Raw genomic sequence first — 65942 nt, 5'->3', positions numbered from 1 at the left:
AAAGACAAAAGAAATAAATGCGACCAGCTACGTGGTTTTGTAACATGTATAACTGCTATTTTGAGGTATTCAAAAACCAAAACAGAAAAATTGATTGCAAAATTATTATTGCGTCATCAATGTCAGCTTTCCTTCGCCTCAGAGACCAAAATTGACGCAGTCAAATGCCAATCCTTGCCAGAATGTCGGAAGTGCGCCAGTTTTGTATTGCGTTATGTTTGGGCCGCATGCCAGTCAATATTTTGATTTTTTGTAAGGGTAATTGGTGTTATTTTCGTAATATAGGGTGGGACAGAACATAGAGTAGGATAGGTAATTAATGAATTTGCATTGCATCAAATTTTGTTTAGCTGCAGATAGCTTTTTTATGCCGACCAGACGCAAATAAAGTAACATGTCGCATTTGCTCTGGTTTTCAACATCTCATTTAAGTCTGGGTTCTTCCATAATGTATATCTACTATCTAGTGCACACTGCACATAGACTTCAGTTCAGCTTCCTATAAGTTTGCTTTCAGGTTCTTTTATGTTTTATGGAATGCTTTCATCAGCATTTACTTATGCTTTGTAGTTTGTTGCTTGTACCCTGGTTTGGTCATTGCTAGACTGTGGATGCTATTGCTGGTTGTTTTCAGTTTTGCATTTGAAATGTGTTACCTTGATATATTTTTATATTTGGTTCTGTTTTAAAAGTTGTTTTGATGAATATTGTATTGTTAACCTGAGCAAATGCACTTGACATTGTGTTTTGCATCTAAAAAAAAATTTATAGGTTCTTAAGTCTGACCGCCAAATACCCGCCACACGACAAGTTTTGCTTCTCGAACCCGCCAAAAACCCTGCGGGTTTTGAAAACCCGCAGAAAGCGGGTTCGCGGGTTCAAAAGTGGCATCTCTACTAACCATGATAGATGCTAATCCTGTTCCTGCCGAAAATAGTCCTTTATTCAGCGGGTCTCTTCGGCCCGAGGCAAAATGAATCATTACAGATGCATCTATTATTGACGGCGCAGCCAGCCTGCCTGTTTCAAGTCGAACCGCGGGTGCGTCAATGCCCGAGTCCATGAACTATAACTGACACTATACCTGACCGAGCAAAGCATCCGCGACAAGGCCCTCCTTGTAAGCCCAACTGGCACAATAGCGGCGTCATAGAGAGGCGCTGCACTGCAGGCGGTCCCGCGGCACTGATGGGGCCTCCGGCCGGCCAGCACGGTGGGCCAAAGACCCGCGCTCGGGTTGTTGCTCTATCGGCACGGGGTCGACGACCTCCGCGCGGCGCCGACGGAGCGACCGGCGCCGGAAGGGCAGAGGGAGGGCCCGACGGCCACCGACCAGACGCGGAGGTGGCAGACCCGTCAGAAATGTACAATTGCACATACACCCGTTGGCCGTTCACTCACATCAGCGCTCAATGACACCCGCGGATATACTTAAATACTAAGTTTAATTACCAGAAGTGTTTACTGTGTGCCACAGCCACCAGACTCTAGACAAAAACAGTCGCCACTTATACGCCCGTCACTTTGTCTAGAAATGGGAAATTACCTTACCTGGGCCACAATTCTTGAGTCCTCTTTTTGACTGTGCGGCGTGCCATCCTGAAGGCTCACTGATTTGCTTTCCAGCTGCCTTTGCAAGCTTTGAGGGGTTTCCGCTTTTCATGTTTGTTTTCATTTTCCAATATACCTAGACGTAAATAGCCAAAAGTTGCAAAGACGTCAGACGGCGTTCCTACGCAAGATTATTCGTTTTAAACTCTCATCATGCACACTATCATGAGAGACGTCTGCACGCACGCTCTCGTCGCGAACATTGTAACTACAATGCAGGTTCTGAAGAAGTCTGATATTTTTCTGTTGGTTACTGGCAGAACTGTCGCCACCGTGCTCAGTGATCACGGAGTCAGTTTGTGGCTCACCACAACCGCGTAACGGTTCGAACATGCAGTAAATTCCAGCCTTATTCGCCACCGTATAAGGCAATTAAGTCTGCATGTTGCATGGCCCTTATGATTTTCCCTTAAATATTAAAAAAGAGAGCCCGTGGGGCCACAATAAGTAGTCGTAGGCATTGAACTGAGAAAAGAAATGAGCCAAACAAGTACAAGTCTAACAATGTGCCACGTCCGAGGTGACCATTACCGTGGCGTCACTAGACATTATGCGCAGGCACGCTGGCGTCGCAGTGTGAACACTGGCAGGAGCTGAAAAGCATCTATGAAATAATATTAACCATCATCTAAAATTATAGTTGTTTCAATAAAGTGTTCCCCAATCTAACAACAACAAAAATCCCATTACAAAATAAATTAATTCAAGTGGTTACTGGTTACCTCAGAAAATATTCATACCTAATCATATCATATTCGCACTGTTACCTCATCAAACCCGAACAAGTTACAGGTACCTATCGTAGTGACAACGGCCTGGTTACGTCAGCCTTCAACGTTCAAATATATATATATATATATATATATATATATATATATATATATATATATATATATATATATATATATATATATATATATATATATATATATATATATATATATATATATACATATATATATATATATATATATATATATATATATATATATATATATATATGCGTGTATTTCGGCAACAATCCTTCCTGTAGGCACTTGGTGTTAAATATGACCGCGTATTGGCAGTTTATGAACTGTTTTTGAGTTCGTTCGACTGATCTAACCACTCGCTTTTCTTGTTCTCCCAAGTGAAAAATGAGGTCACCGATAGATTCATTGTTCATTCTCTTTGCAACGTTTCGTGAACTTTTCACATTATCAAGCAATATCCTACTCACACCTGAAATTATATAAATATAGACAAGTAAATATGTGTGAACGTACATCATGATCTACATTTTGACTACTTTATGGTTCAATCACAATCTCAGATCCTATACACAGCTATGTCACAAAATATAGGAGCAGAAATGCCACATTTGTCACATTCACGGAATATTTTACATAGTGAAATTTAAATCACGCACTAAAATATGCAAGTAAAACTTCTGACTGGAGATATCCCGAAAATCATAAAGAGCTATCGTACAGTTTCAGTACGCCTTGAAAATCGTACTGAATGTTAAGCTTCGGCTGAAGTTCTTTGATCAAGACGGCTTCTTTAACTTGAAGTTTAAGCCTGCATCGCTCTCTCGTCAAGATGTGTGTGTTGTTCACGAGCTCATTTCTGGTCAGTCGGGTGCTGTGGGCCTCCTGGGCATGGTCTCTTGGGGCTCCAGACTGCAGGTGGCAGGTGAGCCGTCTTGACAGACTGGTTGTGGTGTGGCCAATGTACGCCATGTTACGAAGTTTGCAATCTTCGTGTGAACATTTGTATATATACACGACATCACTGGCTTTGAGTTTGTTTTCATCTTGTGTGTTGTTTTTCATGATCATGTTTGATGTTGTTTTGTTCTTATAGTATATGATGAGTTTGATTACGTCCCCTTCTTTGCGTGGAGTCACATTTCTCTTTATTATGTTTTTCAGGATACGTTCATCTTCCTGGTATGCGGTAGAGAACTGGTTCTTGTAGTATAGTTTATGTGTCATGCCTTCTTCTTTTCCGTCTTGTTTGTCAACTAGATTTTGAGCTAGGCGATCAACTGCCCTTCTGATTTCATTGTCTATGTCTCTAGATGAGTAGTGGTTGTCGGCCAGTATGCGTTTCACTCTTTTTAGTTCTGCGTCTATTTTCTGCCATGAAGTGCAGGTTTTCAGTGCCCTTCTCACGTATGTCCTGATGACACTTTTCAAGTATCTTTTGGGACATTCACTTAGTGCGTTTAAGCACTTTCCCTTGTCGGTTTCTTTTCTAAAAACTTCGAGACTGTGCTTATTGGCAGAAGCGTCCACAGAAACGTCTAAGAATGGGAGTTTCTTGTTTGCCCCGATTTCGTAGGTAAACTTTAAGACTGACCCACCCTCCATCTTGTCCTTTAGCTCTAGTAGCTGTTTCTCACTGTCGCATTCTACAAAGATGTCGTCCACATATCGCTTGTATATGGCGGGCTGTGTTGTCATTTCTTCCAGTGCTCTGCTCTCCAGGCTACACATGTAGGCGTTCGCAAATAGAACGCCTAAAGGCGAGCCCATTGCTATACCATCAATTTGACGATACAGCTGGCCTTGGGGGCATCGGAAGGGCGCTTCAGTGGTGCATGCCCTGAGCATCTGGACGAGGATCGGACGTTCTTCCAGTGCTCTGCTCTCCAGGCTACACATGTAGGCGTTCGCAAATAGAACGCCTAAAGGCGAGCCCATTGCTATACCATCAATTTGACGATACAGCTGGCCTTGGGGGCATCGGAAGGGCGCTTCAGTGGTGCATGCCCTGAGCATCTGGACGAGGATCGGACGTTCTTCCAGTGCTCTGCTCTCCAGGCTACACATGTAGGCGTTATGTATGTCTACATATGGCTACATATGTATGTATATATGTATGTATATGTATTTCATTGGGAGAACTTGGGAGAACAAGAAAAGCGAGTGGTTAGATCAGTCGAACGAACTCAAAAACAGTTCATAAACTGCCAATACGCGGTCATATTTAACACCAAGTGCCTACATATATATATATATATATATATATATGTATGTATATATGTATGTATATATAAAGACCACGACACCATAAAGACCACGAGCCATCGCTATAAACCTGCACAGCAGATAATCATAACACGTCACTACGTCACTATCACGATTAGGTTCACTGATAGGAGCAGCGCCAGGCCCGCCGCCAGCCGCCACTCACTCGCTGGGAGTGGTGGCGCGCTCCTGTAATCCGGCTACTCGGAGGCGTGGTTCCGTGGATCTCTTGAGGGCGGGAGTCCTCCCCAGCGGCCGTCTGTGTCGATCGGGTGTCCGCACTAAGCCCGGCATCAATATGGGGCCCCCGGAGGAGTCCGGGGTCGCCAGGTTGACTAAGGAGGTGCGTACCGGGCCAGGCGGGCGACCGAGCAGCCAAAAGTACCCGTGTCGGGCAGTAGTGGGATCGCGCCTGAGAACAGCCGTCGCTGGGGAGCCCGTCCAATACAGGGAGACCGGATCCTTTTCCTGCGTCCTCAACGATGTTTTTTATTTGGATTAATAACATACTTAAATGGACACGTTATGATGCGTAATTTTGCGACTTGCGTAAATTTTAAATTAACCTAACATCGAATAGAAAGTAAGTCAAAATATTGTTATATTCGAATATTTTAGCTTTGTTGTTTTTACGTTGTTTTTACGGGATATCATGATTATCACAATTATTCGCAGTCTTTTTAGTTCATCATAAATCCATTTTTTGGCAGAAAATCATTATTTTTTCATAAGCTCATTAATGAGCTTATGACTTAAACATCGTAGTTCGCTGGTAGGTACATACATACATGTACTTTCCATTCCTTTATGGTGCTAAAAATCTAAATGCTTGATAAAAAATACAAGCACTATAGGTAAAGATAGCATGCATAAGTGAATGAAGTTTTATTCATATTAGATATAGTTAAAAAGTAGGTAATCCCCAACCTTTACACCTACCTTAAATAAGACGAATCGAATTTCATAAAATTGGCATTACCTACTCTTTAATGTTAATTTTCTTGAACCATTACCATCATTTAGCTTTACTCTTTAGTCTGTTTGCAAATTTGATGTGATGATAGCCGTGTTCACACAGCCATCTGGTACACATTTGGTGCAGGTTAACCCGGGCCCCACTTGGGTCTGCGTATAACACGCCCTACTGGGGGGGGGCTATTCATAGCCCCCCTCCTAACTCCGAAACTGCTGGGCCGATCGTCAAAATTCAAGCGGCGTCTGATAACCCCGGAAAAACTGTCGAACGAAACCTAATTTCATTGACCTCGAGGTCACCGATGACGTCACAGGTCAGGTCAAAGTAAAAGTGATTAGCATTTTGGCTTGTTCACGTTTTGGGCTCTGCCCGCCGTCTTACAGGTCAGATCAGGCTCATTTTTGGTTCACACACTCGTGAACAGATGCTCTAGATACTCTGAGGGTACCAAACTTGTACTTTGATTTTCAGGTCAAGGTCAGGTCATCACAGGTCACGAAAATATTATATCATCCGTCGGTCACGTGACACATGTTTTATGGTCCATTTAGGCTAAACATTTCGAATTTGATGTCTTCTGTGTCATTCGAGGTCATTTTGAGTCAAATTTAGCTTAGGTCAGGTCACTTTCAGGTCAAAAAAGGTCAAATTTTGAATTTAAAATTTTTCAACAAAAAAAGGTGTCTATTGGATGCAGTTTGAGCTCAGGAACACGATGGTGCTATTTATATTGGCGTACGATGTCATATTCGTGCTGAAAATTTGATTTGAAAAATTAATAATTGTTAATTTTTTGCAATAATGCTTATAACTTGGCCATTTTTGAAGATATTTAGCTAAAACTTGCTAGAGTTAGTCATAATAATGCGTTCTATCACATATATTCCGGTTTTTTCGAAGTCAATTTTTTTTTGAAATAATGCAAAAATATAAATTTTGAATTTTGTTATATAAAATTTTCGAAATTTTCAAAATTTCGAAAATCCGAGATAGCACTTTGATAGCGCAGTCTATTTTGAGTCCTCTCATGCAAAGAAATTGGATCTAGCTTAAAAACTGAGCTCTTGGGAGCGATTGCCGTGGTTCAATGTTTTGCGTCGAAATCGGCCGAACATGACGTCACTCTGACGTCATTCCCGGCCGACCTATGGTAGGTACGAAGTTCAAATTTTGACACAAGGTGTCAAATTGATGCAGCCGAAGGTACTGAAAGTTTTGCGTCGATACGTCAACGGTTTGGAAGTTATTGCAGAAAAACGGGAGGGGGCTATAAATAGCCCCCGGGTTAAGTGCATACTTGGCGCAGATTTGGTCAAATTAGGTTCATTGTGTTATGTGTACCTATATTTAAAGTTATCCGTTTGGGTCGCACAGATACCAATAACTAGATCTCATTTTTCAATTATCATACATTATTTGCGATTAAAACACTGAAATGAATTAGTGATATGATTCTATTTGCTTCAAAAGAGATTAGGTGCAGATTTGGTCAAATTAGGTGCATTCTCCAGATAGCCCGTTGTGAAAACGGCTAATGTGAACGAGAAGGGGCCACTGCACCTACATGGTGTGACAGCCACTGCCCACTCCCATTTTCTTCTCGGAATCAGTCACGTGCGTCGTTTGCTTGTCACGTGACGTGAAAACCGGGCTGACAAACCCATGGCATTGTTCTTATGGCGGGCCGCCACATGGCGTAAAAACTAGACCGAAGCTGACTGGAGCAAACACGTGTCACTTGCCTGCTTCACTTCCTCCTTCACATCACACTAGAGGGCATTGTTTTACCAAATTTGGTGAGGAATTGGTTACTGAAGTACCATACCCCGAAACGGCCTTAGCGAGAATTGAGAAACCAGGCTGTGTTGCAGAACGCAGGTATGCTGCAGACTAACACATAAGTAAATTCTATTAAAGCTATTGGCAACATTGCGGTGCCCATATAAACGTCGACATCTTTATATGGCACAATTGTTTTTTTTTGGGTAAAATATACCTATAGCGCAGGATTTATCACTACCCTTATTTGACATAGGTATTTCGATATAACTGTGACACGCACAGGCCATTCAGAACCTATCGGCAGTAGGCTATAACACTGATATAAGAAGGCGAATCGAGGAGAGCTTCAGCCTCCACGGTGCCATCAAAATAAAATTTGTGGGGTGAATGATCGTTGTTGACCCCGGCGGATAATGGTCAGTGTTGGTCCGCTGGTTCATTGGCGTCTGACCACCTCTCCCTGCGCTCGTTCATCACTAAGCAATAAGCATCATGTCGGACCTCTCGCAATGGTGTCGAACCGGGCCGTTTAAAAGTCAGCAATATAATACACCGCGAACACACACCCCCACACACAGACATACCCGCCCTTGGATGCCCTTGTCCTCGGTATCTATTCCGTAGAAATAATAATTAATAACCATAAGCTCGGGACGTCGCTGGCCGGAATTCCACGTCGATTTGCAAGAAGTCCCTATAGCTGCCACCCTGCAGCGCCACAGAGAAGGCGGGTGGGGTGTGGCGGCCGCGGAAACACGTCACCCCCGGTGGACCAGTCAATGGCAGGCTGGCGGCCAGCCACTGGCACGAGCCACTGGCCATGCATCACGACCGTTCCACGCGGACGGCACCGTGCGGCTGGCATGGGCAGCACGGCTGAATGAAACGGATAGCTGGCATCAGAGCACGGCACGGCACGGACAGGCGGCACGGCACGGACAGCCGGCACGGCACTGACGGTACGGGTGGCTGAAACGGATAGTGGACATGACAGAGTACAGCACGGACCGCCGGCACGACACGGACAGCTGTCAGGCCAGAGCACGGCACGGACAGCCGGCACGGACAGTTAACACGGCACGGACCGCCGGCACAGCTGGCACGGCGCTGCCGTGCGGCCGTCGACCCTCGCTGACCCGAACGGTGCCGGGCTGGGCCCGTCCGCACCGGTCGTCGCTCCCGCCTGAAGATACCCCCGAATACAGATCAGAGTCTCACTGACGATGTGCTAGTAATAGCTATAGTTAATCAACGCCTGAGAAAAAAAAATGCATTTGGGTATCCGATATTCGGAAGATTCAATTCGGTTGGTCCATGGATCATTCAATGGAACATTCAATACAGGGCAAAACGACTCTATGGGGCTATTATATAATGAAAGGTAGAGCCCATCTCACAAAGTCACGACTTTGGGCGTCGGTCTGACCCGCTACATGCCTACGTTTCCCTGCACATCTACTTAGCGTCGCACTTAGCCGTGGCAACTGGCATCCAAAGGTCAAACGCACACCGGCTAAGTGCGTTCGATTCTGGCGAATTCGGCAGCGAGGGCGTTCCATAGATCCACGAGCGTGGCAGCGAGATATGCATAAAGTACACATGTTCGAACTACGCCATCTGACGTGCCGAGCTCCACCCGAACTTCATGTCTCGCCGCCCGAGACGTTCTAGATATGGCGCCGAACCACGGACTGTCGTGTAATGCACTGTCCCCGCCCCGGTACCTTTAGAAGACGGCCATCTTCCGTTATAATGGGTGAGGGAGGGGAATGGGATGTCTGACTGGTGACGAATATTAGCAAAATTAACAGCCGAGTTCTAAGTCTTGCTCCTTTGCATAGGTGGAAAAATTGTATATTTTATCAGGCACGATGGAATTGGGTCAATTGACGATGTAACGTTCTGGGCGCATCCTGACGCTTGTCTATCCATTGGTCAAGCAGTTCAATTGAAATTGCAATCAGCGGAGGAAAATGAATCTCTGAAAAAAGACAAATAGCACTACCAAGCGACAGATCGGCAGTGAAACTCTGTAATAGAGGCTCTGTGACCCGGCTTCTCTCAGATGGGGGGGGGGGGGTTCAGAGAATGTCAGTCACGATGACTGTCCTGGCCTGCGCCTGCGAACAATGACAGGTTGGGTAGGTACACAATAGGTACACATGACCCTGCATACGTTACAGACAATGCATGCGTTGAGCATATGGCGGTTCGTCACTGTGAACTGTACGTAGGTATGTCACGTTATGAGATACGTTTATTGCCGAATGGAGATGATGAGGATTGCCTCCCGAATCAAACTCCGATGCAGTCTACGAAGTAGGCATCCATTATGCATATTGAGTTCACATCCGCCTTTTTCATCATCGAATGGCAACATCAGATGCCCCGCTGCCCCACAGAGCGGCCACAATGGCTGGAACGTCGCCGTGGAGCGGGTTCGCGGCGCGCTGCCTGCCTGCTGAGGCGGCGCACAATGCCCGTCCCGTGTCGCACCAGGGCGCTTCGGAAGTCATGAGATGCGCATCTCTCATGAGGTACGCATTACGCCGCGTAGGAAGAACATCGGCTGGCGAGTCCGCGCACATTTGAACACTCCTGTAGATGCATACGTGTACGCGCACATGCATACCTTCCAGTTGTAGGTAATCTAAATATATTCATTATTCTATGCATTGGGGCAGGGCCCGTAGAAGGGCATGCCTAAGGGGGTCAGTGGTTACATAACGGCACATGCCGAGAACTTTGGAACTGAGCGGCAAAGTCAATTCAGGTGTCGGTAAATGTGGAAATGAAGCGTAGCGCCTCTTCGAAAACAAAATTCGAATCGCTTGGTGGTATGGATGGAGCATCGCTGATCGACTGAAGCCGGCACAGGCGTTCCTAAAATCCAACGGCGAAGGAATTGGAGGCTATAGGTATGCAACCCGCACTACACACGACGCGCTGGATAAAAGAGCATCTGCGCGCTGGCAATGGAATTACATAGTCCTGACCGTCACTTTACTTGTTTATAATCATCGGCCTTTCTGTAGCGCTCTCTCACTGAACGCATATCTTCCACAGGCCAGCAAATATGGACACATGGTGCTCCTTGCGCAAAATCCTTATTCTTGAGCCGTCTACCAAAAAGCCTTCCATACCTAAATATTCCTAAAATAGCCTTGAAGACTCGTGCCCGCTGGGTAAGCGCTCAGAAGTCAGAACCTTTCAATAAATCAAATACCATCGGCTCCCGGAATATTCTATCTTTGACGAGGATGACTGGTGACTACCGGCTATGATTGATGACAAATCCCGGACCAGCCGGCGCTGGAGGGTCCGAGCCGCGCCAGCTCCTCGTATGGAGCCTGGGGACGAGGAATCAGCGGGACAGACACAGGACGATAGACGGATACAGATCTAACAGATGGCCGGCTCCCGGAGATGAGTCGATAGCGCGGCCCCCAGCCACCGGAGATCATACGAGAACACTGCGCGCGACCGGCCTCGTCCAGAGGAGCTCTCAGGCGGACGCTGCATGGCAGGGGCTACCGGCTGGCCTTCGTTCGCTCCGCGCCGCGCCGTTACAGGCAGCCCCTGGCTACGGGACAGGGTTGGGCACGGTGGCGGAGGCTCCGCACGCCAGCGCTCCCCGTGACTGGGGAGGCGATAGGATGAGTGGAGGAGACTTGGCACAACCATGAAGTATGACCTCGGTAGCATGGTAGCAACAGGCTTGCACACAGACGGTCGGTGTATAAATAGAACGGCGGAACGGCAGGGCACTTTCCAGTAAAGATGCCCTATGCTACCTTTATTACACATTTCAAACGAAGCGGGTAAATCTCACGAAAATGCTGGAAGATATCGGTGTTGGTACAGGCATACGTATAAAATGTTCGCACTCGGATCCTGCGCATTACCTTACCAATTTCATTATTTTTGTTCCGTAGCGTAACTCAAACATCGCGTCGTAGGACCAAGCGCCACGCAGTTCGCTATTAGACGCACATCTGCGCCAAGATGTACTGATAAGCGCAACCAGGAGGTGGGCGACGCACTTGGCGGCCAACATCGAACGGTGACGCACTAGGCAGATTTTCATACATTTATAACTCATTTTTGCTCAGTCCGTAAACAAGTCAAGCTTTGCGAGCAACGTTTGTAGACCTTCGATTACAAAGTTTCTGAAAGGCAGCCGTAAGTCCATTCTGTGCGCAACAAGCGATGTTACAGTGGCGGTATCCGGTACAATGTACATAGTTCATACTAAATACGTCTCGCTGTACCATTACTCTCGGTTTTAAAAGGAAGTCAACTCATTGCGAGTTGCGACCACCGCTTCACGGGCGACTGGGTGGGATATTCTCGACAGGCCGATGTTCGTTCCCAGCCGGTCCCTTCCGCTAGCAGACGGCCATCCCTGACCATCCCACGTCTATCCTATCCAAAGCTCATCCATCACAAAACACCATCTACAAAAACAGTGTATTCGAAGGCCGTCATCCACACAGGTCGACAGCAGACCAACAGCGAGCCGGGGGCAGCAACCGCGCCAACCGCATGTGGCCATCCATACAAAACGCACAGTCTAGCAGGTACTTACATAATGGGGGAACACGGGTCCGGCGGAGAGTTGGACATGCCTAAAGCCAATGGGAGATCCCGGTCCCGCACTTTCTCCCGAGGCTGGCGGTGAGGCGGTCACGGGCAGCCGGGTGGGAAACTCTCGGGTGGCTTCTGTTCGTTCTCAGCCGCTCCCTTCCGGTCAGACCGATATTGCCGCCTTCAGTATCGCGGACTGTGCCTCTGGCGCCAACCTTCCGCACCCTCAGACACACAGATACACAGCCTTCCGGGAAACGAGGCCACGTTCGAGTCACATGGCGCGCCGGAAGTCAGCCAGTCGTCAGAAGTGGAAGTTGCCACGAACATATGGCGTGGTCCCTCTACATAACCGTTGCATCTCGCTTTACAAACTAGGCACTATCCTGATCTAGCCAAAGTACGGGAGCCAACATTCCTATTTAGACGTTACCTCAACGCCCATTTTACCAGCGCTCCAAGAACGGCCAGGCGCCAGCTATTTGGAATCCATCGCATGCTTCCCCGGGACCCGAGGGCCTGTCTAGATGAGGAAGAGCTGGTTGGCCACTGAACAGAGCCCGAGGCGCCGTCTAGATGAGGAAGAGCTGGTCGTCGGCCACCATCAGCTGGTTGGCCTCCATCATACGGTCGGTGGCGGCCTCCACCTCCCCGGAGGTGAAGGGCCGCGCTGCGTGCTGTTCGGCCAGGTAGGAGCGCACCTCCGCCATCGGCAGCGTCTGCGTGCGCCGCTCCTTGAGCAGGTTCTGCAGGGACGTCTTGAACACGGTGAACCTGCAGGGACGGAGACAGTAGTGTCAGCATCGGCAGAGAAAAGATGTGGTCACGAGATGCTGCCTTGGCGAAGGCGTGATTATAAAGACCATACGTGACTGATTTGATCGTGGTGGTCAGATATGTGGAAGACAATCTCAGTAGTGTCATGAGCTTTTCCACACAGAACATAGCTCAGATAACTAGAATAACAAACTACAGCGTGCTTAACTGACAACAGGTGCAAGGAAAAAGGACAGACACAAGGAGGAAGAAAATAGAAACGATATTGCATAACACTCTTGAGTAACACTCATCTTTATTCAATGCCAACATCCAATAGAAGTGATGCACTGAAAAATAACTCATCTTTTTACAAGCAGAAAGTAACTTAACAACCCTTGTTTTCTGGAACGTTGACGAGTCATCCTGTAGAACCATGTGAAGCCTCGGACCGGTAATCCGCAAAACAGGCTTACGACTCCTGGGGCTGAGTCCTCGACCGCATTAAGAGGTTGGGTTCAGGAGAGCCTGTCAGCTTTCTCACGGGTCTGGACGCTTACCGGGTATCCCACGCGTGTTATGACCATTTGAGACACTGCTGCGAAAGTTATACTGTGTGGGCTTACCGTGTACACGTGCGTCAGGCCCACTAACGACACCTTGCTGCGAAAGGTATACTGTGTGGCGTACGGATGACTGAGGGACTGTTCAAAAGAATTAAATCAAGTATCGAAATCCAACTAAATGTTGTTGGTGCTAGTCATGTATAGCTGAACGCATGTTTTCGTCGCTATTCGCTCAACATATAGTTTCAGTATGTACATAGTTTCAGGGAAGCACGCACGTGCTGCACCGTGTCAGCTGGTTGTACACGTTTGGTACGTTGAAGGCAATACTCTACGTCAATGAACCCATCAAAGATAAAAGCGTAGAAACTCCTTTACAGGAACAGCACAGCGGTTTTTACTGAGCGACGGTGTCAGTTTTAGAGCCGGCACATTAGCACCCAGAACATTCTCACCACACTGCAGAGTGAATGTCAAGCAGTCGATCTGTACCGTTTCACCAGAATAGCTCAGCGGTCCCGGACGCTGCCCACACCCGATATAGACCGGAGGAGTTCTGACGGGAATTGTCGCCGTCCTGCCGGTGTCACCATTCCGGTGTAGATTGAATCATTGCGCCCCAAATACATGTATTGAAGCTCAATGGACATCCGTGAGATCGAGATCGGCCCGTCTTCAGCGAGGTAGGTACGGCCGCAGAGAGCAAATGTGGAATTGTCCCTTATTGTCGACGCAACCCGAGACTCGAGATTGTTAGTGCTTTGGTGAAGTTTTTGCATGTTGATATTTTTCATTACATAATGCTTACACATTTTCCAGTAAAAGAGAATGAAGAAGTTATTAATATGGAAAATGGATCAACGCCACCTTGAATATAGCATTTGGGCAGCTACGCCACCAAATCTTCCTCATCCAGCGGGCGATCTCTTGGCCAGATTAACGTAATGAAACTGCAATAATTTGTGGACATCCCCAAAATGCTCACATAAGGTTCATACCAAATAGAAAGACCTCATGCAAGCAGCCTTCTCAAATGCTTTTCAAGTACACTGCGTCACACTAAGACTCCCTTCATAATCTCGAAGCCTGACTGGAATAGTTTATATTCAGTCGAGTCCGTGTGCTGGCTACGACCGACCTTCACATCAGGAGTCCTTCCAAGAGCCCTATTCACACACAGGTCTATAGATGAGCTGTTATTACGCGTCGCAGTGCCGTCTATACCTTGCTCCTAGCGGCAAAGGCAGTGCTGATGGCTTTCCAAGGAGGCAAGATCGTCACAGCCCCAGAAGATCCGGGAGTTAAACTGATACTAACTAAATAGCGGTGTAGCATTTATACAATTTGAGACTTCCAAAGATAGAGCTACTCCGCACCAGCACAACTGGGAACGAAGGAACGACTTTTGGGCAGGCAGCTACGCTGAGAAAGGGCAAGTGGGAGGGACTGAAAAATAAGGTAGCAATAAAACGTGAAATCACCTGGAACTCCGCAAATGAATTCAATTTTACCTCTTATGCGGCTATAATTGTTATCAGTTACCATTAGCCAGTATTCCAGGGTATTTGCGAACGCAGAGCGTCTACCTTGGGCGAATAGGCGGAAGATTTATTATCACCTGGCATTCAGGCCGGATGGCCGCTATACCGGTCGTCCAATTACTTGTTGCGTCTCGGCTCACCGGGACTGGCCTGGGGCCGCAAATACACACCTCTCGGCCAACTCCGCAGAATCGCACCCCGCCGGCGGCGGCGTCTAAAGATAGCGGCGTGGGCGACACCCGGACGCGTCAGGCGACTGCAATAGCCGCGCCGGTGTCGACAATAGAACCTCACGCCAAAACGGGAAGCGCACTCAGCGTGGCGCCAACCGTGCGTACAATTCAGACGAGACCGAAACGGATTTCTGTCCGATCGTGATGACCCGTGGCAGAACCGAGCCAGGTGTGAAGTTAGACCTCGGCCGACCTGTCCGTTGTGGCACAACGTCCACACCCACCTAAACGATCGGATAGCACGTGTTCAGTCTGACCTATGAACCAGTATAACGCCTTTTGTGGCGACTAACGGAGCGAGCGAGAGGGTGGGCCTTGCACGTGCGAAATTGCGAGGGGGTTCCTCCAACTGACTTGTGCACGGCACCTTACTAACCGGTCTCTAGCGATGTGCCAAATTTGAGCACAATCGGCCCAGCCGTTCTCGAGATCTGGAAGCGGCACCCTGCACGTGCGCACGTGCAGAATGGGTCCCAACTGACTTGTACACGGCACCCTACTAACTGCTCCGTAACCGTGTACCAAATTTGAGCGCAATCGGTCCAGCCGTTCTCGAGATCTGGAAACGACCCCTGCACGTGCGCACGTGCAGCAGCACCCCAACTCTGGCACATGGATATGCATTGCCTAGTGGGTGCCTACCTACATGCCAACTCTCAGCGCAATCGGCCCAGTAGTTACCGAGATATTGCAACAATTACAAAAGTGACACCTCTTGGTTTTGCACGTGGCACGTGCATAAGGGGTCACCCATATGCATCGGGAATAGTGCAATACTTGGTAGAAGGAATGAAGCTACCCTACAAAAATTACCGCATGTAAATCGGTCAAGTGGTTGCTGAGATATAAGCCTCGCAAAAGCGTGACCACGGCCGGCCGGCCGGCCGGCCGGCCGCTCATACTCAGAAATTTCCGTTAATCTAAGGAAAGACTACGCTCGCTTCACTCGCTCCGTAATCATTACAAAGGAGCAGGAGGCGGACAATCATGCCATGCCAGAATAATGTTGGATTTATCATCCACGTCTATCAAGAGTATCCGTGCACCATTTTCATTTGTTGCGGATGCACCACGCATCACAATTTGATGACGGCGTTTGGGTTTTGAGGGCAACCGGACTATGATGGTCATCAACGCCCATTAGGCCCCCGGCGCCTCATATTTCCCGTCTTTTCGGACTGACCTCTCCTCAGTGATGGCCTTCTCGACTGGCTCGGCCGTATCCATACTCTCCGGGACCGAGGAACCGGCCGTGGGCCGCGGGGAGCGCAGCGTCGGCGGCTCCTCGTCGGCCTCGTCAGAGTCGTAGTCGTACGGGTCGTAACCCTCCTCACCGGGCTGGCGACGGGGCCGCTTCGCCTGGTGGCGGACCGAGAAAACACGGTCAGGGGAAGGAACAGCCACGTACAACTAAAACAAGGGACATACATCGAAACTACGATTATGAGCGCACTGAGATCAAAACAATCCATTTCAAAGAAGAAGAGATCTCAAGCGTTCTCAATTGCTACCGCTATCAGTCGTCAAAGCCAGACACACCTACAAATATATCCCATGACCCGCTGAGGACCCTGACTGTAACACCCCCCAGTATCCCCTGGCGGCCACTGACCCTGGGTCGCTCGGAGCCCTCCTCGCCGTCGCCCTCTCCCTCTGTGTCAGTGCCGTCATCCCGGCGCCGTCGGCTCTTGGCCGGCTTCTTGTCCACCTGCAGACGATAGGCAGAGACACACCAGCCATTGTCAGCTCAGTGAGAAATGAGCGTCAACACTAGTCCCAAGCATACATGACATCTTTAGCATCCTGGATAAATAGAACTTTGAGGGCTCTAATATTGTTTGCCACAAATATTACATAAACTGCAATAAAACTACGTAATTACAATTTCCATCAGACATCCAAAGACAACAGGGCATATTTTAACATACTGACTGCGTCCCATTTTGGGACGCAGCCCCCTGCCTTTGGGACGTAGCCCTCGCGAAATTTGGACCACTGCGTCCCACACTGAAATGCCACGGTTTCAGCCGAAAAGTGCGAGCAAAAATAAGTTACATGCCTCGGTCTTTTACTGTGTAAAAGATGTTGGCTTTCCGATTGCTTTGTGCCCTGATTTACTATGTACCTAAGCACATACATGCCCTCTCCAGTCATTGTGCGCTGCCCTACCCTTGGTCATACACCTTATTATGTTCTTCCCTACTATACCCCTAGGATATGTGCCCTGCCCAGTGCCCTGTCCTTAGGTCTTTTACCTTGCCCTGGCCTTTCTTCAGGCCCTGTGCCCCGCTCTGCCCTGCCCTCAAACACGATACTTTATATATTCTGCCTGGAAATTTGATGCGCTGCCTTCCCGTCTTTTGGCCCCGTGCCCTGCCCTACCCTAGTTTGGGGCCCCTGCCCTTCTCTGCCCTCAAGCCTTGTACACTTGTCCTGCCATCAGACCCCGTGCCGCTGCCTTGTCTTCAGGTACTGTGCCCTGCCCTGCCATCAGGCCTTGTGCCTTCCCATGTCCTCATGCCCCGGCCCCGCGCCCATCCTCGAGCCTAATGCCTTGCCCTGCCTCAGGCCCTGTCCTGTCATGTTCTGCTTCCAGGCCTCATGTGCATTGCCCTGCCCTTAGACCCTGTGCCCTATTCTGCCATTAAGCCTTATGCGTTGTATCGCCCTCAGGCCCGTGCCCGGCCTCGCCCTAAGTTGCTGTGCTCTGCCCTGTCGTCAGGCCTTGTGCCGTCCCATGCCATCAGACCCTGTGTCCTACTCTGCCCTCAAGCCCTGTATTCTGCATTGCCCTAAGGTCTCGTGTCCCATGCCCGCTCTCAGGCGCTGTGCCCTGCCCTGTCATCAGGCCCTGTGGTGTCTCCCGCCCTCAGGTCCCGTGCCGTTTCCCGTCCTCATGCCCCGTGCCCTTACCTGTCCTCAGAACCCGTGCTTTGTTCTGCCTCCATGCCCTGAGCCTTGCCCTGCCCTAAGGCCCCATACCCTGGCCCTGTTTCACCGGTGATAGCAGCACGCTGCTATTACACGTGTCAAATTGGGTTTCCATGGAGACATCAACAGGCCCATTGCTCAAACACTACCACAAGTATGTCGTCAGCTCGCGGAATTTGATAGCAGCGTCCGACGTCCGTGAAACATTGCCAACGTCTTGTCATACCTTCGGGGCCCGAAGGTATGACAAGACGTGGGCGGTGTTTCGGGCCTTGTGTCATACCTGTGTCTTATGTCTTGCTCTACCTTTAGGTACTATTTCTTGCCCTGCTCTAAGATCCTGCGTGTTGCCCTGCCATCAGGTGTGTTGATCATCAGGTGTTCTAAGGCCCTGTGTCTTGCACTACTCTCCGGCCTTGTGTAATGATAGCCTCAGACCCACGCCTTGCCTTGCCCTCGGACCCTGCATCCTACCCAGCCCTCAAGTATCCGTCTTAGCTTAGCTTCATGGCCTGTGCCTGCCCTGTCCTTAGGGCTCAGACTCTGTGTCCTGCCCTTCCCTAAAGTCCTGTTTAGAGATGTCAAGTTGGAGCCCGCAGGCCCGGAGCCTGGCCCAAAATCCGGCCCTACAGGGCTTTTGCATGCACAGTGGATTGTATCATTGTTTTGAGGTACCTCATCGAAACGCATCGACTGATATGCGACATGATCTATCTTGGTCACGAAATGACCGTAATGTGAGCTCAAGTTCTGACCTTGACATTTCGAGGTAAAAATGAGAGAAGAACGATCGTGCAAACGAAAATTTTCTACCTTTTTTTAGTTCAAAAGCTTTTCATGAAACCATATTGACAAAAATTGTAATTTTACCCGTTTTTGGCTATGGAGCCTTAACCGTTGATCTGAACTCAATCCTGATGAAATATTGACGAAGAGCTGTTCAAGATATATCGATTGCTTTTCTCCTATCGATTGCGCCCTCCTAGCTATCATAGTTTTTGAGATACCGGCACGTTTTCCGAAAAAAATATCGCATCATTGCGAAGTTTGACATTTGATGGCATACGGTCAGATCAGGGCCGTCATGGCCGTCTGGCCATAGGAGGATATAGAGGGAGCCACGGGGCCATGCTCCCTCCCCCCCCAAAAGCGCCCGGAAATGGCACAAAATCGACACATTTCTGGGCATAATAATTAAACAAAGGAACTTCCATTGGGAAAAGCTTGGGTTATATTACATGATAGGCAGTAAGGAAGCGAAATCCGAAGCATCCAAAGCATCCGTTCATCCAAAGCATTAATCTATGATGGATTTTTTATGTAGCTTTAAAATACGATGATTTTTCGTCACAACTTAGGTGGGTACTGTTTGACCTTACGTCATCTAATTATTTCAAACACATAGTATCTTCAATGCAAATTGGCCATGTTTCACACGTCAACCTCTATTTTGAATCAACTGATAAGGGTGAAAAACGCATGAAGAGACTATGTATCACATTTTAATCATGTGCATATTCATATTTATTCTCTAAGCATAGGTACAATTTGGTGCGTCAAGGGAGGTCAAACACGCCCAACGCCGTTCAGGAAAACGAGTGACTAACAACAATGTAAATGTCATTTTAAATCGCCTGTCCGCCCTTTGAATGCGGATAAAGAACGCACTACGACTGGGCGAATTTCGAGACTGGCCAAAAGCAATCACAGCCCGCTCCCAATATCCCGCTTGCAGTGCCCCCCCCCCCCACCAGCACAGTACACAATGTATCTGTACATTATCTCACTTGCATTATATACTATTTCGCTTGCAATGTGCCCTTTCCGATCAAAGCATGTGCCCTATGCCACCTTTGGGACGCAGTGAAAAATCCTTAAAATATGCCCTGAAAGACAACGATCTTCGTCCATTAATTCATCTTTCAGTAACTCAAGATACATATAGGTGTACGACTTCTTATTCCGATACACCACGATTGATAAAACGTCAAGCCCGGTCGCCGCACCTTTTTGAAGATGGCGAACTGGAGGAGCTCGATGGCCGAGTGGGCGTCCTGCATGTCGACAGTGGGGCTGAGGCGGCACTTGGCGTGCGCCGTGGCCAGTCGGATCAGCGTCTCCAGCGCTCGGGCCGTGATCGGCTGGGTCTGTATAACAGAGAGATGTGAAGTGTCAATGAAAACACCGGTAAAACACCGGAGGCAGGAAGCGTACGACACAAGTACTTGATACAGATCGACACTGATGATAAGGGATAGATACATTTTCTTCTATACCCCCCCCCAAAAAAAAATATCCTCCGCGTTACAGCCGTGTCTCACCTTGGCCATGTCGTTGTTGGTGTTGTCCTGTGACCTCAGCCGAGAGTACTCCTCAGAGATCGCAGCGCACGCCTGGTTGGACAGCTTCGGCTTCATCTCCTTGGCGATGTGGATGTACTTGCGGATGAAGTTCATGCTGATGATTTTACCGGCACTGGATGAAGGCAGAAGAAAATCAGCGAATGTAGTAGTGACGCGTCAAGACAATTAATAGCAAAACAGAATCATTGATACAATTTTCATCTTCCAGTACATTGCATGAAAGCCATGCCGCGTTACCCAAGCCGCGTTAAGCAGCAAAACCTATCAGCCAGCCACACGAAGGACATAATATCGTAAAATCCCAACAGAACTAATAGTTGATGTGCCACTGACCCGTGTTCGCGTTTTCCGTGCAGGAGCGGGTCGTGTTTCTCGTAGATGGTGGTTTTCTCGGGCTCCTCCTCCTCCGCCACGCTGGCAGTGGCCAGCAGGTCGATCCCCGAGCCCAGCGGCAGCACAGCGCCGTCCTCTTCGTTCGGAGAGCTGCGGGGGCAAAGGGGAGTCAGGTGAGCTGTGTGCCTGGTTCAGAGTAGTCGGGTGCTGTGTATCTGGCTAGAGCTGTAGTCGGGTGTGCTGTGTGGCTGGCTAGGAGTGGTCAGGCACTGTGGGTAAAGCTGTAGTCAGGACGCTATGACCTGCCTAACACAAAGTTCACACCTAACCATTATCGGTGAACACGAGGCTGGCCGCTGGGCAATGAGTTCGCGTCCACAATGCACGATTTACCCGCATCTAAACCGTGGATGCTACGGCTATACAATTTGTTAGCGTTCACAGTCCACAGTGCGCGACTTACCGGTAGCGGTGCATGCGCACCACGTGGTCGGAGATGCGCCGGTCACTCTCGGCGTCAATCGTGTCCAGCACGATGAACAGCAGGTCGAACCGAGACAGCAGCGAGTCCTGCAGGCCAATGTTCTCCATCGGCGTCTTGTACTGGTCATACTGAAACCAAACATACACTCGTTAGCCCAAGTAGCTAGGAATGACAAGTGTGAGGAGTGTTGACAAACTGGTCAAGAGGACATGCAAGCACAGCTAAACATCGTCGTACAATCCACTTCCAATGCGGTATCAGTCGACGAATCAAATCATATTTCAAGACGAGGCGCACAATCGTGCGCTTCATTTAAGGGCTTAAGAAGTTCCGCATAATTTCCATATTACTTGATGGGGCGGCCAATTGTCTGATACCAAGGAATCCACAAACGTTCATTACCAATCCAAACCTGACGCAACTTTTCAGCAAATCTCGTGTCCCACCTCCTCCTCCCGGCCCGATTGCCCTACCATCTATCGACTGAGCGGCGAAGTTTTGCTTGCTTACCCGGCCGTAGACGGGGTTGGCGGCGGCCAGCACCGAGCAGCGTGCGTTCAGCTTGGCGTGGATGCCGGCTTTGGCGATGGTGACGCGTCCCTGTTCCATCACCTCGTGGATGGCCGTTCGGTCCATGTCGGTCATCTTATCGAACTCGTCGATACAGACGACGCCGCGGTCTGCGAGTACCATGGCGCCGGCCTCCAGTCTGGAAACAGGGGCGATAGACGATCAGAATGGAGCGCTATAGCGAAGGCCTCCTGTCTGGAAACAAGGGGTTAGGGGGGCGATCGACGGTCAGAAGCGAGCACTCTGGTTCCAGTTCCTTCGTCTAACTTGATCTGATCCAAAACATATTTCTGTATGCCTCCACAGCATCTCCTGGTTGGCAATCACGGCGCTGACCTGCGCTCGTTGGTCTCCTGGTCGGTGTTCGACCTCGGCACTGACCTGCGCTCGCTGGTCTCCTGGTGGTCCTGGTGGCTGGTCACTGGCCCTCGCTGGTCTCTGATGGCCCCACTGACCTGGGCTCGTTCGTCTCTGGTCTCTGGTGACCTCACTAGACCTCACACTGACCTGCGCTCGTTGGTCTCCTGGTCGGTGGTGACGGCCGCCGTCAGACCCACTCCTGACGAGCCGCGGCCCGTCGTGGTGATGGCTCGCGGCGCCGTGTGTAGCACGTAGCGCAGCAGCTGAGACTTGGCCACCGAAGGGTCGCCGATCAGCAGCACGTTGATGTCGCTGCGGACACAGAGAGGCACGGAATGACAGCGGCGGACCAAACGACAAGTGGACAGAGTGACATAGAGTCAGATCAGCCTGCACACCACTGCTGTGTGTGGAATATCGAGACGTCAGCGCCAGGCCCGAAAAAAACTATCGAAACATACAGCGAATGGCGCTACTTCTCCGGGGAATGTCGTTTATCGAATAACTAAACCGTTGCAACAATAAGACATTAAATCTAATAGGAATTCGGTCGGGCCAGTTTTGCGGGCAAGCTCAAGTCTAAAATAATTGTGCATGATACGCACAAGCTCAGTGTACTCAGTACTGAAACTTACCCTCGGAGACGGGTTCCGTTGGGAAGAATCTTCTCTTCTCCGCCGAGCAAAAGGCACAGAAGAGCCTTCTTGATGTACTCATGACCGTGAATTGAAGGCGCCAGAGAGTGGGCTAGGAGGTCGAAAACATCCTTCTGAAATGATGGAAATGCAGTGGATGAGAAAAAAGTCATGACAAATCTCAACCATAAAAACACGCTCAAACTATTAGTTGCCAGCTCCAGTGTCCCTTCCTTCCTCCCATAAAATTTTGGACATTACGCACCCGTTTGGCCTTGCAGAACTTCCTGCAGAGTTTGACGTCGTCGGCGGTGATGGTGGGCGACGCCTCCTTGCTGAGCAGGGAGACGTTGTTGGCGATCAGGATGGTGCGGAAGGTGCCCGAGGTGAAGCCGTTCTGTTTTCCGGGCAGGCAGCGGTAGGTGCCCACCAGCTGGACGCGGTCGCCGGGCTTGCACCGGTCCACCAGGTCGCCGTCACACACCACGTCCACAGAGCGCGGCAGCTGACCTGCGGGCGTGCAGCGGACGTCAGGTCAGCGGCCCGCAGTAATACACGGACCAGCCGGGGGCGATACAACCTCCCCCCCCCACACACACACCAATCCCAGTACACAGACCGACCGGGGACCAGCCGATAGATCACGGACCATACAGCATACCCGCCTTTATCCGGGAATCGGTCGTCAGTGTTCGCACTCACACAGATCATCTGGGGACCCGCACAGATCAAAGACAATACGGCATTTAGTTCATAAACGTTGCAAGTCCACATGTCTCGGACATCACGGAGGGTCGTACACACCTGCGGGCGCCTTCTCGGGCATTTCCTGAATGGTCAGCGTCTGATGGTCCTTGTATCTGGACAGGCCAAACTCAGTTTCCAGCAGGTTACCCTCATCGTCCTTCGTTGGATACGCGGAGCTACGGAAACAAAAACAGACAACACTGAGGAAAATATACCACAAAAAAACAGCTGACACCTGCCAAACGGGTGTGAAAAGAGCAGGTCAAAACTCGTCACAAATATAGCATGGCAGTCCTACTGACCCCGACGGGAAGGCGTCCAGTGACGTCATATCGGTGTAGCGGCGTTCGATCGTTTTCCCGGTGGCCGGACAAAAGTGAACGCTCTTCACCACCTTCGGCCGAACCAGCGAACCTGTGGGAAAGGCAGGCGTTAGTTGGCAGGGTAATGAGAGCGGAACAAGGCAGCCCATCATTGGAGATCACTGCCGAATTACGCAAAAACTATCTAGACTGTATAACTTCGACATATAGCCAGGTAATTTCGTCAGGCGTGTTTAATATTGCAGAGTTACAAGTTCATGTGAAGTGTTATGAAAAAAGAACACTGTAGACGCAAATAAACCACGACCTTACATCAGTATTTAGTATTACGTACATTTTGTCACGATGCCTTCGACGCAGACGACCGAGCCGAGAAACTTTGAAGTCAGAGTCCTTGGACTGACATGATGAGAGCCGAAGCTTCCCTCAAGACCAATGCTGAGTTCTTCATGCTGCTTAGCATAGACTGGGTCCGCTGCTCCAGCATACTCCATGAGAGCACGCTGAAAACAGCTGAGCTCTTCGAAGGCATTTTTCATGAGTCTGAAAGAAAGGCAGGTTTTCACGTCTCACCAATGCAAGCTAAATTTCAGGCATATCCTGGCAACACTTATTGAAGCAACGAGACTAACAAATGTCACTATTATTCTTGTTGACTCAAGAGAAATAATCAGCAAGCACAGCAAACTACCTGGAGAAAATGTAGAAGAATAATGATCTTTTACTTGAGCAAACATAGGTTTTGTCAGATTTTCTAAGCCAGGCAGACGACTTAAATTGAATATGGTACAAGACAAGCTGTTTGTCTGTTTGTTTGTTGGGGGTTAGGGGCGCGCCGACTGCGAGGTCATTTTGCGCCCATAGCAAGAGACGAGCCATAGGAATAAATAGAAATCGAAAAGTGAATTCAAAAGGAAGATAATATTTCCTGGTGGCTAGTCTTAACTGCATTGATCCTTCGTGTGCGCTACGGCGATGAAAAAATCAAACTTTATCAGATTATAACGCAGAACCCTGCAGATTATGAGTATTGGTGAGAAAACATTACCAAGAAAATTCTAGCCTCGTAGCTTGACATCTTCATGCCGCGCAGAGCATCGGAATTTGTCCGTATCGAAGGTGTAAGGCGTTACAGTCTCCAATGGTGGAGCGCCGCTGCGGGCGGTGCCTAACAGAGACCTGCCATCCGTTTATTGTTCGAGCTAATAGACGGTGCTTTATGGTGACGAACGACGCATTTTCGCCACGTCTTCTACATCCTAAACTTTTTGCGTCTATCCTCTAGCCAACCATCGGCAGTGTTCACTGTACCACTGTTAGGGTCGAGGATTGGTTTCAGGCGCTAGAAGATAGAGGTAAAAACTTAAGATGTAGAGGACATACCAAAAATGCGTCGTTCATCACCATAAAACACCGTCTATTACCTCAAACAATAAACGGAGGAGAGGTCTCAGCCACCTGGTGTTAGGCACCACCCGCAGCCGCGCTCCACCATTGGAAACTGTAACGCTTAACACCTTCGATACGGACTAATTCCGATGCTCTGCGCGATATGATGTCATGCTACCAGCCGCTAAAAAAATTTCTGGCAATGTTTGCTCACCAATGCGCATAAGTTGCGAGGTTCTGCGTTCGCATCCGAAAACTTTTTTTGGCTCACCCTAATGTGCGCTTTTGAATAATGTACTGAAAGTGATAAGATAGGCTTACAAAATCTGATCATAGGTACGGCTCTCCAGTAAAAGTCTTGTTGGTTTTGCTTTTTCGGACATATCTGGTCCTATATAATGTTTAAATGCATAAGTATCAACCCGGATTATGTGTATGCACATTTACCACGAGACTGTGAAATTTCATCGTTGTATGCCAAATACTTTCCGAGATATCCACCAAAAACCTCATTTTCTGCCGTTTGGGGTATTCTGGCCGCAATCTTCCTGGGATCGCCTATGACATCCATGGTGCCACCTAGCGAGAGGGACGCGGAAACACAGAATCATGAATGAATCGAGCGCGTAGTAAACGGTGTATGGAAGGGAGGCTCGGCAGAGGCTATCCGGGTGGCCGGCGCGCGGCGCGCCCTTAGGCATCGGCCGACCCTTCGGACCGCGTGAGGTCAGAGGTCGCGCTCGGGAAGTCTCGGCTCTGGGTTTTAGCGCTGTGCAGTCAGGAAGGGAGGGGAGGATAGCGCTAGCCCGACTGACTAGTATCTCGGCTGATTCGTGTGTGGTGGAACGGATCACAGAACGGGATGGTGGCTAGTGGTGGATGATGGGATGATGGTGGTTAGGTTAGTGCGTACTGCGTAGAACGTAGCTGAACATGCTTTTTTTCATGGCAAACAACATGCAGCATAATGTGCGGGATTATGCCAGAACTCATACAAAAAGGAACTAATATTTCGGCCGAGGGAGTGGATGAGTGCCGTGACAAAGCATGACGATGCTGCCAAAATCGGGATGCTTGTTTGCTCCCATTTTTTTTTTTTAGTATTAAGTTTTAACCCTAACATGCAGCGCTTGATCCGAACTTAGAGGTCCCCGACTGACCTTAGACCTTAAAATCGCACCCGTCCGGTGCGCCACCTTTTCTTCAGGGGCGCTCTTCTTGGTTGTATCTGTTCTTACCAATAACTAAAGCAAATCGAATGTATAATAAAAAAGGCATACCTCAAACACAGTTTAATTCACATTCGCTCTTGTGCATACTTGTTTTTACCTATACCTTCTGGCATCATAATATATCACTTCAGTGCTTAACCTTCAACGGAATTTTGGGTTTTCTGCATATACCCCGGCCGAGGGGGGGGGGGGGGGCATTACGACCCCTCTCCGTGTTTTTGCCCCTAATTGAGCTAGCGCCTTGCGGATAAAACTGAACGCGTGCATCGTATGAGATGCAGGAACTGGTACCCGAGTTGAATGTCTCAGGTCCACCGATAAACTCTGAGGTCAGTATAAGTGCTCCAAGTCGCGGGATCGGTTTTTGGTAAACAACTTCACCTTAAGTGGTTACAGAGCCAAGAGTTTTGCATGCTCAAACGCGTCGAATAGTTTACGCTTTGTTTTTGTTGAGGTCAATTTAAGGTGTTTACCTCAGGTCATGTCAGGGCAGAGCCACTCAGGCCACGAGGCTGACTCAAGGAGGTCATATCGCTTCTTCGATGCGGTAGGTCCTTACCACTGGTGGCTTCCCGACTCGCTAGCTCAATTTGATCGGGACTTTTTGGTGAAATCTCCTGTGACCTTAGTGATGTCATAAATGAAGTCGCCTAACTTTAAGAATGGAAAAGTGAATGCTGGGGCTTGCAAAAATTGTATAAAATCGCGAATTCATGCGCTTGAGACAGCTTTAGATGGCTCCCGGTGCCAAAATAACAGTTTTCATATTTCTAAATTGATTAATAATCGTGAGGCTGCGTGACCGACCTGACTTCAGGTGACTCTTAAGAAAAATACGAGATAGCTACATACAAGTTGTGAGGCCTCATGGGAGATAGTACTAGATCATATAAGCTTCATTTCCCGTTGAAAAGTCCCCTGACACGAAGGGTGCTGCGACGTCGCGACATTTTGGGGCCTTACAGAGGTTCACTTTTGACGCCATTGGTCAACGGCCTGACCTTAACCTTCGCACTTGTAGGAGGGTGTCGAACAGACCTCCTACCCTCAGTTTTTCGCAAATAACTCGCACAAAAAGCGGCTGATTGCGGCGAAACTTTCAGTACCCTCAAGTTATTCAATATTACGCCTATCCTATAATTTGCATGACCCTGACTCAAAAGGCCTTTGACTTGTGACCTGTTTTCCCGAGACCATGTTTGGCCGGAATCGCGTTTTGGCGTATTTCGAGTAGAACGCGTTTTATTGTCTTTTTGTGGCTTTCAGCGATCAAACATGTGAAAGTATGTTGATCGCATGGATTCTAGTGGGTATCAAGGTCACGTGAAGATCAGTCAGGTCACTGACCTTTGATGACCTTTGTTCACTCTTTCGAGTTCTACATGTTTCTAGGGTAGATTTTGGAGTTGATTTCGCATTTAGAAACCGTTTGAACATGAAGTAGTTTTAGTTCACTCGTAACATGTGACCTGACCTGACCTGACCCGACCTGGCCTAAATGCACGAAAACATCATCTGTGATCAAAACTAACTTGAATTTCGTGATCAGCACCCCGCAAAACCCTATAACAGCTTCACTTTACGAAGCTCTAACAGGTCCCGATTCCCCGACTTTTGAGTTATATTGACCTGTCAACCAATGACCTAGGACCTTAACCCTCGCCGGCACAGGCCATTTTGCGTCCTTCGACGGCACAAGGGGGGTTGGTACGACCCCCCTCGCGTTTGGCCCCTGATCGAGCTAGAGCTTCGCGGAAAAAAAAAAACGAGCGTGTTGCCCGTCACGAGAGGAAGCCGATGATACCCAAGTTTAAGGTCCTAGGTCATCGGGTGACCTTCCAGGTCAGGTCAATGACCCAAAAACCGGGGACCTGTTAGAAAGTCGTAAAGTGTGGATGCTAAGTGGTTTTCCGGGACGCTGATCACGAATATCGTATTAGTTTTGATCAGAGATGATGTCTTTAAGCATTTAGACCAGGTCGGGTCAGGTCAGGTCAGGTCAACCGGTAGGGGTTGTGACGGGTATTCGTAATACGTGTCAACCGCCTCTGACAGCTTCGTAACATGTTACGAAGGCACCAAAACTACTTCGTAAATGTTCAAATGGTTTCTAAATTCTAATTTAGCTAAAAAACTAGCCTGGAAGCATGTAAAACTCGAAAAAGTGAACCGAGGTCACCCGAGGTCACCAAAGGTCAATGACCTGACCTGACCTTCAGCTGACCTTGAAACCCACCCTAATGTATGGAAGCAACATCAAATCACATGTTTGAACGTTTGAAACCACGAAAAGCTTGCAAACGCGCGGCTAATGCGAGCCGTCATACGCCGAATCGCGATTCCGGCCAAACATGGTCTCGGAAAAGAGGTCACAGGTCAAAGGTCATTTGGGTTAGGGTCAAACAATTTTCAGGGTAGGTGTAAAATTGATGAATGCGAGGGTACTGAAAGTTTCGTCGCGATCGGCCGCTTTTTACGCGAGTTATTCGCGAAAAACCTTAGGGGGGGTTGCATCAATCCCCCTTGTGCCGGCGAGGGTTAAAATTGGGTATCATCGGCCTCCTCTCGTCACGGGCAACACGCTCTTTTCCCGCGAAGCTCTAGCTCGTTAGGGGCTGAACGGCAAAGGGGTCCAACGGACCCTCCTCCCCCTCTTTACGATAGACGCTGGCAAAACACCAATATGGGCGAAGGTGAAAACACAGCTGCTGTCATAAAAATTCAGCTTGAATCAAAGGCCAGGCTTGCCAAATTTCAGCTCTCGCAGCTATCAACAAAAATAAACATGTGGAGGCGGCAACCGCCTCCCCCCTCTCCTCTCGGCCACTGCCAGCGAGGTTTTAAGCGTATCATACACGTTACAAAGCATCATATCAAGAGGACACGCCCCAGCAGTCATATGCACTGAACTCAAACTTATTACCCGCGCTAGTGTATCGGCACCATAGCAGTTAGCACATGGTCGAGACTGTCGTCAGCCACGGACTCGCACTCGACCAACCCTCTGAGCCCGTTGACTGCGGGTGACCTTGACATGTCAAGCCTGATCGGCGGCCGGCCGCTGTCGTGCGGTCGTTACACACGGAGGGGAGGGAGACACAAAGCTCTATGTTAAAGCTGACCTCTGACCTTTCCCTGCGCACTGGTCACTGACCCCGCTCCATGTCGCTGGGCGGTGGCATGGCGGTGGAAACCGGTTCTAGCCTCTACACATGCCACCATTCTAACCCTCCCCTCCCCACGCTACTACGCGGCGTGGAGTACGCTCGTGCGTAACTGGGCGGAGCAAGGGGTCACGCGATACAGGGGCGGAACTGGTTGCCCTCCCGCTCGCCGAGCGACCAACGACTAATACCCTGGAGAACCGTACATATTTGTCTCAGAAAATCATCGGTATGGAATTATCTAACAAATACTCATAGGCTGAGCACACATACCTTCAGGAAAACAATCAAATCATGCACCTGTCAAAAGGAGAGCAGGTTGTCTTACCCGGCCACTCGCTTAGGCAGCTTATTCCTCAGGTCATTCACGTTCACAATGAGTCTGGTCTTCTGATTTTCAATCATGTCCCGAACAAGATGCATGTAAATCCCTTGATCTTCCTGCAATTGTAACACAAAAAGATACATTGATTGGAGACTTTTGCAACTCTTTATCATGGTTTGTTAGATAACTATCAACTACAGCATGATAAGTATGCCTCAACAATACCAAATAGAATAAAAAACTGGCCTTTAATGACACCTCTTCAGAAATGAAAGCTTACCTACCCAACATGGAGCTTAAGCTTCAACTGCATTGAAAATGTTAGCAAAATGCATGTTTATCATCATTATCACACACAAGGTACAAAGAAGTACAAAAGACACAACAAAGAATTAATAAAGAGAGCATCGAAAAACTTACCTCATCATCCAAGAAGTCAAGATAGTCTCTCTGGATATCTCTTAAATACTGATCCACCTCAATCACACCAAGATCACCCATCTTGGAAAAATGCTTAAGTTACCTGCAAAAAGAAAAGAAAAATTGAATCTTAGTGATGACAATTAGGCACACCATTTGTTCCTTTGAATCTGTGCTTAAAGAGTGCTGGGGGTTGGGGGAGCCTGGAGCAGCTCTACATGTTTTTTTTTTTTGGGGGGGGGGGGGGGTGTTTTTGAGGAGCTCAAGTCTGAGGACCTAAGAGGTTTAGGAAGTGACAGACACAGATCCAATGCTATGTGAGTCACCACCTTTGGTACAACAGTGCTGGTTGCTGATAATAAATAACAGGTACAGCACAACACTGTAAATCCTCCATTGTCAGCAAGATGGTACTTCAGAACTGTAAATTTTATAGTTTAACTCACTAAATCAGTAGCCTTTGAATTAAGTGGTTCAAACCACATAGGTATTTATCAGCATATGTACTAGTGAATACCAAATACCATGTGCTGTGCCTATACATGGCTTTGCTTGAAACAAGGCCATTGTTTGTTTCAATTGTTTCAGCATGTGATGTTTCTAAAAACTAATATGTATTGGAAGTTGGAGCTTAGTTCCTAAGGAAATAAGCAAAATGGACAGTTCTGCTTACATATCACTGCCCATGGAAAGTGATGGCCAAAACCAAGTAGTGTCTGGTAGCAGCAGGCCAAAAAACAGGGCCGTACTATTTCTAGCTGGTTTATTTTCTAGCTGGTGTCGTATAGTAGCGCCAGCAGAGCTTGTTATATATAAATACTAGGTATAAAAGACTAAATACCTATCTATATATCAATTTTTCTACAAGTTCCATTTTACATGTTCATGTCCACCTACTACCGAGTTTATATCAATAAATGTCATAGCTATCATATGCTGCCAGCTGATTTCAACCAGTTGTTAGTAAGGCCCATAAACCAGGGCAGCAGGGCCCATAAGCAAGCAATTGTTAAAACATTGCGGAAAACGCAGGACATCAGTAGTAGTCCAAGGACGTCCTGCATTGACAGAAGCTTCCTAGCACTACAAGCAAAAAGTTATGAGCAGCTTGACGGTTTGATCGTATACATACTTTCAATCGTACCTACTACCTAGTCTACACCACCAATTCAATTCTTAAAAGTTTGGAAGACATAATGAACGGCGCGGCCGTGACGTTTGAGGCGCAGAGCAACGGGTGGTTTATCCTCAAATCAACCGTACATACGCATGCTCAACACTGTTTCAAGACCAACCAAGACGAAAAATAAGAATTCAAAGACCTAAAAAATGCAAAAATGACAATTACCGACTAGCAGCACCCAACCACAACACACAACAACAAACCCACAATCGCGCTTTACGCGCCCCGAGAAAGCGCGCGAACTCCTATTAAAATACAGACATTTTTGTTTATTGCGGTCAAAACGTTTGATTTCGATTCAAGATTCTTTTGATGATATCAAACATAGAATATTCAGAGCTCGAAAAAGGAAATTTCTATGATAAGTTCCTTTAATACCATTTTTTAATCAGAAAAGGCATTGAAAGCGCAGCTCTGAATGATGAATGGGCCGGCATAAAGCTTTTTCCTCTCTCTCTGAGTTCCCTGATGAGACATCAATGCAAAATTTTGCACTTAAATGCTGAATTGAAATATGGATGAAATACATTATCACTGAAACTTCAGTTTACATTCTCTGGTGAACTTCTTCCTCCGTAAGTTGTCTGCAAGGCTATTTGCAGCAAAATAATAATTGTGTTTCTTTGACTTCCGCATCAAATCGGCAGTTTTATGAAAAACTGTTATGCAGTGGAAAAATTCAAATATTTCCGCTGAAAATTTTATTTTTTAATATCCATTTCTCTTATGAAAATCATACTCAAAATATATTTTTATTGTTTATACTACAACAGCGCCGCATACTTCCTTCTTGCTTGGCTGCTTTTGAGGTGTAGTGTCCTCGCAAGGGCTAAGGTCATTTTTGACGACCTACACCGAAATAAAACGCAATAATCATGTCGACTAAGGACGAGGCTTCATGCGTCTACGCTTCCCTGATCCTGGCCGACGATGACATCGCTGTCACGGTAAGCTTCTTCATTCTTGCCTCTATGTCGGGGGCGACTCGTACTGGTGTTTGTTCTGGGGCTCGGGATAATGGATCTTATCATTTTGCAAAGATGATTTTGCATAATATACCGCAATAATATTTTGCTGTTGTGTTCCCATGGATAGGGTTGCAGAAACTGCAAGCTTGAATTTAAATCATTTTGCATCAGATTCTTACCCTGAATTGGTTGATAGTCAGTCTGAACTGCTTACTTGCACTGTACCTGGTGGTAAGTATCATAGATTGCTGCTGTTTTGTAGCTTTGAAGTTCTGCAATCATGAGGTGCACTAAAAGTAAATTATGTATATGTATTTGCAGTACGTTCAGTCAACTTGTGTGATCAGCTTCCTCTGCCATTGCTGTAGTCCACTGCAGGGATGGAAAATAGTCTTTGTATGTGAATATTTGAAAATTGTTGATATTTATTCTTATTATTTTAAGTGTCAGATTCAGATTTGAAAACTTTGGAGGAAAAACTTAGGAAAGTGGTATATTAACTTAAACCATTTTAAGCATTGATTAATATTTGCTAAGAAATGTCATACTCATTACCACCATAGAGACCATCTGATATTTCCAAAATTGTTGTAAAATTATTATTTCAACTCATTACTGTATCATCACTTGATTTTCTTTGCTTGAACTACTGCCCCTAAATTGCATTGTAATAAGTTTTTAAGAACATACAGTGATATTTGTCAGTGATTGAAGTGATACCATAGACTCAAACAAGCTGTGCATACTGATAACTAAAAAATGAAATGAAAATGACAAAGCTGGTGTAACTACAAATAAAAATAAGATAATTGAAAATAACTAGGATAGTTGAAAATAAAATGACAACTAACATGACATGACCTGGTCTAACCAAACCTATCCTTGCCTTACCTTACCTTTCCTACATCACTTACAGTGACTAGTGACATAAAATAGTTCAGCTGCCATCACATTTTTATCATTTACCATACTATTTAAACATTGCACTGCATGGAAACCTGGACAACTTGTGAGGGGCAGTGATGCTGGTGTTAGAGTGTGATATGCTGCCTTTAATTGTTTGACAGAATAATTGTAGGCTATTAAAACTCAAACATTGATATTGTAAGTTATGTTTTGTTGTACTTGAGCTTTATGGACATGTATGATACCACTGGATAGTGGTTACTGGTTAGTATTACCAGTAGTGTGGGTCACCCTTCTAGCAATCATCAATAGTGTTCTTAAAGTATTATCAGCCCAGCTGTTTTTTTTTTTTTTTTTTTTTTAGATGGATAAGGTGTCATCAAACATGTGTAAGTGCTGGCGCACTCCTATTGTAGCATATGTATAATAATTTCCCACTGGTTGAAAAAGATGAGCCTAGTCATGATTGGTATAAGCTTGAAATGTGCAGCACTATAACATAAAAAATATAAAATAAATTGGCAATGACCGAGTGTCAGCTAGTAAATCATCGGGGAATGTTGAAAAGAATGATTGCCTGTGCTGAGCATGGTTGAATTAGCGCATTTTCCGCTATCTGCTAGAACCTGGGGGGTGGGTGGGTGGGGGGTATTGTACAATATACAATATCCCCCTTGCCTGAGCTAGGGAGGGTTGAGTTGAATGCCCGGCACCGCTGACGCTCTGTCTGTGCTGTTTCAGTCTGAGAAGATCCAGACTCTGCTGAAGGCGGCCGGCGTCACCGTGGAGCCCTACTGGCCGGGCCTGTTCGCCAAGGCTCTGGAGTCGGCCGACATCAAGTCGCTGCTGAGCAACGTGGGCTCGTCTGTGGGCGCCGCGCCGGCGGCCGCCGCCGCTCCTGCCGCCGCCGCCGCCGAGCCGGCCAAGGAGGAGAAGAAGAAGGAGGAGGAGCCCGAGGAGTCGGACGACGACATGGGCTTCGGTCTCTTCGACTAAGCGGCCACTACCATCTTCATCATTGTTTTAATACACAAAACCAATGACGAAGAATGAGCGTGTTTTGCGTTTGGGTGGTCCGGGCGGAGTGTCTCCAAGACGAGAGCTCTAGCGCATGATCGTGCAACTGAGGGTGGCACACTGGTCGGAAACGCCCTCACGAGAGGCCACGGGCGATTCCGGAGTTTCGGATTATTTTTTATATAGATCGATTTGAAATTGATCAAATTATTATACTTAGGCCAAAAAAACTAATCCGGGTGACCAAAAATAGCTGTAATCAGCCCCCGAAGATGGGGTATCCCAGAACTCGGAAATTGACGCGGAGCAAGAGGTTTCTTGAGCCGGATATTCAGAGTCTTATTGCTGATAGACACCAAATTGAAATCCCACATATTATGCATCAAAATGTTCGTTATGAAGTTGCCGACTGGTCAGTGCAAAATTTTTGGTATACTTTTTCCCTAACTAAGATGTACTATAGCTTTTTTATGAAGGCTCTCCTACAGTGATTCTGGAATATAACTGCAAAGTTTAGGTAAGGAAACAACAGGTAGTCCCATCTAGTTCCACTCTGATTTTTTGTGAGATGAAGTAGGATTTAAATTTACACCAGGGCAACATAAAAGCTAACTGCGCATATTTGCGCAAAATTTGCAGGAGCCACTCTTCCTACCCAACTACCGCCCGCCCCGCCCCAGTTTCGGTTCGGCCGCCGCGCCCGGCTTACGCTGACCTGTGTGGCCTGCACGCATCCATGCGTAGTTGACTGGTCATTAAAACAGATGCGCTTGAGTTTATGAATTTTTTGAAAAGCGCGTTTTATGTATGCATTTATGTATGTATTGACGTTAAAAGCCTTCCACATATTGCGTGGCGATTACGGCTTGCATTTAGAGAGCCTTGCAATTGACAACCATCACTCGGCTGAACAAAGTGGAAATTGAAACCTTCGTGAATATAAGACGCTGCAAATATAGGACACCTGTCACTGACGTCGGGTTACCTTTGGCCGTCTTTTTACATTAGATCACAATTCCGGTATTTAACCCTGGCCGGACCGATTGGTTTTCTGCATTGACCGGGGAGGGTTGGTACAACTCCCTCGCCGTTTCGCCTCTAATTGAGCTAGAGCCTCGCGGAAAAAAAACAAGCTTGTGTGCCGTTATAAGACGCAAAAATTAGGTACTACCCGATTTTAAGGTCTTAGATCAGCCAGTGACCTCTTAGGTCAGGTAAGTGCCACAAGGCACGGGCTCAGTTTTAGGTTAATTACTTTGCCAAAAATGGTCGCACTGCCGCGATTTTGGCATAATCGTGTTTGTCTAGCTCAGGCGCGTTGAATGCTATACTTGGTGTTCGGGTGAAGTCAACTTAACCCTCGCCGGCACAGGCCATTTTGCGTCCTTCGACGGCACAGGGGGGGGGGGGGATTGGTACGACCCCCCCTCGCGTTTGGCCCCTGATCGAGCTAGAGCCTCGCGGAAAAAAATGAGCGTGTTGCCCGTCACGAGAGAAAGCCGATGATACCCAATTTTAAGGTCCTAGGTCATCGGGTGACCTTCCAGGTCAGGTCAATGACCCGAAAACCGGGAAAATCGGGACCTGTTAGAAAGTCGTAAATTGTGGCTGCTATGTGGTTTTCCGGGGTGCTGATCACGAATATCGTATTAGTTTTGATCAGAAATGATGTCTTTAAGCATTTAGACCAGGTCGGGTCAGGTCAGGTCAGGTCAACCGGTAGGGGTTGTGACGGGTATTCGTAATACGTGTCAACCGCCTCTGACAGCTTCGTAGCATGTTACGAAGGCGCCAAAACTACTTCGTAAATGTTCAAATGGTTGCTAAATTGAATTCAGCTCCAAAAACTAGCCTAGAAACATGTAAAACTCGAAAAAGTGAACCGAGGTCACCCGAGGTCACCAAAGGTCAATGACCTGACCTGACCTTCAGGTGACCTTGACACCCATCCTTATGTATGGGAGCAACATCCAATCACATGTTTGAACGTTTGAAACCACGAAAAGCTTGCAAACGCGCGGCTAATGCGAGCCGACATACGCCGAATCGCGATTTCGGCCAAACATGGTCACGGAAAAGAGGTCACAGGTCAAAGGTCATTAGGGTTAGGGTCATGAAATTTTCAGGGTAGGTGTAAAATTGATCAATGCCAGGGTACTGAAAGTTTCATCGCAATCGGCCGCTTTTTACGCGAGTTATTCGCGAAAAACCTTAGGGGGGTTGCATCAACCCCCCCCCTGTGCCGGCGAGGGTTAAGGTGTTAACCTCGGGTCAAGGTCAGGTCGGAGCCCCTCAGGTCACGAAAATGGTTGAAGGAGGTCATATTGCATATCATTCGATTCGGCAGGTCTTCCTGAGTCCAATGGTGGCTTTCCCGACTCTCTAGCTCCATCTGATCAGGAGTTATTGACGAAAAACTTACATGGCCTTAGTGACGTCATAAATGACGTCACGCAAAGTCAACAATGCTAAAGTCAAGCACTGGACCTTGCAAGGAGTGCATGAAACCATTCCCGGTGCCCGAATAGCAGCTCCCAATTTCTCTTGTTGACTTAAAGTGGTGCTAGATCCTGTATTATACTCAATTATGACGTCATAACTTAACAGATTCACGTCATATATTTAGTGCTTGACATCCAAATGATAGCTTACATATGAAAGAGAAGGTATGCAAAGTTTTATGAAGTTTGCTTCACTAGTTGTGGAATAACAAGCAAAAAACTTTTGCGGAAAGGCCGCTGGCCTCTCGCTGGAGCGTTTCCGACCAGTGTGGGTGGGTGCAAGACCGGGTCATGGAGGAAATGCGAATGATGACCCTTATAATGCTAGCTAACGGTAAGGAGCAGACTGTTTGCTAATTGGCGACTCGGGGGGGGGGAGTCAGGACTCGCCCCCCCCCCCCTGAAAACGAATTACTGCTCTCTAAGTCTCAACCGTGGGTAATCGCAGCATGATTGGAACAATTTTATAAAATTTGTGACACGATTTATTTCCGCAATCCGCAAAGTTAGGATAACTTAACAGGTGAAAAACGGGAAAGATGGGCACCAGATTACCAAAGAAATGCGATGCGCCGGAACAGGAAATAACAATCCTACACTAAAGCTAGGGAAAGCTCAGGAAGCATCTTGACATAGTCATTGGACAGCCTGGTGTCCGCACATACACATCTCGTTGGTAGCAATTCGGATAAAATCAGCCACAGAACAGCGCAGCACACACCGCCACTTCGTGATCATAGGGTTTGGCAAACGACTTACTGGGTTGCGCAGTGTGCTAACATTCACGCAGGCGGCGCAAACATAAAACCAAACCGCCGTACGGCGGGGGTCTGTTAACTACAAAGCAATAACGCATATGTAAAGCAAGAAATCTCAATAAACAACCGATCAGAAGCACTTGATCGCCATGAACACAGCGTCGTTTGAAGTGGGCTCACTGAACGGAATCTCGCGGTGGTGCAGCGACTGCCACCTCCCCGCACATCGGGCTGAGCAGTGATACAATTTCCACCAGACTTCCTCCTCGGTGTGAACCTTGAAAGCGACGCACGCACAAGCACGAGGCGCCGGCGGCTGGCGGCCGTCGGCGCCCCGTCAGCACGGTATAAAAAGGCCGGGCCGCCGGGCAGCACAGCTCGACGACCAACCTCAGTCTGCAACAGAGAGCCACAGAGTCAGACACGGGCAATGGCATGGCGGCGGTGAGCGGGGCACCGGACCGCAGGCGATAATAGACCTGCGCTCAAACGGTGCCCAACTGCTGATTGAACATGAGCTCGGTAGTCACTACCATACAGGGTGGACCAAAAAGGATGGAAACATTTTGAACTCGCATAAAATATGTGTTATTGCATGCGGGTGACTGAAAATGATACCAAGCGAGAGAACATTTCGTGGAAATTCATAATGACATCTCTCTCATCTGCTTTCTCTCGTTTTCAGTCTCTCACCAGAAATGTTCGAAGAGGCTACCTTTGCGAGACAGGCACAGAGCGGCCCGCCTGCCGGCTGAAGCGATAGCCCGATGACACATGTCCTCTGGTATGTCTCGCACAGCCTTGGTGATCGCTCTCTTCAGATAACAGAGGCCTACATAACCTTCCTTGTAGACCTGGCCCTTGAGATGACTCCATAGGAAAGGAATCCATAGGTCAGATGAGAAGACAGACAGGCTAGTTCCACTTCGGTTCGAGGATGGGAGCGACAACACCGTGGCTGACGACCAAAAGCGCTACCAAGCGACGCTAAAGAAGTTGTTGAAGTGAGCCCAAACGAAGTATGGCAGTCTCATGGACCTCATGTGATTCCAGCCAGACGGTGCGCCTCCTCACATCGCGAAACAACGCTCAAGTGGAGCGAGAACCACTTTGGTGACCGGCTGATATCCCGCAGTGCCTGTCGGAACTGGCCTGTCTGATCACCTGACCTGACCCCGATGGATTTTTTTTCCTGTGGGGTCATCTCAAGGCCAGGTCTACAAGGAAGGTTCTAAAGGCATCTGTTACCTGAAGAGAGTGATCACCAAGGCTGTGCGAGCCAAACCAGCGGACATGTGTCATCGGGCTATCCCGTCAGCAGCCAGGCGGGCCGCTCTTTCTTTGCCTGTCTCGCAAAAGTGGCCTCTTCGAGCATTTGCTGTGGGAGACTGAAAACGAGAGAAAGCAGATGAGAGAGATGTCATTATGAATTTCCACGAAATGTACTCTCGTTTGGTATCATTTTCAGTCACCTGCATGCAATAACAAATATTTTATGCGAGTTCAAAATGTTTCCATCCTTTTTGGTCCACCCTGTATGTTTCTTAAGTTCAGCCCTGGACGAAATTCCACCAACCGCGGGCCGTCCTTACCCCAACCATGGATATCTGATCACTTTCCTGGAAGGATCATGGCCGAGGCGCCTGGTCGCGATTAGCGAGCCGCCAGGTGGCGGTCCGGGGAACTAACAGTTCGTAGTACCGCAGTCCGCACTACGAGCTCAGATGAACATTGAACACTTTTGCGGGTGAAGAACATTTTTCTCCAGCAATCTGCAATGCTGTTCGGCCCTTTCGCCGCCCACCCAAACGAATAGGGATTCCCGCACTAGAAGCGATTTCCGCTGGAAAGTAGCATCAGGTGATAATGGGTAATTGGCCAGGAGTTACCGATCAGCGAAGCGATGCATCATAGCTCCGTAGTCTGTATGCTGTTATGGTCACTTTTCACCTCGTAAATTGATGAGCAAATCTAACGTAAATAGGTCCTACGATAAATTTTAGGCATGCAGCATCTGAAAAGTGAGAGGGCTTGAAAACAACTAACTAAAACGTAAAAAATAAGCTAGTGATGAACCTTCATAGAAAGCTTTCAGGCAACACGAAAATGATCGGAAACGGTAATTTGAGGAAAGATAAAGGGAGCCAGTCCATTTATGACCACGCGACCTTAGGTGAAAACCGAAGAATGACGGGCAGTGACGCACACATGTGGGTATGACTTTGAAGATACAATAGCTATATATACAATAGCTAGTCAGCTCTAGTCGACTGAGACATGTTATGAATGAACTGTTCCTATTGGAGAGTGGATGGATATTGGATATGCCTCTTATCTACGCAAATAACGTAATACGAATGGACACTAAAACCATCACTACCGTAGACAGAGGCGGATCCAGCTCAGTTTTTTTTTGTGGGGGGGGGGGGCAAACCACAACAATTTATCGATTCTTTCCATGCCTCGTCCATAGGCGTAATGTTAAAATTATGCCGTTTGGGAGGGGCAAATGCCCATTTTGCCCCCCCCCCCCTGGATCCGCCACTGACCGTAGATGACGGTACACCCTGCCGAGACTATAACTGATGGAGGTTCGGATGGTGCGCAGTGCACACAACTCAAGAAACTAGACTCTACTCTACCTGAACGGGACTACCGACTCTACGGCCAGTGCGCGCTAGTCTATACAGATACCGTGTGTTGTGTGCGTGTGTGCGTGTGGGTTGGGCTCAGAGCTCGACCAAAGTGTTTCTGCGGCTGAAGCCCCGCGGCCACACTGCAACGAGTCACACAGGGGTCGGTGAGCCGGTGGAAGTTCGCACTTGTCCTCACAGCTACACATAGAGCACAGGGGATGCAGCGCCATGCTTTGTACACAGAGGGGTCTTTTTCAAATGTGGAACAAAACATTGAAACTGTTACGTTTCCGCTAGCGAATCGGCCGTATAATTTTATCTAATACATCGCAATTACCTACATGATTTTACTAGCCTGCCTAGTGCGTGCTTGCACAGTTATGAGAAAGTAATACATCCTTCGCTAACTCTTATTGCGATAAGTTGTGCAACGGTTAGAAATAATTATAAGCATAACTGAGGGATTAAGTAAAATTTACACTTGAAACATCTATCCATAGACCTCTGGGGACCCTTAGTACAGAGGTCACAGAGGTCTATGATCTATTTAATGTATTTCAATCGTAAAAGGGGTTTTGGCATTACAAAGTCACTATTCACTAGGTACCCACATCAGGGTTTTAGTCCTGTGTGTTGTGCATGCCACGGGTATTGACCAGAAATTTTGCATTTAAATACATACTGGATCTTAAAGGGACTATCCCACCTTTAACATGGGGTTTGAGTTGAGATAGCCAAGTTTGCGGCGAGGTTCAGAAACCACTATCTATCTAGGTTGCAACCCCCGCGGCCTCTTGGTGTTGAAGAAATTCGTTCCCTTCATTTGAAAATGGGCCTTGTACAACGCCCTATCTTCAACATGGAGCGACCGTTAGTGTGACGTCACCTCGTTTAGTCATTCTGATTTAAATGTTTTTTTTTTCGTTGAAAAACCGCTTAAAACTTGGTCTGAACTTTGTTGTGGTGCCTACAGAGTAAAAAGAATCAGCTTTATGACAGTAATGTGGCCTGGGGAAGGAGGTAATTTTGGGCTGTGACGTCACATATTTGAAAGGTTTGTGTTTGGAATATGGGAAGCCTAAGATGTTTAATGAAAAATAAATGCCAGAACCGTGTTCCTGGTCATCCAATCTATAAAGTCGGGCACAATTTAACTGGTTTTAACAACATTTTAGAAGGTGGGATAGTCCCTTTAACTGAATCTGGAGTTGGACTTCGCGAATCCAGTATCAACCTCTGATGCATGATTATGAATAACACAGCCATTCTAGGCAAGCATGAGTCATCTGAGGGCTCAATAAATCAATAGCTGACGGCGACTCCGAACATGAAAGCCGCTCGTGTGCAATGCGCAGAGCAGTGCAGCTACCAAGGCAGAAATAAGGTGCTGAGTTTCATTCAAAACATACCTACAAAATACACAGAGAGAACACAAAGGCGGCAAGAATCATTAGACAAGGGAGGGAGAGGGAGTGGAAGAGAAAAAATAAGGAGGGAGATATGGGCACGCCTATATACGGCCTTGGGGGCACGCAGTAAGCTTTCATGTAGGATTACTAGAATACTGAGCCAATTCCATTGTCTCGCAGCGTGAACTGCTGTACCACCCGTCGGGACTGAACCTAAGCCCTAATTGTGTAAATGTCTGGCCGTATACTGATGGACACGGGGCGAGCACGGTCCCCGGGTCCCTCTCCGGTAAATGGCAGAGCTCTCGGGCCAACTGCCCGCTGCCGGCGGGCGGTCGGCCGGTGGGCAAACACAATCAGCGCGCGCGCGCGGCGGGGTGCCAGGCTGCACTCACCCTCCTTCTCGGGGTTCTCCTGTTCATTGTCGCCGCTGCCGACCTGCCGACCGGTCACAGCGGTCACTCGGAGGGCCAACGGGGGGGGGGGGGGACTCGGGGCACAGTGAAACCATACGACGCGACAACACTGGCGAAATTCAACAGCGAACCGGAAACCAATACAGAAAACTAAAACACTATACTCGTGTAACATTAAATACGTGAACAACGGTATTTTTCTTATTTTCCATATTTTAGCATGAGTGGTTGCAAGTTGCAATACATTGTATCGAGAAGTCACACTTGCACGTTAGTGGAGCTTTTCACACTTTGGTTGTTCGCATGCCAAAGCGTTGATAAATGAGAGGTATGCCAATAGCGGGTTGAAGACCCATCCAGTATTCGCCAATTACATTGTAACAGAATATCGACAAACTCTTCGAAAATTACCAAACTTTTGGCCGCAGCAGGTGGAACTTCTACACAGGCTGCAATATGAGGATGGCATTTTAGGATGTAAACAACTGTGCCGAAACAATCTATGTAAGGCAATAATTTTGGTGACACGATTGCATGGTTACACGGTTGCGCTTAGCGCAGTCAAATGCAACCACACTTGTCATATGTTTCGAGCATTTAAAAACAAAACAAAGGGGAATACTTGAAGCCTAACTTTGTTTATACAACTGGGAGCAGCATGCTTTTATCGATACAACACGCCAAATGAACTGCAGACAACTCACGCTGATATTGTTATTATATAAACGTCAGACATTATTAAAACGTCAGACATTTGCATGCTACCATGGTCGTAAGCTTTCAAACACACACCGGAACTATTTTGTTATAACTCGCACAACTTTGGTGGAGCACTACCCGTTCTACCACATCTCCAAGCTGTTAGTACCACTCGCATTGCAATAACGCTGTTAAGTGTAGTCAAACTGGTACAAACCACACCGGCAAAGACCACATACCAAGCCTGTGACGCATCTCTAACCGGAGACATCCTCGTTATCATCAGTGGCCTCTCCCCCTTCAGCTTTAATACCATCTCCATTTCCAGTCAGCGATCCCGTGCCGTCAACGTTGCCTTCAGAGCGTCCACCTTCCTGAGCCCTCTCCGGCTCTGCGCCTTTCTCTCCATCAGCAGTAACAGCTGCGACGCTCTCCTCCGCATCTCCTTTGTCGCTTACTTTTGGATCTGCCATTTCAGTTTCATCATGGCCTTTGGGCTCTTTTTCCGAGTCCGATTCGTTACCAGTACCAGACTCTTGCTCTGCGGAGCCTGGCTGCATAGCTTCTGTCTTGGCCTCAGTATCACGACGCTCGTCTTCGGCAGCGTCTGTCTTATCGGCGTCGGCGTCCACCATCTCGCCATCAGGGGCGTCACCGGATCCCTTGCGATCCTCGTCCTCGTCCAGATCAACATGGGCGCCCTCATTCACAGACCCTGGGCCATCCCCTCCCTTTCCATCAGCGTGCTGATCCTTAATTCTGTCCCCAGAACCAGGATAATCCCCTTTCCCCTGAGCTTCCGCTGTGAGATGCTCATTTGGACCCAGAGATCCACCAGCCACCTCCATATTTCCGAGAGCTTGCGCATCCTCCTTGCCATCACCAAAGCCCTCGTTATCATCGGTATTTTTGCCCCCAGAATGATCGTCATCCACATCGTCCCAGAACCCCGTGGTATCATCCTCCTTCCCTGCCTCTGCAGACGGATTAGCCACCTTAGTATCATCCCCGGCTGCCCGTGTCTCCTCTTTCTCGTCTCCTCTAACTGGCGTGGCATCACTCTCGTCCCTTACTCCCGATTTATCCCCTCTCTCTTCGTCCCCTGCCGAAACTGTTCTTTCCTGGAACCCAGGGCTTTCCTCTTTTTCCCCATCCCCCTCCCAGAATCCCGGACTTTCAACCTTTTCTCTTTTACTGGGGAAGTCGTCTTCGGGATTCTCGTCCCAGAACCCTGGACTTTTTTCTTTTTCTTTTCTACTGGGATAATTGTCTTCTGGATTTTCGTCCCAGAATCCAGGACTTTCGTCTTGCTTCTCTTTTTCAGTGGGAGTATCGTCTTCTGGATTTTCATCCCAGAAGCCTGGACTTTCCACTTGCTTCTCCCTTTTAGCGGGAAAATCGTCTTCCGGATTCTCGTCCCAAAATCCGGGACTTCCTTCTTTCTTTTCCTTTTTAGTGGGAAAATTATCTTCCGGATTCTCATCCCAAAATCCGGGACTTTCCGCTTTCTTTTCCTTTTTGGTGGGAAAATCGTCTTCCGGATTTTCATCCCAAAATCCGGGACTTTCCTCTTTCTTTTCCTTTTTAGTGGGGAAATCATCTTCCGGATTCTCATCCCAAAATCCGGGACTTTCCTCTTTCTTTTCCTTTTTAGTGGGGAAATCATCTTCCGGATTTTCATCCCAAAACCCGGGACTATCTTCCTTAGTCGTTTTCCTGGCAGGCAAATCTTCCTCAGTGTTCAGATCCCAAAAGCCGGGGCTGTCTTCTTTCTTCCCATCGCGATCCTCTTCGCCCGATGTCGGCTGTCGAACGCATGCGAAAGGTCGATCACTAACTACTACATCAAAGCATTTGAGGGGTGCGTTCAACTAGACTGGGACACCACGAACAAATAGAGGTGACTACGCCAGAACAGGCTGTTAGCGACCACATGATACTGACATACAACTAGGGGTAGACGTCAAAACATTTACTAGCTGGGACAGGGGCGTAGTCTGCCAGTCCATAATGTAAATATACTTTTCGAGAGACTGAAAATGAGTGAAGTAGACAAAATGAGAGTGAGAGAGAACTGGCAAACCCGCACGTTCGAAGCTCTACACAAGGTTCTAAACAAGACAAGCACGGTACGCATGATGCATATGTACTTTGTAGTGATGCTTCAAATCACCTTTCAGCTAACACTACTGCTCAGTCTATTGGTGACGGAAAGCATAACAATGCAACCATTTTAGAGAAGCGTAACAACACAATTCATAGCTAAGCATTCGGACTAAGACATGGATACGAATTAAATGACGGCATTCTGGAATCATGAAACTGACAAAAAGCAAATCCTATCTTAGGCATGCTCTTGTCTGGACTCTCAACAGTCACATGTTGTGAGGAAACTGATTAATTAAGGCCGACACTCTGCATCCATTTGTTATATAAGGTGTTAATGCAAGGAAGAGGCTAACGATAATGCAAAGCATGGACAATGAGCAACATACGTGTCGAAATTCGTATTACTATGCGTAGTTAATAATCAGCTCAAACCTTGTTAGAACCAAGTTAGAACACAGCAAAACATGTTAATGAAATCCTGTTATTTTGTTATTGACTAACCCAGAGTGACATGAAGTACACTGCGATCGTTTCGTAATCGCAATTTGCTGAAAGTTAACACAGCTATAAAGAGTCTTCCAAGTTCCAATGCCAGCGTCGATTTTTGGAATAGCCACGCTGGGGGCTGGACGATGCAGAGCAGCAAGAAGATGACACCAGACTGTACTACGAATGCGTGCAAAACACGATGACTAGGTAAGTGACAAATGTCCTGTGCTTAAAATGCTAGAGATCATGCCCAAACGTTAGTAGAATCCGAAGAGTACGGAAGACTCCACTAATTCATCGATAGTCAGCACTGCAAACTTTGTCAAACTCAAAATACACATACCAGTTTCTGTGCTACATCCTTCAACTCTGCTATATCTGGGTTTTCATCGTCATCTTCCTCCTCTTCTTCTTCTTCTTCTTCACTTTCGGATTCTTTTTCTTCATCTTTTGCATGTTCCGCTTCCACATCTTCGGAGGGTTTTACTTCTTCACTTTGTTCCTCGTTCTTTTCGTTATCTCCCTGTTCGTCCCAAAATCCAGGGCTCTCGTTCTCTTCTTTCTTTACTTCCTTTACAGGACTTTCTTCTTTCTGATCCCAGAAACCAGGGCTGTCATCCTCATCCTTCTTAACCTCTTTTACTGGGCTTCCCTCTTTCTGATCCCAGAATCCTGGACTATCGTCCTCTGCTTTTTCGTCTTTGGCAGTATTGTCTTCGTCTTTCTTTTCATCCCAGAACCCTGGACTATCATCCTCCTCTTTTTTCTCGTCCCAGAAGCTTGGCTCTTCTTTGGCGTCGGTCTGGTCGCCGTTCGGCGTTTCGTCGAGGCCGTTCTCCGCTGTTGTGTGCTACACAGAGCCAGTCGTCAGCACCAGGGTCAGCACGACCACAAAACAACATCTCACAGTCCGGAAGACAGAACACTCAGTTGTTCAGTTGACAGAACGCACAGTAGCGACTAATAGTGACCCATTCGACAGTCTTTATCACAAAAAAAAACGAACTGCATCCTGCATCAACCACCGTATTTTAAAGGGACTATCCCACCTTCTAAAATGTTGTTAAAACCAGTTTAATTGTGCCCGACTTTATAGATTGGATGACCAGGAACACGGTTCTGGCATTTATTTTTCATTAAACATCTTAGGCTTCCCATATTCCAAACACAAACTTTCAAGTATGTGACGTCACAGCCCAAAATTACCTCCTTCCCCAGGCCACATTACTGTCATAAAGCTGATTCTTTTTACTCTGTAGGCACCACAACAAAGTTCAGACCAAGTTTTAAGCGATTTTTCAACGAACAAACCCATTTAAATCGGAATGACTAAACGAGGTGACGTCACACTAACGGTCGCTCCATGTTGAAGATAGGGCCTTGTACAAGGCCCATTTTCAAATGAAGGGAACGAATTTCTTCAACACCAAGAGGCCGCGGGGGTTGCAACCTAGATAGATAGTGGTTTCTGAACCTCGCCGCAAACTTGGCTATCTCAACTCAAACCCCATGTTAAAGGTGGGATAGTCCCTTTAATGTAGGCTCTACAATAATTTATAGGCATTATATACCTATACCTATATATATATATATATATATATATATATATATATACCTATATATATATATATATATATATGACCAGGAACACGGTATATATATATATATATATATATATATATATATATATATATATATATATATATATATATATATATATATATATATATATATATATATATATATATATATATATATATATATATATATATATATATATATATATATATATATATATATATATATATATATATATATATATATATATATATATATATATATATATATATATATATATATATATATATATATATATATATATATATATATATATATAACCTGAAACACGTCGCTCTCAGCGTATCATGGAAGGGCATCATCAATAGTCAATACAGTGCTGCCATTACATTCCATCTGACAAAAAAAAGGCCCAAGAAAAGTTTAAAAAGCCTCTGGTCTGGACGCCGTACCTCTTTGATGGAGGCGCGCCGGTTTGCGGAGAGGATGTCCTGGGCGGTGTTCACCTCGCCCTCGCTCAGCTTCAGAAACTGGTGCAGCTGATCGGTCTCGTTGGCGTAATCGAAGGCGTCATAGTCCTGCCGGCAACAGGCGGTCGGCACGGGCCGTGCCAGCGGGCTGAGGCGGCCAACGGAAACGGCGCCGGACGCGGCCCGACAGCTGCGGCCAGCGGTCAGTCGAGCCGGGCGGTCAGCCGGTCAGCGCTCGGCCGAGCCAGCGGCCAGCGCTCGGCCGAGCCAGCGGCCAGCGCTCGGCCGAGCCGGGCGGGCAGCGGTCAACGCACAATCGACACACTGCACACAGATACCTCGAACTCTAAGGCAGTGGTAGACTATTTTTGATCTAGCAGATACCAGATTACCATGATGATTTTATGTTAAGTTTATCCTAACATGATTTTTTGTTCCGAGTATAGTGATTTTAAGTGACAGATGTGAGTCAGATTAGGACATGTCCTCAGCTTCCAACAGAACGACGACATTTTATGTCTCGGCAAGCCGTAGACATAGCATTTCGGTGAAAACATGATTTCAACTGCAATCCATGAAGGCAAAGTTCCTCTGCAATATGATGCAATCAAGTCTATAGAAATGACTGTGTATTATAAATAACTTCTGAATAATATATTTCAAAAATAGGCTCCCATGCTTGAATGGACACATAGACAGAGGGGGCCAAGCGAAACTTATCACGCAGGTCCCGGCTTATACCATCCGGTCTCCGGATGGTACCTATAAGCCGGGATGAATTCCGGGTTGAATGAAAGTCGAACAGGTTGAATGAGAGTTGAACAAAAGGGCAATCACCACTTTTGGCTCTCTGAGGACCACCATTTTACAGGTCAGCTTGTCCAGAGGACAGGCCATCACATTCTGCGGTATTTTCGGGGTCGTATGAGGGCCGTGGTCGGCACTTTGGATTGCTTTTGCATGGTAGAGGACAGGACATCGACTCGTACAAAAAAAAAAAACATCTGGAGTGAGCGTGATATATGAACAATGATTCTCCACCAGGCACCATGTTATTTTCCAGATCATGGCCCAAATACCTGTACAAACCCCTGTGGTTAAGGAATGGGCCTAGAGCAAGATACATTTACATACAACTATGAGGAGTTAGCACCTTGCTTTATAAAACAAGACAAATGAAGGCTTATGCATTAAACATTGCCTCAAAATTATTTGCAAAAATCGATTTTGGAGGTAAAACGCATATATAGGATACTGTGACTGTGTAGGTCATGACATCTAGTGCATGCTCAAACACCCAAGAAACAGGAAGAATGCTCAGTCAAGTTTCTATAGACATTGGGGATGCCCAGTGGCCGCATAGACAGAGGCAGCTCACCCCGTTCACTAACTTCACAAGGCTTTTAATGTGAGCACTTGATACTGTTGGAAACTAGTATATAGTTAATTCCCAGTCCACACAGCACACCATTAGCATACCTTATGACATTGACAAATAGGTACTAAATACTGACACTTGAGGGTTATTATAACTTTTCACATCTAAGCAAACACCTGCTAGTTAGTCAGCAGAAAACTAAAAAAATACCAAAGCTAGAAATACAGTGAAATAGCATTCTCTGAAGATTTGACAAGATGGACATTACTTATATGTAAAAGGTATGTGGAAGGTAAACAACAGGCAGTAGGTACAAGAATACATCCCAAAAGGCAGAGTACCTATGTGGTGGGCTGGTGGCCAAATAAGCATGGTAGGTACTTACACCACAGTAGTCCTTGTCATTGAATATCTGTGGTGGCAGGGGGTTCCGGTCCCCCTCCTTTGCTTTGGCGGTCTCCTGCATAAATTTTCTCTCATCCTCACAGCCAGCTTCCGTAATGTCTATCAGCTCATAGGCAATGGCACACGAGTCCAGCACAGTCTGAATCCGCTGCTGGCGCTTCTTTACCTGGAAAACACATGTTGGGAAAAGGCCAGGAATCAGTCAGCTGCCATTTATAGAAAACTGATAAGGCATTTATAGATAAAACTTTAAAAATATTACAATAGATAGATATTTAGTCATCTATATCTCACATCGGTACCTATACAACAAGCTCTGCTAGTGCCACCATACAGCGCGAGCTGGCAAATAATATAGTTAATAGTACGACCCGGCAAAAGGTTTAACAATTTTACTTGGAAGTCCCCCCACAATCTTGAATATCATGTGTTTCCAGGGGTTACTTGCCTCATAGTTTCCAGACAGCCCAGAAACGTATATTTTGATTGTCATCTTGACTAGCTACAGGAAGTCTAAGGCAGCATCCAAACAAACCAATCTTCCGTAACAGAAAATACACTACACTGATATTTTGAACAATTCACTTTAAGCTACGAAGTACTACTGCAAACAAAATGCCACAATATGCGTGCACTTCAACGCACTTCCTCAAGATTCAACAATACAAATAGGAACTGATCACGCCCTCTGACTGGTATCATTTAGTGACGTTTTGTTTGGTATGAACTTGCTAATCTCTGACGTCATAGAACGTACAGCTCGGCATATCAGCCAATGAGAATCGATCTTTTATCGTCTATTTTAGTCGATGACGTCATCGTTCGATCTTTGTGCTATGAATAAAGTAGTGAATAAAGTACACTTGATGAGGCATATTTGCCGCACCCTATTTGTCAAAGGCTAAAGAAAAGCGCTACCATATCTCAAATTTTCCCTTCAGTGGCGGTGGAAAACGGGGAGAGGGGGTCGCAGTAGTAAAGGAATCTTGGGGGGGGGAGGGGTCGCAGGAGATGCAGCTGGTTCATCTGCAACTTTTCAAAAGCATACATTTCCGTACCCACGACAGCCTGGGGGGGGGGGTCAGATCCGACCCCCCCTGTTATCTCGAGAACCAATGGTCGCATCGAGCCCCGCGAGGCGGCGTTCGAAAGGTCTCTACGAGACCTTCCCAAAGCACTCTTAACCCTATTAGTGGCAGGCTCCTGGCTACCCCATATTAGTGGCAGGGGGGGGGGGCTGTTTACGACCCCCCCTTGATATCTCGAGATCTAACCGGCCGATTTTCAAAATTCAAACGGCATTCGATTTAGCTCAACGAGATCTACATTTCTAAAAAAAATAAAAAATAAAAAATGTCAATAGGGGGTAGAGGGGGGTAAAAACGGGCAAATTGCAGATACATTTTAGACTGTTTATCACGGCTAAGTTTCTGAACCAATCTTAACGCAACTTTTGCCGATCAATAGAGAATGAACCAGGAATTCACATGGATCCTAAAAATATGCATTTTCAAAAATCATAGGCGGATACAGATCATTGAGATTGGGGGTACACAAAAAGTATAGTAAATAAGGTTTTTGTTGGTACTGTTTCTCAAAAGGGTGGCAATGGTCTTGTTATGTTACAATTTTCTTATGAGAGAACGACTATGTCCGAGGTCGCAATGTCCGACCATCTACCAAAGCCACAGCGTCTGCGCGGCGTCGCCGCCGACGTTCCATATAAGGTGTGCTCCGTCGCTGTCGACACGTGCACAGCAGCTGAGAGCGGCCCCGTGAGCGCCGTGCACCTCATCTGTGTCGTCACATCCGCTGCGGCTGGCTGCTCCACCACCGAGCACCACCAGAGAAACATGCACAGGGTAAGAGGCACGGACAAGTTAACATGTAATATTTCTCGTTTCCGGACACCCAATAACAGTGCAAGTCTCCAACATCTAAGTACGGCTCTAGCGAGATTAAGCAGTAGGTTTTGCACTTTTACATTTCCGGTTATATTTCAGAAACTAATCGATCTACGACGAAGCCATTTTTTACGATCATGGCCGGCTTGTGAACCAACAAGTCGATCGCATCTTCAAACACTTAAGACCTTAAAACGACGAAGATATAGCCTGAAGTACGTTAATTTTTCTAGGTGCAAAACCTACCGCTAAAACCCGCGAGACCTGTACCTACCTTGAAACGGGAGGTGCACGTAATTACCGAATGGTATTCCTCACCTCTCTAAAACAGCGATCTTAAACCTATTTCTAATTCGATTACAGTAAAAAACAAAAGGCGTCCCAGCACTAATTCAACATAAATTTGTCAAAAATTACAAAGTAGGTACCCAAGTCGCTTAATGGATAACTCTTCCGTGCTTAAAAACAAAAACAAAGAAATGCGATAAAGGAATAATGCAGATTCGAGATACATTCACGACATGTGCATTAGGTACCCATGTGTCATTTTCTATAGCCATTTGCTAAAAAGAGCTCTAACAGATGATTTCAAAAGTAACAAATCATTCAAAAATTAAAATCGTTTTTTTTTAAGACGAAACAAAATTGACTCAATCACCACGCATGGAACGTCTTGGGTTCATTAACCCGCCCCGGGCCGGGGGAGGGGTGTTTGAACACCCCCACTGCGGTTTATCGCAGATATCTCAAAAACGGCGGCGCGGAGCGCCGCCGTTTTTGGCACATCTGTTCGCGCATCTTTTCCGCACATGCTGTGGAAATTTCAGACCCAGGTCACCTTAGGTCAGGTCACCAGGTCACGTCAAGTGACCTCACCTCAGAAGAAAATAAGAATGCTCGTCATAGCTACACCGATTGATCGATTGCCTTGAAACTTTCAGCGATTGATTAGAGCAACATTATCTAGAAAATGTATGTCTCGGAATTTTGATATCGGTGACCTAAGGTCAGGTCAATTTTGCGACCTCTCCATTATAAGTCAATGGGAGAAAATTGAAAAGCGTCTGTTTTGCACGAACGCTATTCTAGACACTCTCAAACGTCGAGATTTAGGTAAAATGGACACACTGAACCGGAAAATGGCAACTGTGACCCCTCGTTATGTCCCCGAGGTCATCTCATGTCACGAACAGAATCTAACCGTTTTTCGCTAATAACTTCTGATAGAGACGTGCTAGAGCGCTGAAAACGCCTTAGATGTGTTCGGCTCGACGTTGCAGATCGACTGATATGCAACATGACCTTTTCCGGTCAGGTCATGACCTTGACCTGAGGTCAAATTTTCAAGTTGACCTTTCAATGTCAAATTATAGTTCATTCGACGCGTCTCGACGAGAGGAACACGATGGTGGCAAAAGTAATGTCGTGGCTCTTTTGAGTCAAAAGTTATTGCCGAAAAAAAAAACGTTTTTCGTAAAAACGGCTATTTTTGGAGTTTTTGCCCTCTGGAGGCTAAACCGTTGACCTGAGGTCAAATCTGAGAACATTACTCAGAAAGGTCTGCAAAAGGGCTATCGAATGCGCTTTTCTGCGGCGCTGTAGCTTTATCGGCTCCCGAGATAGCCGTTGGCAGTTTCCAAAATGTTGAAATAGTGGACATTTGACCTTTGCTGACCTCTGGTGACCTGACCTTTCACCTGACCCAAAAAATGACCGAAGTGTTTTCGTCCTTATTTTGGACGTTCTTTCGATTGCCGCTTACCGCATGTCGCTACGTGGCCCAGGAGCCGAGTTAGAAGGGGGGGGGGGTGTTCAGACACCCCCGGCCCGGCGCGGAATCTCAGAGCACCGGCCCGGCGCGGGTTAACAAAATGCGTTAAGATGTGGAGAAATCCAGAAACTTAAAGGAAAAGGACGTGATATAACGTTGCTATATGACAGATCATCTCAACTTTTCTTGTTTATGTAAAAAAATCAATATTTTTTATAGAAGACGTCGTGTAGGAGAAATATGAAATACTGAAGATTTTAGTTGCAGTCTCGAGGTGTGAAGACATTGCAAGATTAAAGGGACCCTCCCACCTTCAAAAAAGTTTATGAATTGGCATGAAAGTGATGTCGCTCGGTTCAGAAAGAGCGAAAACGAATATCTACCAAATTTCACCGAAAAATATTCACCGGTTTTCAAGATATTTGACTTTTACTTTTGTTTACTTTTTTTGGGATCTCCGCTGTTTCTAGCGACTTTATTTTAGAAGTGCGGCGTTTGCGGCAGATGTTGCGCGCAAATAGCATATACCACCGCGTGCTACAAAACGTTTTAGTCAAACATTTAAAAATCGTTAGATATCTGCGCTGACGTCACACATTCAGAGGGGTATTCCTAAGCATTAGCCCCTCTGAATCAAAATGCTGCAATTTTGAAATTCAATATTTCCGATTTAAGGCATTTCTCGATGTTGTGAGTGCCGAAACCGGTAATTGTGAGCCAGGGACCCCATTTTGGCTATCTCAACTCAAATCTAATGTTAAGGTGGGAGGGTCCCTTTAATGGAGCAGAACAGATTCTGCTTCTCGGCCTCAGCAGGCGTGGATCAAACCAGTCAAATCTTGAGTCAAACCCAGAGGCCAGATCAAACCAGTCAAAACTTGGGTCAAATTCAGGTCAAACCAGTCAAACCTCTCGCTGTCGGCACGTTTTAAAATATTTTTGTTTGTGACTTAGTCTTAGTCTATTTAACTGCATCTGAGTGAAGACCTCAGAGTCAGGCAGGGCTATGATTTCAACCGATGGTGGCCCCACATATCTCGTGGTTTGACAACTCCCGATGAGTAACAATCGTTGAACTCTCAACTCCGCTATTCATCCGATGAATCGATTTTCAGGTAAGCCGTTGTACCAATGTGTAACGCATGCGTGCACCATTGGATAAGTTGTTTAATAAGTCAGGCTCACGAGCTCAAAGTGGCTCGTAGGCACTGCTTAACAAGTTGTGCTTTCAGCCTTCTCCCAGAAAGGCATACCGACTTAAAATGCTCACATGATAAAAATCTTATGTCCTGAACCCTACAGCTAACTCAGGAATGTCATGTTCTGCCTCTGAGTGAAGTTATTTGATCCCTACCGTCCACCCCTGTCAATCCCGACAAAATGTCAGCATTTCATCTGTGGTAAAGAGATAGTATAACACTGAGTGGGTTGGCCGTCTTTCAGGTGCAATGAGGCTGGGTGACTGTCTCTCAATGGGGCTCAGCTGGGCGAGTGTAGCAGGCCACCACTGAAAACAAGTTGAAAGAACGTAATGCAAAAGCATCTTAAAATATTCCACACTTAGGTTTTTTGGGTATTAGGGTAAACTGGCTTAGAGGCGAAGCAGAACGTCTGGCTCATGAAGAACACACACAGTGTTTCACATAGACCGAAGACACGTGCTGCTTCTTCGCGTGCAGTCTTAGCGGCCCCAGGGGGCTTCAACTCGACCAACACCGGTTCTTCTTCGTTCTCCCTAGTCACGTGATATTACGTCACACAAAGCGCGCGAAAGATAAACCCTTTGAAGGTTTAGCACGAACTAGCACCGGGTTTAAGAAGAAGGGGTTGTGGTTTGATCAGTATAATGGCTTTCATCAAGACCACGCCCGCGGTACCACGTTCTAGCGTCCACCGGAAGCGATCGCCATTTTTCGATCGCGTTGGATCACGCTTTGTGCACTGACGAGCGGCTGGTGCAAGGTTGGGTGAATGGCAAGTAATCGAATAGGTATTGAAGAACTGAAATAAGGTTAATTTTTGGCTTGTGAAGTGTTGTGTATTATTTCTATTACTTGTGATTGACAATGATAAGCAATATCACAACGCTCTCCAAATGCATGGATGAATGCATTGGATGAAGAAAATTCATATGCAAGACCATTCAATGCTGTAAGTATTTATATGTTGTATAAATGCCCCATAGCTTAAATTATGCATGTGACATTTAGACAAATCTTCCAATTGAAGATAAATCAGGAATGGAATCAGCTTGCCATTTTGGGGTCAACTGATTTAGGTATAAATTTGGCTGATTTTAATAAACATACCTATGTTCTTGCTGATTAGTGCAATATTTTATCTAGCTGCACTTTATATGTTTAGTGCATTATTTTATTTTTGGAGTAGGCTCATGGTCTCTGAAGTTAATCTAAGTTTCTTTACTCCCTGCCTGTTGAATAACGACTTCATTTCTTCATTCTAGGGGACGAGGCCATCTCCGCTCTGATTGAGGCCCTGGAGTCTGAGGAGAGCGTCCTGGCGCGCGGAGACGTCGACATCGTCGACTCGAAAACGCTGGCTTGAAGCTGGTGGTGGAAGGAGAAACTGTATGTGATTTGGGAGAATGCGATATCGCCACCCGGCTGCTGACATGGGCGATAGCGCATACTGTGTTTGGGAAAATATCCACTTGCTAAAGCTAAAAATGTGTTCATATTTGTACAGAAAGCAACCCTGAGCGTGAAGGAATCAACCTGAATAATTAAACATGCCCGAAAGGCTCTGGAGTTCTTTGGCTTGGATGTGTAAGGCAAGTGACACGGCCGAGGGGAAAGCGTTCCTGCAGGCTGATTGCGGGCTGATCGCAGGCTGAATGCGGGCTGGTTGCGGGCTGATCGCATGGGCTGGTTGCGGGCTGGTTGTTCCTGACTGGAGACTTGCAGGCTGATTGCTCAGAGTAAAGAGGAAGGTAATACATTTTCAGGTGTATCAAATACTGTGTTTGCGCAGCAGAGGTGACGGCGCAGGTCGATAGCCATGCATGGGAGGTTCAATAGAGGAATGAACGGGAATTTTGCGGTATTGCAATAGAACTGAAAGGGTTCTACAACCGATATTCAGAACACAGGGTGGTTTCCCTATAAACCTCAGGGACTTCTTCACAGACCATTTGGGGTTCTTATCTAGGTGCTAAGAACGCTCTTATTATAAACCCTAAACCTCATAAGAGTCTTTGGAAGAATCGTGTGGATTCTTTTGATGAGAATGCGAAGCCGTCTACGTGAAGAACCATGGGGGTTCTGAAAAACGGTGGCATAACATTTTACCCCACAGGGGTCTAAATACCCCTGTACGTTCTTAACGTTCTTCCAAAGTGTTTTCAGTTGGAAGGAAAGTAATGGCCATCAATAATCACAGTTACTCCGTGGACTTTGGGGCATAGTCGCTCACCTATCCTGATTCCTGAATATACATACATAGGTATGTATATGAGCTTGGGCATAAGCTTTAAACCATTTAACTATCCATTATGTTATCCATTTTGGAAAGAGTAGTTTCAGCGGAAGTAAAATGGTTTAAGGTGGTGTGGTTTGCATACTCCCCTTAAACTTCATCTCATTTTCAAAAAGGCTCTTCGAATTTCGCTTCGTTGTGCATTGTTTTGCGGCTTCAAGCAATCGAGCCTTGTTATTAAAATTGTTTTGTCTTCTTCTATGCAAGAAAAATGACACAAATTTGTCAATTGTGGGCGCTGCGGGAGGGTCAAATGCCCCCCTATGGATCTGCCAGTGCCGCCCGCTGCACTAACCGAGTCACACCGGACGCGGAGTGCTCCACAGTGGCTGTATCGCGTCTCTGCTGGGACCAAACAGTGGTAATACGGCCGGACAGCATATCGATAGGCCACGTCTGGGGGTAATGTTAGACGGCCGCCGAGCCGACAGCCACACGGGGCGGTATCGGCAGGGGGGCTTATTCTTATTTGTTGTTTTTAAAAGAAATACAGTCGGAATAATTTGATGAGTGGTAATGGGAGCAGACCCTGTTGACTCGTTGGTTGTTGCACGATGTAATCATACGACAGCGTGAACCCACTACGAGACCTCTATTATTCAACCGGTTCACTGATTTAAGTTCAGACCGAATGTTTACTTAACCCGCGCGGGGCTGGGGGAGGAGTAAATTTTACCCCCCTCGCGAATTTTTGCAATATCTTAAAAACGGCGGCGCGCAGCACCGCCAAACTTTCAGTACCTTTTCTTACATCAATTTGACACGTTCCCTGAAAATTTGAGCGAAATCCGTCGGAAAATTTTTGGGAAATTGACGTTTTAGTGACGTCATGTTCGCCATTTTCGCCTCAAAAACGGCAAAATTTCAAACGCCGCTAACATCTTCATTTTTAAAGGAATAAAGACGTAACAAAAAGGTTATATGTAATTTTACTTTGTCTATCAAATGGCTATCTCGGTTTTTTGAAAATTTTGGATTTTGGCCTAAGTTTTTTCAAAAAACTGACTTCTTTTGGGAAAATGATTATAAAATCCAAAATTTTGAGTCTATCGAAAAAACCGGAAGATATGTCAGAGAAATGGTCTATGTGCACCTACATACCAAATTTTAGAAGAATCGGTTCAAAAATGTGGGAGTTATTCAAAATTGTATGACGTCACGACACACAAATTTTTTGAAAAATGACTTTTTTGGAAGTTTTAGACCTCGTACGGAAACAAAAATAGCACCATTCGATTCGCTGTGAAAAACTGCATCAGATAGACACCTTTTTAGGCCTTAACAACCAACTTCAAAATTTGACCTCACTTGACCTGACCTTGACCTGACCTCGACCTGAAATTCATCCAAAGGTGGTCCATATCACTTATTGAGTGTGCCTATTGAATTCTATGAGTAAAATGACCCATAAAACATGTGTCGTACATGCCCTTTTCTATATTTTGTTTTTTGGTGACCTGACCTGACCTGACCTGACCTTGACCTTGACCTCTGAATGATATTGTATGCAACGAATATTGTCTTGGTAGCCTAAGAACACGTTTTGGGCGATCGGTCTCAGTCCATGACTCCATTCTTCGGCAACTACGGTGCAAGGCCGATACTGTAGAAACTTGCAATTTGTACCCTTGACCTGACCTCGACCTTGACCTCAAACTTTAAATTAAGTACATGTTTTTAGTTGTTCGTGATGAGAGCTTTCGATTGGCGTTTGCATTTTCCAAATCGGACCATTAGTTCGGGAGATAACAGGGGGGGGGTAAAATTTACCCCCCCCAGCCCCGCGCGTTCGGCTGGAGACCCCAGCGGCAGCCCCGCGCGGGTTAATGCATCCCAGAGGATAGCGACTCGGTCCTACTTGGTCCAACCGATTACAGTTGAAAAACAAGGAAAACTCAGGAAGTCAAGATGGGATTAATTGGAATTTTTTCTAGATGATGCACGGAAGAGCCCAAGTCTCTAGGTTATCCCAGAAACTGGGATGCGTGAAATGTAAAGTTCAATTATATCTTACTCAGAAAAAAACATAACAATGCCGGAATGTCTCCAACTGAAAGTTGAAACAAATATGTAGAGAGGTAGCGCCATGATTGGCTCGAAGGTGCACTGTGCAGTGTGCAGGTAACCATACCCTAGTGCGATGGTGGACCAACTTCTCGACACCAAGCTGTCAAAGTTTTAAATAGGGAAGAAGCGAAGCAGGTGACTCACAAAGTTAAATGGATGTGTCAACTGTCAGGTCGAGCTCATGTAGTGTACAACCTGCTCTGTGACTTAACCCCTTCAGAGATGTTTTAGAATTAAGTTCATATACTCCATAATCAGATTCGAGACTAGCGAACGATAAAAGCGTTTATTTTAGTGCAACCAGCTTTGTGCTTTTATTTCGGTGTTTTAGAAATATTTGCTTTCGGGCAACAAGCAACATGTTTTTTTTTAACATTAGGTATTCACTATGCATGCTGAATGTCCATTGTTCATCAGAAATCGCTGCATAGCTTTAGCCCATGCTATAGAGGCAATCATAAACGCTCCCTCCCTGCTTTTTATACTGCAGCTAGTCGAAGATATAGGCAGGATATAGGTTGCACTGTCTGTGTGAGGATCGAAAATTAGGAGGACTTATTGGCCATTTATTATCATCAAATACCACAAACTCCCCATTTTGTTCAGCGTGCCCGGTCTTACTCCCGTCGCTGACACGTCGCCACGGGACCTGTTCCCACAGACCGAGTCGCTGCTGGTGCTCTGCGGCGCGATTGCCGTCCTCCTGCTGAGCGGCCCGGCCCAGGCCAGCATCGGGTCCTGCGTCCGGTGAGTGGGGGGGGGGGGACAAAAATGACTGCATTTTGACCTCAGTGCCCTCAGTTCACTGTTGAGCGAGTTGCACAAAAAGAAGTATTTGTGGACTTGACTTCCTGGCTGACTTGACTGACATGACTGACTTTAGAAGTGCGCTGTCATGACTGACCTACGGACCGGAAAGTAAATAAATAAATAAACACTAATCGCTGGACCGTAAAGACAATGCAGACATACATTGTTTCTCGGGCTGTCCGCGAGCACCGCTTCTATCGGTGCGGGATGGTCGTCAGTGCACGCTTTTATGTCTCAATAAGGCCTCATTTTATACCAAAAGGAGACGCCAACGCCCTCTCAGATATACGTCAGACCTAAGAGCTCCCAAGAACGTTGACGGCTCCTTGAGGCTTACGTCTCTCGTTACCAAACCATCAATCGTTCCATCTCTCGTTACAGAAACTGCGGCCAGTGCAAGAGCATGTACGGCCGGTTCTTCCAGGGCACCGCCTGTGCGGACGCCTGTCTGGCCGGGAACGAGGGCCCCGACTGCTACAACCCCTCGATGGTCTCGCGCTTTCTGAAGCGGCGAGCCTCGCCGGTGGTCCCCGCGCCCCCCGGGCTGGCGTCCCTCGGCGGCAAGTACGAGTACTACAGCGTGGACGGCCAGCCGGCAGAGGCGCCCATTTCCGGCAGCTCGGCTCTCTTCAGAATGCTCTCAGCTCGAGGAGTGGAGGCGCGGAAGTAGCCCCGGCGAGCTCTGCACCTCCATTACGCATTTCCCATCGTGAACTGACGAACATGACCTCATTATCACTCTCCGCCTGATAGCATTCATACGCGTGTGAATGGGCGCTACTATGTGTATGAGGAGATATTGAAATATAAGTAACATGCATTCGCAAATGATGCAATCAGCAACTGCGTTTCGATCTTCATGCGTCAATAAATAATAAATACCGTACGTTGAACGCTCCCAGGATAACAACTCAGGAACGAAATATAGGTATACTGGCTGCTGCAGGCAAAAGGCCAGTTTTTATGTAACGACTAAGGTAGTATATGGAATGAAATAAATACCCAACATTGCTCCTTTGATGGCTTTCTCCCCTCCCGACCGCTCAGTGGCCGGCGCGGTCCATCTGCCTCCCTTACGGCTGGGACCTGGAAGGTAGGCCACCCGCAGTGCTCTGCTGTATGGCGGCACAGTCTACACTGCAGGCACGCTGGCGACACCGCGCCCGGCGCTGCTCCCAGAAAGCGATCTAGCCGTAATGCATGACTCCTGGCGCCATACCGATTGGTTTGGTTACTATAATCAATCAGGCATGTCTATGCGTTGTAGGTACTCCACCCTCCGGCTGCGCTTCAGCACTTCGAACATACAAATGAACACGTATATGCGACGCGTCATCTCATGAGGAAAATGAAGGTAGCTTGCATCTTCACACATGTATTCATCTGGCTGATTAGTCGAGAAGCGGCTTGAGCACATCAAATAACATTTGAAACAGCAACTCATCCTAATCAATGCAAAATATATCTTTAAGCTCTCCTCGTAGAGTTTTTACGTTTAAAAGCTATTTCCCTCAATGGCAGCATTTTTCCTCCGAAATAAAACCCGTTTTTCAATTCTACCACTAGATCACCTATATCGTTTTGGTTTGATATCGTCGTTTTTCTTTTCGCTTCCTTTTTCTAGCAATTAAAAAGTCAATAAACAGTGAAATGAATGGCGAATAAATGACCAATTAAGAAATCCCCTTCTTTAATTGCTGTGTCAACTGTCAGCCACCTGTCTATATGGCTCGTGCGCCCAATGCAGTCAGCTGGTTCAAGGAAAGGTGCGAAGGTAATACGCTGGCGCAGTGAGATTACTTTATCTCCTGGCCGTCAACGGCGCCGTCTGCATATAGTAATTCAAATAATAAGCATCATATCAGGAGGCGTTGGTCTCGAAACATGCATTGCCGACTGATAGAGTATCGTCGACACATCGCCAAGGCCGGCGCAGCTGTAACATTTCTGTTATAATTAGGGATGCCGTGACCATCGCGACAGCACTTATAGCAGCGGACAGACGATCGGCCAAATAGCACCGTGGAATGGGAGGGGCGGGGTGGGTGGGTGGGTGGGGGGGGGGGGCGCTGATGGCTGTTCATCTGCGGTGTTACCTGCTTAACCCTATTAGTGGCAGGCTCCTGGCTACCCCTATTAGTGGCAGGGGGCTGTTTACGACTCCCCCTGATATCTCGAGATCTAAGGGGCCGATTTTCAAAATTCAAACGGCATTCGATTTCGCTCAACGTGATCTACATTTCTAAAAAATAAAAATTAAAAAATGTCAATAGGGGGGTAGAGGGGGTAAAAACGGGCAAATTGCAGATATGTACATTTTAGACTGTTTATCACGGCCAGGTTTCTGAACCAATCTTAACGCAACTTTTGCCGATCGATAGAGAATGAACCAGGAATTCACATGGATCCTAAAAATATGCATTTTCAAAAATCATAGGCGGATACAGATAATTGAGATTGGGGGTACACAAAAAGTATAGTAAATAAGGTTTTTGTTGGTACTGTTTCTAAAAAGGGTGGTAATGGTCTTATTATGTTACAATTTTCTTATGAGAAAGCGACTACAATTGTATTGGTCATGCATAGGCGGTGTCAGGGCACCTATGTTGGGAGGTAAAACATAACCCCCCTTTTTGGACGCCTGGATCCGCCTATTATAACAAAAACGTGTCAAAAGAGGATGCACAATAACTTTGTATATGTTATCACATGATACCTTTCATTCACTGTTCGTAAAACTGGTGCATACAGTTATAATACATCAGCATCGTGATCTTCGCCCAAATGACTCGCTTCACGAATAGGACCCCCCAATTCCCAGTGCTCTGAAGCCGCCCCTGGTAAAGTTATGAACTTGAAATTTTCAGGGAATGTGCCCAATTTAGTTTGAGGAAAAGTCAGAAAATTTCAGCATCGTAGCTTCAGCGGTTTCGGAGATATTCCCGAAAAACCTGAGGGGTGGATGAAAACACCCCCCCATGCCACTAATAGGGTTAACGGTCTGGGAAGTGAGTGCAGTTTCATAATATATGTTTTGCATAGCGCGGTAGACGCTGCATCTTTACGGCCTTTGTCGTTTTAGAGTGGGATTAAAACATACAATCAGAATTGTGCAACTGGGGTTCAAAAAGCGAAAGGACAGGAAAACGCACGAAAGGGGGAAAAGTTATTTTAAAAAGTTAAGTTATTAACTTATAAAAAGTTAAAAGTTAACTATCAACGAGCACGTTAAAATAATTCAGATCATTTTCCGATTTAGTCAGTACTGCAATCACTGTACTCTGTAAGGACATCAAAAGTTAATTTTTCTGTATTAAGACACTTTCTTATAAATGAACTCCAAACCACTAGAGATGTATTATTGGGAGGAGAGCATTCGATAGTTCTTTTAAAAGCCTTGCGTTTATGTGCCTTCGAATTTGGTCTAAGGCCGACGGCTTGGCCCAGAGGCTCCGGCTCCACCAGCGGGGGAGGGGGGTGGGGAGGTAAATAGGTGTTCGGACACCCCCCCCCCCTCCCCCAATAACTTTACTTCTGTAATGCAGCTAATGTATTAGGGTGTGCATTTTTGGGTCGGGTCCCCGCTATCCTGAAACCGTGGCGGAGTCCCTCGAAGGACAATGTAATACATACCGTTAAAATGGAATTGCTTGTGTGATGTTACTCTGCAATAACGTTTGATACAAATCATAAAGTTTGTATACTAAACTTTACCTACTGTGTATCTGTATGCCTGGCCAATTCAAATACATTAGTCGGAGAGGTATGGAGTTAACTGGCGTAAAATTGACCACAGTCAAAAAGGTTACACCAGTATACACTCAGTCAACATTTTGGTACGGCGTCTTTCAAAAATCGACAAGGAGCTTCAGTATAGAAAATTAATTTGTCGTTGGCATACGGTAAAATACATACCAAACTCGGCAAATGATAAATTTTCAAGGCCTCAGTCCTTTCTGATTTTTGAACTCGGCCTGCGGCTTCACTCAAAATTCCAGCAAGGACCTCGGTCTTGAAAATTTATTTACACCGGCCTCGTTCAGTATGATATTTAACCAATATCCAATGCAGTGTGTATTGTGCCCATCTATATACCCTGCATTGTACAGCAGTGACTCTACGAACAACCCTTCTTATCAACGAGTGGCGCCGAATGAATTGTCGTACCTGGCATTTCTAAAATCACTGAGCGCATCGTTCACCAGCAATTGAGTGGTTACTTTGAAAAACACCAGCTGTGGACCTCCTGTCAGCATGGCTACAGACGGTTCCACTCAACCGAAACCGCTTTGACCGCTTTGTCTGATTTTATACTGTCTGCCATGGATGCTTCTGAGGTAGCACTAGTAGTTCTCTGTGATCTCTCCAAAGGATTTGATGTGGTCAATCATGATTTGCTCTTGTCTAAACTTAAGTTGTATAATGTAGACACTCGCTGGTTTGAATCGTACCTCTCTGACCATACGCAACAAGTACAGTACCATGGAGCGGACGGCCAGCTTGTTCGCTCTGAGTCGCTGCCAGTCACCATGGGCGTGTACCAGGGTACCGCCCTCGGTCCGATACTTTTTTCGATCTTCTGCAATGACTTGGCTCTGCACACCCCTGGTGCTTTCATTGTGCAATACGCAGATGATGTTCAGATCGCAGTAAGAGGCAGAAAGAACCAGATTACTGACCTAATATCTACCATGGAAGGTTACCTTGCTGTCATGGCTGATTGGTTCAGCTCGTACGGCATGAAGGTCAACCAGGCGAAAACACAGCTGATTGTCCACGGCACTAAACGTAATCTGCAGAATGTCCAGCCTGTCCTGATCAAGTTTGGTTCGTCTGTCATCAGCGAAAGTCGTACGGTGAAAAACCTCGGACTTGTCATGGATCGCTATCTCACGTTCGAAGACCATATCACCCAGCTTGTAACTAAATGTACCGGCGTTCTCATATCACTGTCTCATTCCAAACATGTATTGCCTTCGTGGACTGTCGCCCATGTAGTGAACGCGCTGGTTGTGAGTTCTATTCGGTACTGCATCTCCGTCTATGGGACCTGTTCCAAAACCCAGCTACATCGTGTGCAAAAGCTGCTAAACTTTTGTGCCCGAGTCATCAGTGGGCGTCGTAAGTACGATCATATTTCCGATGTACTCCGTCAGCTTGGGTGGCTGCGTGCCGAGCAGCTTGTGAGCTACCACAGACTCTATCTAGTCAAAACCGCCTTAGGTACTCGTTTGCCTGCCGATATAGCTGCAATGTTTTCGTTCGTCGACACTTCCTATGAAACCCGTCAGAATGGCCTGCTTTACTGCCCTCGAGCTAAGACATGTTCTGGTGATAGACGACTGGTTCACTGCAGTGCTGTGTTCAATCGGCTGCCTTGTGATCTGAAATGCCTGAGGCGGCCTGCGTTCAAGCGGCGACTGAGGCAGCTGCTGTTGCGTGAGGCCGGGGCCGGTTAAAGCTGAGCTTGTGTGCTTGTGTTGTGTTATGTCGTATGGTCAGCACCGTCTCTTTTACCCGTTCTTTTACCCGCCCTTTTCATCTGTTTTTATTCGTATTGACGCAGTGTGACTCGGGTGCGGAAGAGCCATTGTATGGTGGATGTACCTATGAATACATTGATTGATCATTGGTTGAATTGTAACTAGGTCTTACCTGTGTAGGGGAGAGTGGGGCACATTCGTGCATGGGGCACATTCGTTTTCAGCAGTTTATGGGAACACGAGTGACTGCACGAGCTCAAGGTAAATTATGGAAATATGTCTATCATTGCCGCCCTTCGTTCACCGTAGAAGACAACACTGTACCTGCTGTCATGCTTGATAAAAACGCAAATTTGTAACATTCGTGAGCTTTCCAAACTTTTCTCATATCATCCATTTTCGTGATCCTGACTCGGAAATGTGGTTCAGCTTTTCAAAATTGGGGGTGAAGAAGCTCACTCTATTCACGGAACTGCTGCAAACTTGTTTGTTGAAAAAGTGTCATTTTTTCAAAAAGAAATTTTGAAATATATTACTAATAACGTTGTGGGGCAGGTTCGTGTACGCACTGCCTGGGGGCACATTCGTGCATATTTTTTTTTAGTTTTTGCGATTTATGACTTTATCTGTAGTAGGTTTCTCTAATGACGTTCGCCTGACTCAGTCTCGACTGCTTGCGACGTCGTGACGAGCAATTCACGCGAACTTGGCGAGGCCACGGAGGCCGGCAGTTGGCACATTCTTGTTGGCCAACCCATTCTTTCTACATATGTTGTGCAATGCATTCTTGTCGAAAGGAATCAAGTGAAATGACCCCCTGCCAATTTCCTTTGGTAAATTTCTGGTAATGCCCGGTAATTTCTCGAACTTTGCAGGGTGAACGGAAGTGCCCCACCTCTTGAACGAATGTGCCCCATAGGTGGGGCAGTTTCGTGCAAATGTTCAGAGTTATTAAAAGTCATTTTTTCTAATGGAAGCAATAATTTTAGAGGATAACTTTTAAAGAGGAAAACTATCTGCAATAGTTCCTTTCCATACTACAATCAACAATTTTGCCATTGCACTAACCAAAGAACAGATATATGGGTTTATCCATTTTTTGCACGAATGTGCCCCACTCTCCCCTACTTACATGGTAAACTGATGAT

The 65942-nt window shown here is 46.7% G+C and overlaps 4 protein-coding genes across 10 annotated transcripts; 2 read left to right on the top strand and 2 right to left on the bottom strand.

Moving 5' to 3' along the window:
- Positions 1-11841: 11841 nt before the first annotated feature.
- LOC122393661 (zygotic DNA replication licensing factor mcm3-like) lies at positions 11842-31775 on the bottom strand. 5 transcript variants are annotated; one of them, XM_043389894.1, is made up of 17 exons: positions 31733-31775; positions 30343-30445; positions 29926-30038; positions 24147-24355; positions 23792-23903; positions 23547-23665; positions 23008-23252; positions 22743-22876; positions 22255-22419; positions 21688-21886; positions 21157-21305; positions 20694-20843; positions 20319-20472; positions 20004-20144; positions 16679-16774; positions 16250-16425; positions 11842-12744 (listed from the first exon to the last, which is right to left on the bottom strand). In XM_043389894.1, the coding sequence occupies exons 2-17, from the start codon at positions 30421-30423 to the stop codon at positions 12543-12545; spliced, it is 2445 nt and encodes an 814-aa protein (XP_043245829.1). In that variant the 5' UTR covers positions 30424-30445; positions 31733-31775; the 3' UTR covers positions 11842-12542. The 5 variants fall into 5 exon arrangements, with proteins under 5 accessions (XP_043245829.1, XP_043245824.1, XP_043245827.1 ...); XM_043389889.1 differs by having other exon boundaries at positions 31691-31772; XM_043389892.1 differs by having other exon boundaries at positions 31729-31772.
- A 365-nt stretch (positions 31776-32140) lies between these two features.
- LOC122393663 (60S acidic ribosomal protein P1-like) lies at positions 32141-34449 on the top strand. Its single transcript, XM_043389898.1, has 2 exons — positions 32141-32472; positions 34141-34449. The coding sequence occupies exons 1-2, from the start codon at positions 32401-32403 to the stop codon at positions 34393-34395; spliced, it is 327 nt and encodes a 108-aa protein (XP_043245833.1). The 5' UTR covers positions 32141-32400; the 3' UTR covers positions 34396-34449.
- Positions 34450-37384: 2935 nt separating this feature from the next.
- LOC122393662 (SH3 domain-binding glutamic acid-rich protein-like) lies at positions 37385-50096 on the bottom strand. 3 transcript variants are annotated; one of them, XM_043389897.1, is made up of 6 exons: positions 49713-50075; positions 49245-49430; positions 47464-47589; positions 45777-46283; positions 42116-42158; positions 37385-38071 (listed from the first exon to the last, which is right to left on the bottom strand). In XM_043389897.1, the coding sequence occupies exons 1-6, from the start codon at positions 49755-49757 to the stop codon at positions 38067-38069; spliced, it is 912 nt and encodes a 303-aa protein (XP_043245832.1). In that variant the 5' UTR covers positions 49758-50075; the 3' UTR covers positions 37385-38066. The 3 variants fall into 3 exon arrangements, with proteins under 3 accessions (XP_043245832.1, XP_043245831.1, XP_043245830.1); XM_043389896.1 differs by lacking the exon at positions 37385-38071 and adding an exon at positions 40390-40451 and having other exon boundaries at positions 49713-50077; XM_043389895.1 differs by lacking the exons at positions 37385-38071; positions 42116-42158 and adding an exon at positions 42821-44640 and having other exon boundaries at positions 49713-50096.
- A 922-nt stretch (positions 50097-51018) lies between these two features.
- On the top strand, positions 51019-60324 carry LOC122393674. The gene is made up of 3 exons (XM_043389911.1): positions 51019-51126; positions 59163-59248; positions 59693-60324. The coding sequence occupies exons 1-3, from the start codon at positions 51118-51120 to the stop codon at positions 59979-59981; spliced, it is 384 nt and encodes a 127-aa protein (XP_043245846.1). The 5' UTR covers positions 51019-51117; the 3' UTR covers positions 59982-60324.
- Positions 60325-65942: the final 5618 nt, after the last annotated feature.

Source organism: Amphibalanus amphitrite, unplaced genomic scaffold (assembly GCF_019059575.1).
Source record: "Amphibalanus amphitrite isolate SeventyFive unplaced genomic scaffold, NRLGWU_Aamphi_draft 000547F_arrow, whole genome shotgun sequence".
Lineage (NCBI taxonomy): Eukaryota > Metazoa > Arthropoda > Thecostraca > Balanomorpha > Balanidae > Amphibalanus > Amphibalanus amphitrite.
This window is presented reverse-complemented; position numbering and strand designations above follow the sequence as displayed.

Coding starts and splice junctions, on each gene's coding strand:
- LOC122393661 (XM_043389894.1), bottom strand. CDS start 30,423: ATGGGTGATCTTGGTGTGATTGAGGTGGATCAGTATTTAAGAGATATC. Junction 30,039..30,342: donor TTGACTTCTTGGATGATGAG/GTAAGTTTTTCG, acceptor TTACAATTGCAG/GAAGATCAAGGGATTTACAT. Junction 22,420..22,742: donor AACGGAACCCGTCTCCGAGG/GTAAGTTTCAGT, acceptor CTGTGTCCGCAG/CGACATCAACGTGCTGCTGA.
- LOC122393663 (XM_043389898.1), top strand. CDS start 32,401: ATGTCGACTAAGGACGAGGCTTCATGCGTCTACGCTTCCCTGATCCTG. Junction 32,473..34,140: donor ACGATGACATCGCTGTCACG/GTAAGCTTCTTC, acceptor GTGCTGTTTCAG/TCTGAGAAGATCCAGACTCT.
- LOC122393662 (XM_043389895.1), bottom strand. CDS start 49,757: ATGACAATCAAAATATACGTTTCTGGGCTGTCTGGAAACTATGAG. Junction 47,590..49,244: donor ATGACAAGGACTACTGTGGT/GTAAGTACCTAC, acceptor TGTTGCCGGCAG/GACTATGACGCCTTCGATTA. Junction 44,641..45,776: donor AGGATGTAGCACAGAAACTG/GTATGTGTATTT, acceptor TGCGTTCGACAG/CCGACATCGGGCGAAGAGGA.
- LOC122393674 (XM_043389911.1), top strand. Junction 59,249..59,692: donor AGCATCGGGTCCTGCGTCCG/GTGAGTGGGGGG, acceptor CTCTCGTTACAG/AAACTGCGGCCAGTGCAAGA.